We start from the raw sequence: 71,483 nt of genomic DNA, 5'->3' as shown, positions 1-71,483 counted from the left end.
CCGGAGCGGCAAACACAGGGGCACCCCTCGGGGGCAGGGTGCCGCTCCATAGCGCGTGTGCGTCGCGACGGCACAACGCATGCACTACGGAGCGCAGTCCACCTGGGCTGCCGGGTGCAAGCAGCTGCCACATGGACGGGCTGCCTGCCGCTCGCGCCTGGCAGCCCGGACAGACTGCGCAAGTGCGGACATGTGCAGTCCATCCGGGCTGCTGCACATGCGCACTCCGACCGTGTGGCAACTCGCAAGGCAGCTGGGCACGAGCAGCAGCACGGATGGGGTGCCGGGTGGCGGAGCTCGGTTGGGCGTCGTGGGGGGAGGCGCCCAGAGTGTCGCCCCCTTCAGGGTGCAACCGGGGGCAGCGAGCACCTAACGCCCCCACCTTGCTACGCCACTGCCAAGGAGACAAGAAGAGGGCAACCAAAATGGCCAAAGGCCTGGAAACGATGCCTTAGGAGGAACGGCTTAGGGAGCTGGGTATGTTTAGCCTGGAGAAGAGAAGGTTAAGGGGTGATATGATAGCCATGTTCAAATATAGAAAAGGATGTCATATAGAGGAGGGTGAAAGGTTGTTTTCTGCTGCTCCAGAGAAGCGGACACGGGGCAATGGATTCAAACTACAAGAAAGAAGATTCCACCTAAACATTAGGAAGAACTTCCTGACAGTGAGAGCTGTTCGGCAGTGGAATTTGCTACCAAGGAGTGTGGTGGAGTCTCCTTCTTTGGAGGTCTTTAAGCAGAGGCTTGACAGCCATCTGTCAGGAATGCCTTGATGGTGTTTCCTGCTTGGCAGGGGGTTGGACTGGATGGCCCTTGTGGTCTCTTCCAACTCTAGGATTCTATGACACGTGGGTTACAATAGCTTTCGGTGGATATTAAACGCATCCATTTAAAAGAAGTGAGGAACTTGCGGGGTAAATGGTCCCCTCCTTCATCCGTACTTTGGTCCTTCTGAAATGAAATCAGGAATTATCCTCACAGAGATGGGAAAGCAATTGTTGGATCCAAAACTGCCTCGCCGCCTTCAGAGTCCTGATTAAGTTTGCATTTCTGTCCTCTGCGTCTGAATGTGTATCTGAAGAAGTGTGCATGCACACGAAAGCTCATACCAAGAACAAACTCAGTTGGTCTCTAAGGTGCTACTGGAAAGAATTTTCTATTCTGTTGCGTCTGAATATGTTCGCTTTATGGGAACGGAGGGATACATTTTCTTTTACTAACCTTAGGGGGAATTCTGGGTGGATGTTAAAAATGAGAAGCAACATGAACAGAAACAACAAGCTCTAAAGTGGGTCCGCCCCCCTCCCTCCACATCCACCCACCCACCCACATAAATGCCTCTCAGTTCCAGACTGCTATGTGTACATGTCGAAGGGTGTCAAATGACGTCCCTTTTACTGGCTGCCAGTTCTGCTGGAACGCTGCTATGCACAGCTCATAAAACAAGGACAGGAAATGCTGCTCGAAACTTCTACATTTACAAAGAAAGAAGGATAGCATTACCGGGACTTTTTTGGAAAAGGGGGGAAAAAAAGAATTTTGAAAAATCTCTTTTCATCACGGATTACGTTAAAAAACAACAACCTATCTTTTCGTTTGGGGAAGGGGCTTGCCTTTCTGAAATCTGACTTTGGCTTCTGGTAATCAAAGCTGGCTTTGAACTTGTCTATCGGCTCATGCACATACATTTCTCCCTCCTTTAAAAAAAAAAAAACCACACACACAAACACACACACACACACACAGAGAGAGAGAGAGCGCCTTGCATTTCTTTCTTTTTCGAGAATATGAAAAATTCCAAGTAAAATAGCGCGCTCACAAAGATCTCAGAAGCAGAGCAAGATGCAGGCAAACCATGTTTAATTAAACATTGATTAATTAATTAATTAATTAATTAGCAGCAGGCTGCATTTTAAGTAAGTGTTTTTCTGGTTGTGATACGGATTTCCTCACCTACCCACCCCTTTTTTTCTCTTTTTTTTACCAAATGCCAGAATTTTGGCTACTGCTCTCCTTGCACGACTGTGGGTTAGGGAGGGTGAGCAAGGAATTCTTGGAAAGGGTCCACGGAGAGACACTTGATCTGGTTCAGAGTTTAGACAAACATTTGGGAAGCGGTTCAATTTTTTACTGTCTCCAGTTCAGACTCTCTTAAAAAACAAGAAGATGATTTTGGGCCAGGAACACGCTTTGATGTGTATGGAGGGGGGGTGGTGGGGGAGGAAAGGAAAGGAAGAGGGGGGGGGAAACTATTGACAATTAGAAGTCTAGAGAAGTGTGGGTGGCATAAACTTCAAACAAGAATGTGCACATTTTTGCCGCGGACAACCCAGTCATATTTGTTTTATTATGAAGATAGGTCACCAGCTCCAAGTTTCTTGGCCTCATCCTCGCAGATTTGAATATATGCAGAGGATAACCTCAGAGCAAAAAAATGTGTTAAGTAGATGCTTTCATGGTAAGCTTCCCTAAGTGAAAAAAGAAAGAAGGGGGGTGGGGGGTGGAGAAAGCCTTTGAACTTCCACAGAGACAATCTGGAGACTGGCAGCTTGGCTCGTCACAGGAACGTTTGCCCACTGCCAGGTAGATGTAAAAACACACAAATATAGGAGGAAAGAAATGAACCAGAACTGTTGTGAACTTGTGGAACACTTTCAAGCTGGGCTTCACAACCCAATACCCCTCCAAAATATCTCTGATTGAAATTGGGACATCTTTTCAATAATAATAATAATAATAATAATAATAATAATAATAATAATAATACTAATTATACCCCACCCATCTCATTGGGTTGCCCCAGCCGCTCTGGGTGGCTTCCAAGATATATAAAAATAAAACTTTTTTTTTAAACCTTCCCTATACAGAACTGTCTTCAGATGGCTTGTGGGGGGGGGGGGTCGGATAACTCCATATCATCCAACATTTCTCCAATGAAAATAGGGACATCCATAGGGACATCCTTCCATACCCTCCAGCATCTATCTCTCTGATGAAAACGGGGGTGTTCTAAGGAAAAGCGGGGCATTACAGGATCAAATCAGGATCTGGGACGGCTTCTGTAAATCCAGGACTGTCCCTGGGAAATATGGACCTATATATAGCCTACTCTCAGCGTTAAGTAGCGGGTGGACACAGCAGACGACACAGTGATTTCCAAGCAGCTCTTGTTTATTCTCAGGCTGGAACAGAAGTGAGCTGAAGAGCTCAGCAGCCTGCTTATATAGAACTCAGCTACAAAGCAACAGTAACGACTTTCTGTAGTTACCCAATCCCTGAACGTCACTTTTCAATCCCTCATTTGCATGTGTGGACCTGAGTGAAAACTGCAGCAGAATGAACTACAGTATATACACACACCCCTGGTGGCCTAGGGTGAGAACTTCAATACATAACACTCGTTTTCCTACTCATATTGAAATATTGCCCCTCAATGAGGCCAAACTTAGATTCACAAAATGTTTAGGGGTATGCGTCCCCCCAGAAAAGGGCACTGTGTATATGCACAGTGGTACCATGGTTCTCAAACTTAATCCTTTCCGGAAGTCCATCCCAAAACCAAAGCGTTCCAAAACCAAGGCGCGCTTTCCCATAGAAAGCAATGCAAAACGGATTAATCCGTTCCAGACTTTTAAAAGCAACCACTAAAGCAGCAATTCAACATGAATTTTACTATCTAACCAAACCATTGATCCATCAAATGAAAGCAGTAAACAATGTACTGGCAGTCGCACAATCGATCAGTAGCTCAACTGGGTTCCACACAGTCACAAAAACAAAACGAAAAAGAGCCACAAAAACGCAAAATAAATAGCAAAAACAGACCAACCTAAATGGAGGCAGTGAGAGATTTCACTTTCTTGGGTTCCATGATCACTGCAGATGGTGACAGCAGTCACGAAATTAGAAGACACCTGCTTCTTGGGAGAAAAGCAATGACGAACCTAGACAGCATCTTAAAAAGCAGAGACATCACCTTGCCGACAAAGGTCGGTATAGTTAAAGCTATGGTTTTCCCAGTAGTAATGTACGGAAGTGAGAGCTGGACCATAAAGAAGGCTGATCGCCGAAGAATTGATGCTTTTGAATTATGGTGCTGGAGGAGACTCTTGAGAGTCCCATGGACTGCAAGAAGATCAAACCTATCCATCCTTAAAGAAATCAGCCCTGAGTGCTCACTGGAAGGACAGATCCTGAAGCTGAGGCTCCAGTACTTTGGCCACCTCATGAGAAGGGAAGACTCCCTAGAAAAGACCCTGATGTTGGAAAAGATGGAGGGCACAAGGAGAAGGGGACGACAGAGGATGAGATGGTTGGACAGTGTTCTCGAAGCTACTAACATGAGTCTGGCCAAACTGCGAGAGGCAGTGAAGGATAGGCGTGCCTGGCGTGCTCTGGTCCATGGGGTCATGAAGAATCGGACACGACTGAACGACTGAACAACAACAACACTCATAACGGTGCGCGTCCGGCTTCCGAAAAAAGTTCGCAAACCGGAACACTTAATTCCGGGTTTGCAGCGTTTGGGTTCCAAGTTGTTTGAGTACCAAGGTGTTTGAGAACCAAGTTACCACTGTATAATATTCAACTGATCACCGCTGGGAGGCACGAGGGTTCGGTTTACGGAATGCTGGCTGATGCAGTCGATTTGTGTGTTTCCTTTATGCCAACCTGTCTGTAAAAAAAAAAGGAAAGGCAGTTGTAGGACGCTGTCTTTGCCTGCAAAAGGTCCCAGATTTTAGTCCCTGGTCTCTCCCAGCAGGAAAAGGTTCCTTGCCTGAAGATGTGCTTTGTCAGTACTGTCAATGCTGAGCTAGATGAATCCCATGGTCTGTCTTGGGATACGGCCGTTTCCTGTTCTCCCATGAGAGGGCATTGAAGTGATGATGGCATTCCTCTGCTGGCTGCCAGATTGTTTCCAGCACCATGGCCCAGCAGGCATGAACTTTTCTGACCTTCGTACGACTGACATGCTTGGCTGCTGGTAAGAGACCCTGTTTTAAATTCCTTGAAGGATGACTGGAAGTCAATTGTCCCTTGTTGAGGCTCAATGACATTCGGATAGCACAGCATTGAGAGAACCGTCCAGTCTTGCATCTTCTTCTAAGAATTTGTGTGTACCCATTACGAAAACAAACAGAGCTTCCAAAATACCCTTGTTGTGTCTCCAAGCCCAGCTCCTTTTCAACTCGGTTACCGGCAACCCTGAGTCACTACTAAAGCTTGAGAGCCCAAGTGGTACGAGGAATAATATATCATGCATTTAAAATCAAAATGTTTTTGTAATTGTGCCACTGCCAGTTGCGGTGGGAGGCCTGATGAATGATTCTGTGTGGTCCCGAAGCTTGAACACTCTTTTTTTTTACCATCAGAAACCCGTCCAAAAAAAAGAACACAACTACCTTGTCTATTAGGCTGATCGCCGAAGAATTGATGCTTTTGAATTATTGTGCTGGAGGAGACTCTTGAGAGTCCCATGGACTGCAAGAAGATCAAACCTATCAATTCTCAAAGAAATCAGCCCTGAGTGCTCACTGGAAGGACAAATCCTGAAGTTGAGGCTCCAGTACTTTGGCCACCTCATGAGAAGAGAAGACTCCCTAGAAAAGACCCTGATGTTGGGAAGGATGGAGGGCACAAGGAGAAGGGGACGACAGAGGATGAGATGGTTGGACAGTGTTCTTGAAGCAACTGGCATGAGTTTGGCCAAACTGCGAGAGGCAGTGAAGGATAGGCATGCCTGGCGTGCTCTGGTCCATGGGGTCACGAAGAGTCGGACACGACTGAACGACAACAACAACACCTTATCTATTTGCAGGCTTGTTGTTTAGCAGAAGCACAGCAATAGCAGGCTGAAATCCAGAAGATTCTGCAGAGTAAGTTGTGCTCAAACCCAAGGCTGGATTTAGGTTTGATGTGGCCCTAAGCTACTGAAGGTAATGGTAATATCCAGCTGTCCTTTGTCAACAACAAATTGTCGCTGTTTTTGTGTGTTGAATATATGCTATATGGTAATTTATGGACCTGACAGGTATCTCAAGCCATTTGCACATGCAGAATGTAGGCACCCTATATATAGAAATGAGCAAACCAGTGATATTTTAGGGAGCAGGCTAGCAGGCGGAGCCCATTACTTACATCATAGGAGCCTACACAACACAAAACACTGTTGTTGTTGTATGTAGGTTTTATTTTATTTCTTTTTTATCTTACATTTTGGAAATGTACGTCCATTTTTTCCTTCAATTTTTTTTGCCCCCCCCCCAAGACAGCGGGGCCCTAAGCTATAGCTTCTTTAGCTTAGCCTATACATAAATCCGGCACTGTTCAAACCTATTTGTCTATATGTAAAACTCACACTAAAACAAGATCGATCTCGGCAAGCCATACTGTGACACCTTAGTGTACATTTGCTTAAAGCCTAGAAAACCCCCCCAGAAAAATGGAAAAGGGAGACATGTAATTCTCTCCAACCTAATTTTCCTGTGTCTCCACCCCACCCCACCCCGAGTCTTCACATCTGTATGTTTGCTATGATCCCAGTTTTTGTTTTTGTTTTCATGCAACACTTAGCACCAAATAAAAACCTACCTATAATCAGACCGAGTTGTGACATGGGCTTGGCACCCAGGTGGAACAAGCCGTTGCAAGCCAGAGTTTCCCAACACCAAGCCCTGAGTACTTCCATCTGTGTTTCTGCATTTAAATATATAAAAACCAGCTTTCTGGTTTGGTTTAAACCGGTGTGTGTGTGTGTGTGTGTGTGTGTGTGTGTGTGTGAATTTTTGCCCTAGATTTCTGTTTTGAGAGACAATGTCGGAATTACTGTGGAGAAAGTGAATTTCAGAGTTGAAAAAACCCTATTTCTCAGCGCTTATTGAAATTGGCAAAGTTTTCCGGTTGTTTGGGGAAGGCCCGTTGATAGCATCAAAGTCACGGCGTGGAGCCGTGGGGGACAGATTCCTGTGCAACGGAATCCATAATCCGGACTACATTTTGCCCTCGGAAGCAATGTGTGCTTAATTAAAAAGTGCCACCAAATCTTATATACGGACACAGGAGTCCCAACGAGTTCAACAGGGCATTGGTTCGAGCAAGGTGCCGATAATGCCAAGGTTGCAGGTTCGATCCCTATATGGGACAACGGCATATTCCTGCATTGCAAGGGGTTGGACTAGATGGTGCTTGGGGTTCCCTCCAACTCTATGATTCTATGATTATTCCGTACAATTGCTCCTAGTCATTTGCAGCAGCACAGCCCACTCCTGTACGCTTAGGCTGAACTCCTTGAAATCAGAATTTAAGCGCATACGGTGGCGTAGGACTGAAGCTGTACTATTTCCACACAGTTTCCCACCCCCAGTTTTCTCTACGCACAGCAAAGCTGCGTGTCCACAGAGCAAGAGTTTCCTTTAAAAGCCACACACACGTATACCCAACGTGACAACACTGGCTTACACGGATGCAAGAGACATGAGCTCAGTGGATTTTAAACAAAACGAAAACAAAAAAGCTCATGGCATTACCCTCCTGCCAGTTTCTCTACCACAAATGTGCTGTGGTTGGTTACTGGTGAAAAGGGCTATCACAGCGATGGCCTCCTGGCTTTGGAACAGTCCTCTTCTAGAGATGTAACAACAACAACAAACACAACAACAACAACAACAACAACAACAACAACAACAACAACAACAAAGCAATGCCCAGCCCACCCGCTCTGGGCGGCTTCTAGCAGAACATAAAAAAATAATAAAATGCCAAACATTAAAACTTCCTGATACAGGGCTGCCTTCAGATGTCTTCTAAAAGTTGTGTAGTTCTTTATCTGCTTGACATCTGATGGGAGGACGTTTCACAGGGAGGGTGCCACTACCGAGAAGGCCCTCCACTGCTTGTGTGGCACCAGCAATGACCTTTTTATTTGTGCAGACTTTTGAACTTTTGTTCGTCTGCTTTATTTGGATGCTGCTTTCATGGAGTTCCTGATCGTAGCTCAACGTATTGGGGACATTAAAAAGTTTTTTTTTAATTTTCATTGCAAGTTGTCCTGATAATGCGGTTGGAAGGTGGGGTGCGGATCTAAATAAACGCACAAATATTCCCACCTTAAAAAAACAACAACCCAAAAACCCAACTCAACACACTTTACACTAGGGGTAACCAATGTGGTGCTTGTCAGATGTTGCCGGACAACTCCTCCCATCCTTGACCAGTGACCATGCTGACTGGGAATAGTGGGAGTCCTGCAACATTCACTTCGATGAAAAGCAAAAAAAGGTTCGATTCCCCATTATAGTGAAACAGAGCATTGCTTTTAACAGAGACGATTCCGTCTTGAACATGGAGTCGAGTTGGAAAGACACAGCGCAGCTCTGAAACAGATCGGGCTGCTTCCCAAAGTTAGATACAAGTCGAATCTTGTGGCTGGTACACACACCCCTAATATGAATGTGAGATAGCGAGACAGATAGCTTAGGGAAGGAGAAGGCTGGAAAATGTCATTTGTTGGATCCACTGCCAGCATTTAATATTACCGTCCCCCCTGCTTCTAAAGATATGCACTGGAATGACCAATCGGCAACAGCAGCTGAACATCAAGTTTCTAAGATAAATTCTGGAGCTGAGCTCAAACATAACATTTTATAAATATACTGAGCAAAATGAAACTTATCATTGCCTTGTGAAAAGTGGCAATCATATTGGAGTCCCAATAAAATGTTTTATTGCACCAAAATGACATTTGATATCAAGAATTCTGGGAGTAATGTTTTTTTATAGGAAGTTAAGCACAGGTCCTCTTATTATCAAGCAAAATAGTGATTTGAAATGTCAGCTTGGATAAAGGTGAAACGATGCTCCAGGAGTTCATTGGGATTAACATAAATATTACATACTTAAAGGTAAAGGGACACCTGACCATTAGGTCCAGTTGTGTCCGACTCTGGGGTTGCGGCGCTCATCTCGTGTTACTGGCTGAGGGAGCTGGCGTACAACTTCCGGGTCATGCGGCCAACATGACTAAGCCACTTCTGGCGAACCAGAGCAGCGCACGGAAACGCCGTTTACCTTCCCGCCGGATCAGTACCTATTTATCTACTTGCACTTTGATGTGCTTTCGAACTGCTAGGTTGGCAGGAGCTGGGACCGAGCAACGGGAGCTCACCCCATCGCGGGGATTCGAACCGCCAACCTGCTGATCAGCAAGCCCTAGGCTCTGTGGTTTAACCCACAGCGCCACCCGCGTCCCTTACTTACTAGGAAGTAAATCCCACTGCTTGCAGTCCTAGTCACTTATCTGCAGCCTAAGCCTGGCATAGGACACACAAGTGATGACTGCCCCATTGCTCTCAGTGCGAATTCATGCTTCAGATTCTTCACCTGATAGAATAGCAGCAAACCCAGCGAAAAATAAGACACAATGGCTTGGGAGAAAAAACACCTTTCTGAACAAAATACTGTCAAACATGACAATTGCTTGTTCCCACCCACCCACCCACCTTTTCCACTATTGAGAAAGCTCCTCTCTCTATTCACAAACATACCTGGGACAAAAATTAGGAAGTGGTCAAGTTTTTACATCCTTTACAGGAAAAGGAAAAAATTGATCAAGCACTGAGCAAAGAAGGAACAAATGTTGAGACAGCAATATCCTCTTTTTTTGTAGAGAATTACTTCATTTACAAGTAACTCTCCGGTGATGGGTAACTTTAAGACTTGACCACCATCTGTAGAGAAGTGTTGTCTTTCCTTTCATACCCCAAATTTTCTTCAGTAAGCCCAAGGCAGCACACATCTTTGTTCTCCCGTCCCTTGTGTGATCCACAACAATCCTGCGAGGTAGGTTATAGGCTAAGAATGGATCAGTTCAGGCCTGAATTGGGTTTTGAGCCTAGGTCTGTGTTGGTTTCCTAGCCCAACAGTCTTACATGATACCAGTGTGCTTGATTTAGCCCTAAGTGTCAGATTGTGACAGTAACGCCCAATGGGTGAGCATGTCACAAGCAGTGAGCCCCAGAATGCTTTGCAACTTGCAGGGTTCCAACAGCAGACAATATGGTTATAGTCTTTAAATGTGTTTTTTTAGTTTGGGTGCAGCGAGTTTTGCTTTTGTTACAATTAAGTTGCTCTCGTTTTGAATCTTACTTTGAACTTTAAATTGTTTTCTTACTTATCGTAAGCCACCTGGAGACCTTTGTGTTATGGGAAAGCATACAAATTCTGCAAATCAATACGGAAAGGATTAACTGAAGGTATACTGTTGGGAAAACCACAGATTTTAAAAAAGGAATGAACTTTGTTTCTGCAAAGCATTTTGTGCCCTCAGCTGCGACAGAAAGAAGACCCCATTCAGCCACAATGCCCTGGGCTGGTCACTCTCAACATCACCAGCTTCACGGAGTTGCTTTCATAGAATTTAGACTTGGACGGGACCACGAGGGTCATCTAGTCCAATCCCCCTGCAATGCAGGAATCTTTTGCCCAATGTGGGACTTGAACCCACAACCTCGAGATTTAAGATTCCCATGCTCTACCAACCAAGCTAAACTGCTCTCTAGAGGAAAGGTGGGTTTGAAATGTCAACCTGTGGCTCTCAAGATGTTGCTCCACTACAACTTCCATAATCTGTGGCCACTGTTTAGGGAAGCTTTTAACATTTGAGGTTTTATTGTGTGTGGTTTTTTTTTAATAGAGTCGTACCTCGGAGGTCAAACGGAATACGTTCCGGAAGTCCGTTCGACTTCCAGAACGTTCAGAAACCAAGGCGTGGCTTCTGATTGGCTGCAGGAAGCTCCTGCAGCCAATCGGAAGCCGTGCCGGAAGTTCGGGTTCCAAAGAACGTTCACAAACCAGAACACTCACTTCCGGGTTTGTGGCGTTTGAGAGCAAAAATGTTTGACTCGCAAGGCGTTCGGGATCCAAGGTGCAACTTTATTATGCTGGGAGTTGCCCAGAGTGGCTGGGGTATAAATATTTATTTGTTTTTGTTTTTTTATTGCCATACTGCCAGGGGCTGATGGGAAGCTGGAGTCCCAAAACCATCCAGAGGGCCACAGGTTGCCCATTCCTCTACTAAATAGATCAATGAAAAGATGACCACAAAGTCCTAAGCGTGCTTGTTTGGTAAGGATTCCTCTATGACAGGCACGTCCAACAGGTAGATTGTGATCTACCGGTAGATCACTGGACGTCTGTGGTAGATCACTGGCTCCCCTGAAGATGCTCAACAACGTTGGCTCCCCTAAGAAGCTCAACTTTTTTTCCCTGCACCACCCAAAAACAGGGATTTCCTGCTCCCTAAAAAAAGCTCAACAAAAACTTTGACCTGAATGCCTAAAAAACAGGGCTCTCCTCCTCCCCGAAAAAGCTCAACAACTTTGACCTGAACCCCCCAAAAAGGGGTAGATCACTGCCAGTTTTTAACTCTGTGAGAAGATCTCAGTCTCTTGGGAGTTGGCCACCCCTGCTCTATGACTTCAAGAGAGATAAGATTACCAGTAAGCATTCCAGGGTTGCTACCTCTAACCAACCCTATTGGAAGCTGGCCCTCTTCGAAATCATTTGGGTTTAGGCCTGAATATCCCGGATTGTGCAGCCTGACCCAATCTAGTCGTAATTTTCAAATCAATACAAATGGCATGAACCCACACAAGCACTTTTGCTAATGCAAAGAGTCCCCCCCCTTTCCTTACAAGCCACCCAAAATTGGCTCTGGGAGAGTTAGAACCCCCAGAATAGCATCATTCGGGGAGAGAAGAGACGGCAAAATTTTGTCAGGGAAGCCAAAAAGCTTGAGCTGATGGAACAATTGACAACAGCCCCGCACTGCATTTCTCCCTCTGTCTTCAAAATGATGCTTAGTTTGAGGCCACATTCATTAAGCATTTAAGACACCCAATAACAAAGAAAAGAATATGAGAATTAAGATAGAAGTGTAAAAAAAAAGTTATATTGTATTAAAAATCCATTTATTTTTGTGTTCTGTACACATGAATCGGTCTTACACAGACCATTTGAAGACAAAAAAAGTAAATAAAAACTTAAATACATATATATATTCTTACAAAATGTCAGATTTACAAAATATACATACTGTACTTTTAGCTGGTCTTGTGTATTTTCCTTAAAAAAAACAAACCACTAAACAAACCAGGATCTCTGAACCGGGGAGACAAAATATACTGCAGAATTACTGGGGTGGGTCCCCCCCCCTGCTGCCTCATTCCCAAACACTATGCCCCTGCACATACTCACACCCCGGTGACTTTCCCTTTCCAATACTTTTTATTTACTTAAAAACTTGGATCTCCATCCATACATATAAAGAAGAAAGTCATGACAGCCATAGGAAGGGGAAATGGAAGCAGAGCTTGTTAAAAAGCCTGCGGTTCTCCAATTAGTCTTTAAAGCAAAAATAAATTCAAACCCCTTAGGTTCACAGAAAGCTAAAAAAAAGAAAGAAAGAAAACCCCTTAATTTATCTATATATGAAAAGGTCAATTTAACATAATTTAAGAGACTTGAGAGCAATGGAACATTTCAGAAAGGAACATGAAATGCTTCTGAAGTGAAACTTAATTTATTTCGATCAATGGCTGTCTGGAGAATTTCACATATGATGATGATGATGCTGTGCAGAAAAACACCCTTTCCCTTTTTATTTCAGAAGACTTTCTGTTTAATAAGGTTCAAGGAAAGAGATTGACAGCACCATCCTATACTGGGCTACTCAAAAGTATTCCTTATTCCCAGAATACAGCACGGCAGACTCTGAACATGGATATATTATGCTTTAAAAAAAACAAACCAAACAGAACTGCCCAGTTTAGGAAGAAGAGAAACCAGCAGCTGCAGTTCACCATTCCTTTAACAGCTTGAGCACAATCCAAAAAGTTAAGTTAGAGATGATTAATTACAGGCCACTCAGATCCTAAGTAAGCAGCCCTGGGTGGAACTGTTTGTGGCCTTAAGACAACTTTTTGCTGGGTTGTGGTCAAGCACACAGAATTAACACATTCACAGCAGAATAACCCGGCAGAACTTATATCAGCGTAAAAATGGATAAGAGTGCACTGAAAGCCTCGTTTCCAATAAAATCTTATTTCTCCATAATAATGGCCACAACCCAGCACAGAATTATTATTATTTTTTAAAGAAAGAAACTAACACTGATTTCAACATGGCTTTTAAAACCATGTAAACAGAGATTGGGGATCGAAGAGCCAATTTAGGTCTGGACTGATTAAATATCTTTCTGCTGCAGTTGTCAGTTTCAAAGCCTTTCCCCGCTTTTTCAGTATTTAAGGGTGATCTCTATAATCAGCAGAGGAAACTGAAGCCTTGTGACCAAGAAATATTATAACCGCCTGATTTACGTATTTTGATGTGGCTTGTTTTGTCAAGTGTTCCAAATTAAAACTCCCATTTTTAAAAAACCAACAACGGTGGGTGAGAGTCTCAGATTGAGTTAAACAGGAGACCTCTCTAAAACTTCCCTCTTGTGTTCATAAAAGGAATGTGGAGCTGCCTGAGCCAGCAAGCTCCATAGCTGAACCTCGTCTTTGTTACTGTTTCCCCATAAAAAAAACTGATCCCATGCTTATACCTTGCCGCAGAGAAATACACTTTTGTTTCTCTTTTGTCTCCGCTAACAAAAGGGAAGAGAGTAAAAAGCATTCTACTGAAAATCAACATGTCACTTCTTTTTCAGGGTCCTACACAGAAACCTCCTCTCCACCCCCCAACCCAGCAAGATACTTTCTGCCAAAGCAGGGATTCATTTGGGGGGGCGAAAACTTTTAAAGCTGAAGTAGAGAAGGAAAATTTAACTCAGGAGAGAAGTTTCACAGAGGCCAGTGAAACTTAACAGGGAAATCCTAAACATGTCTACTCAGGAGGGAGACCCAGTGGGGTCTTACTCACAAGTAAGTCTATATAGGATGCTAAAAACCCTATACACATACTTACTTAGGAGTTAAGAGCCTTGAAATTAAATGGATGGCTTTCTGAGCAAGTCATGCAGAGGACTGAAATGAAGATTCCTAAAGAAGTTTGCAGACAGAAGACACACAAAATAGAAGTACAGTATATAGGGAGCAAGACTTCCAATTTTCAGTGTTGCCTGAGAAAAATAAAATCTGCCAGGATGCAGATTACAAAGGCTGTGAATCAGGATTTTGGAACTTCCAATCTGACAGCACATAAATCCACAAATGTGATTTTTCGGGGGGGGGGGATATATTGCTTTTCTCCTCTTCCTATGCAGTCTCCCCAGCTCCTATCCTTGGCACAATCCCAACATTTCCCTTTGAACAGATACTGCAGCACTTTAAAAAAAAAAAAGGATGGGAAGTAAAGAAATTCTCACAGGGGTTAAGAAATTTACTGTCCCGAAGAACAGTCTTAAGAAGGACACTTAATCTGCGCTCTTCAACTTGGCCAGCCAGCAAGGAGAAACAAACCAGCAACAACCATCTTTTATCTTTTTGGTGGCAAGAAGAAGAGGCAAGAGTTTGAAGGAAAAGGAGCAGGCAGTTCCCCTCTTTCCTTCTATAATCAAGTCTTCTCCGCGAGAAGCAAGAGAGCAGCTTTGGGGAGACAGCAGCCAGCCTGGGATGGGCGAGAGTGGCTCATACAGCCGTCTCCCCTTTGCTCCCGGTGCTAAGTCTGTGGTAGAAACGGCGCCAGGACTGGAGGGTCTTGCCCGTCCAAATCCAGAAGCCGGTGGTGATGCCTACAACCATGGTCATGAGATACTTGATGACAAAGACCGTGAAGTCGGGGCTCATGGGGGCCACGTTGGCAGGGCAAGAGATGGCGTAGCTGTTGCAGGTCTGGAGGAGCCAGGTCCTCTCCCAGGTGTCCCGGAAGGCCTGCTCGTAGAAGTAGCAGGCCAGCACAATGGTGGCCGGCACCGTGTAGAGGACGCTGAAGACCCCGATCCTCACCATCAGCTTCTCCAGCTTCTCCGTCTTGGTGCCGTCGTGCTTCATGATGGTCCTGATGCGGAAGAGGGACACGAAGCCGGCCAGCAGGAAGGAGGTGCCGATGAAGAGGTAGACGAAGAGCGGGGCCAGGACGAAGCCCCGCAGGGCGTCCACGCTGTAGATGCCCACGTAGCAGACCCCGCTGAGGACATCTCCGTCCACCTGCCCCATGGCCAGGATAGTGATGGTCTTGATGGCTGGCACGGCCCAGGCAGCCAAGTGGAAGTATTGGGAATTGGCCTCAATGGCCTCGTGGCCCCATTTCATGCCGGCCGCCAGGAACCAGGTGAGAGAGAGGATGACCCACCAGATGGAGCTGGCCATGCCAAAGAAGTAGAGGATCATGAAGAGGATGGTGCAGCCCTCCTTCTTGGTGCCCTGCACCACCGTGCGGTAGCCGTCCTCGGAGAAGCGTTCCACGCACACCACCTTGTCTTCCAGGACGAAGCCGGCCAGGTAAGCCACGGCCACCATGAAGTAGCACCCGGAGAGGAAGATGATGGGCCTCTCCGGGTAGCTGAAGCGCCGCATGTCCACCAGGTAAGTCAGCACGGTGAACAGGGTGGAGGCGCAACACAGCACGGACCAGATGCCCACCAGCAAGCGGGCAAAGCGGACCTCCGCCTCCTTGAAGTACATCAGCCCGTGGGGCAGGCCCGGCTCACAGGGGGCGCCACAGTCCCTCTCGCCCAGGAAGCGGTAGCCCAGGTATGGGGGCACCTTGAGCTGGCGGGGGCAAGAGAAAGCGGAGCTGGAGGGGGGCAGAGGGTGCGACGGGGGGTCGGGCAGCGGGGGAGTGGGGGAGGAGGCGGCGGCGGCGGGGTAGCCGGCTCCGGGGGCGCCGCCGCCGCCCGTCCCTCCCGCGCCCCCGGAGGTGTCCGAGGTGTTTTGGCCCACGCAGATCTCGTCGGCGCCCTGGACGGGGAAGTTCTCGCAGCGGAGGCGCTCGGGCCACTGGAAGCCGAACTTGTTCATGAGGGCCTCGCAGCCCTGGCGCGCCCTCTCGCACAGCGAGCGGCACGGCGGGATGGCCCGCTCCAGGACGGTGCACACGGGCGCGTACATGGAGCACAGGAAGAAGCGCAGCTCGGGCGAGCACTGCACTTTCACCAGCGGGTAGAACTGGTGCACCTCCAGGCCCGCGTCCTCCTGGCTCGTGTGACCCAGCAGGTTGGGCAGGATGGTCTGGTTGTAGGCGATGTCCGTGCACAGCGGGATGGAGATGGGCTGGCAGAAACCGTGGTCCGGTACGGAGATGCCCTTCTCGCCCTGGTAAGGCTGCGCGCCGGCGCCCCGCGGGAGGCCCCAGACGAGGGCGCACCACGCCAAGGCCCACAGGCCCGCGGGAGGAGGAGGAGGAAGGGGCGCCGCCGCCCGCCTCCTGATCGACTCTCCCCGGCCCATGATCCGGCGCAGCAGCGGGCAGCCGGAGAAGCCGAACACGCGCGCACCGGGGAGAGAGGCGCGGAGCACGAGGGAGGTCTGCGCAGCCCGGCGCCGCGTGGCTCCCAAGGCAAGAGCCGCCCGGACCTCCAGGACTTTCCTCCCAACAGGGCGAGCAGCAAAAGGGGTCACACAGCGGCGGCGGCGGGGCTGGCTCTGCTTGATCTTGCAGCCGCCTGCTCTCGGGTGGGGGAGGCGGGAGGGGGTGGATCGCTCGCTCAGCCGGCTCTCCCGTCGATCGCTCGCCAAAGGGCTGTTGCAGTGATCCGTCTGCGGAGCAGCGAGGACCGGGAAGCCTCTCCGCGTCTGTCTCCCCTCCAGAACGGGTCTTTCCAACACTCAAAAACACACGCCTCGGTTTGTCCCAAAAGTACCTGGTTCCCAACAAAATCGCAGGGGCTTAGAGTCTTTTCCCCGCCGCCCGAAATCAGTCCATAGGGTATTTTTCTTTTCTTTTTTATTAAAAAAAAAAGTTTCCTTGAAGGCGTTGGGTGTGGAAGAACAGCCGAAGTCCTTGAGAAAGTCCCTCCGTGGCAATTTCGCCTGCTCTCCGTTCCTTTAAAAAAAAAAGCCTGGGATTTAGGCTGCAGAGTTAAACGGATTACGATTGCTTCTCCCGCTTGATCCGAGCATTTTACTCCGGGGGCTTTCTGTAATTTTTTTTTTAAAAAATCCAATTACTGCGTGGTTCCCCCTCCTCCGCCCGCGCTGACTCGGCTGGTTCTTCACACGCTCTCGACACCCCGGGTTTAGGAGGCAAGCTCAACAGATCCCGCCGGCGCTCCTGCGCTTGGCAGATGCAACCCGTCTCTCCGGCGGCTACGGAAGGGGAGGCTGGAGCAGCCGATGGAACGCGCCTTACAAAATGAGGAGGAGGCGGGGAAGCGAAAGAAAAGGGAAAGGACGCATTTATGCCCGAGCGTTCCATGCAACGCCGCCCCCTTCCCCATTCACAAACCGGGCAGTGGGCGGGGCCACGCAATCCCAGCCCCTGCCAATGGCGCGGTCTGTTGTCTCCGCAGCTCTGTTTACGATTGGCTGGAAAGATAAAAGGGCTCTCAGGGGCGCGGGGGGGGGAATGTGGGCGGATCTCGGGTGGTGGGATTCCTCTGCTGAAAAGTTGAAAGAAACTTTCTCTGAGGCTTGAATGGACGGAGCGGGGGGCGGGGGGGGGCGGGGCGGTGGCGTTCAGAGAGCCCAGGACGAGATCAGATCTGATGAGGTCACATCAGATGTGCAACGTTCCTGATGTTATACATAAGTTCCTTTCCCAGAAATGAGTTTTACGAAAACACCACTGCTGCGTCCCTCCTCGAACGTCCCCTGCTGGGAGAGAGCACCCAGTAGTTAAGATAGGAACCCACATCCCAGGTGGTCTGAAACTGCGTCCCGATTCCACGAGTCTTATTTAAATCCTCCTAGTGAAAGGAATGTGACTTAGAATCATAGAATCATAGAGTTGGAAGAGACCACAAGGGCCATCCAGTCCAACCCCCTGCCAAGCAGGAAACACCATCAAAGCATTCCTAACAGATGGCTGTCAAGCCTCTGCTTAAAGACCTCCAAAGAAGGAGACTCCACCACACTCCTTGGCAGCAAATTCCACTGCTGAACAGCTCTCACTGTCAGGAAGTTCTTCCTAATTTTTAGGTGGAATCTTCTTTCTTGTAGTTTGAATCCATTGCCCCATGCCCGCTTCTCTGGAGCAGCAGAAAACAACCTTTCACCCTCCTCTATATGGCATCCTTTTATATATTTGAACATGGCTATCATATCACCCCTTAACCTTCTCTTCTCCAGGCTAAACATACCCAGCTACCTAAGCCGTTCCACATAAGGCATCGTTTCCAGGCCTTGGACCATTTTGGTTGCCCTCTTCTATTTTATATGTAAGCGCTTTAAAGACCAGGATGTTAGAAATAATAATTGCACACCCTTTGATTTTTAAAGGGAGAAAGGATAATTATCAAGAATTCTGCCGAGTATTCAGATTTGAAGGGGTTTTGTTGCATAGCACATATGTCTCCTTGTAACTGTCCCAAGTACTTATTTTGAGGGCAGTGCATCTAAGGGAGAGGCCAGCGCTCATTACTGCCTACTCTTGAGTAGCCCCATGAAACTCAGTGGGAATACTTAGCACTTGTTTTCTGAGTGTTTTACTTGCACAACAATGTTATTCGCACACCACAGCAGCTGCTACTAAATGCATACATAGGCATTTATTCGGTTCAGTAGCTTCAGGACAGATTTAAATCCAAATGCTCTGAATTGTGCAACTTCAACTGGAATTCTATTTTTAATCACATTTTTTTTATGCCCGGGACATTTCCCTTCTCATAACACAACTTTTAAAATGCACTAAAGTTCAATGTTTAAAGAAGTTCTGTTAAACTCCCCCCAGCCCCCACCCCACCCCAAAAAAGAAAAAGCTTCAGAAAAGAAAGTTAACATCATATTAAAGGGTGGAGCTGCCTGAATTAACTGAAGTCTCACGAACTCCGATGTGATAATGCAATGCAAACGTAATAAATCCCAGGAATTTACTCCCCAGTTAGTGTGAATAGCACACAGCTTTAATTAATCTGAAGCGAGCAGTACAAACAGCAGACTAGGGTTCCTGAATTGGAGGAAGAGGTGCCAGGAGGGTTTTCTGGGCCCAGGACACTGTATGTGGATTGGATTCCCTGCACTTCTCACAAAAAGAGGATTCAGATTTGCATTATAGTTTTGCATTCATGAGGACCAGAAACTTACTTTTTTTTTAAAGAGGGGGGAGCTCAGAGTCTGATTTCCTTTGTTGGCTCTGGGTCAGGTACAGCAGTACCCCCCCCTCTCTGCCCCACACCTCTGGTTTCAGGGACTCCATAATAATGCAGTCTCTTTCTTTTCATTCCATACAAATGAATTGGTGGGGAAGGCTCTCCCCTACACTCCATTCACTTCTATGGAGGGCGGGGGAAGGGCTGCCGTCAGGAGCAGCCTTAAGGAGGAAGGCCAACGGTCCCTTCTGCTGTTTACAGCACGATGCAGACGACAAATGGCCAAATTTGAGTCTGTTTGAGTTCAGCCTTCCCATAAGCTGCTGTCCTAACCATATTTCCTTGAGCAGAATTAAGGAACCCGTTTCAGTGAATCAGAGCGCTTACGAGTAGGCGTGTTGTTTTTTTTTTAGGATGTAGTACTTTGGAGATCTGAAAAAAACTTTAGCGGCTTGGCTTTTCGCGGTCTGCCCAACATTGGATAAATTCTGGTTATAGAAGGAAGCGAAATTCGCCTGTGGGTTCCAATGTGAGTGTGGTTAAGGAACTGCAGTTGTTACGCACTTCTGTCTCAGCGTCTTTGCTTGGTAAGAAGGGCAGGGAAGGGCATTTATAAAACACACCCACCCACCCCAGAACAAAACATCATATATGCTTAAGTAAGTAGCTGCTTAACCTCAGCAACTAAAACTGCCCACCAAAACAGCAACAGGGTTTCTGGAAAACACTTGAGTCTATTTCATGAATCTTCGGGGAAAGGAAGTTATGTCTCGACGTAACCTCTGGGAAGCGTCAAGTAATCTGCAGTGTTTTCACATCATGGCTCAGTTGCGCTGCGGGGTTCTACTCATTTATTTGTTATTTATTTGTTTCTTTTTATTAAAAAACAACAACAGCAACTTAAAAATAATCATCACAACAACCCTGTGAAGTAGGGTAGGCTAAGAAGGTGAGACTTGCTCGTGGGTACCCCAGCAAGTTTCAAAGCACACCCAAACCCAATATGTCAAATCAAATTTTATTAAACGGTCACAGACCAAATCGTCCTCTTCAACTGAACAACGAAGCACACACAAGACAAACACACGAAAAAAACAGCATTTCGAAATTAAGATCTTAAATAAAATTAAACGTTTGCCTTTGCCTGCGCATTGTCAATGGATAGCTCATGTTTCCTGCGTCTAATAGCAGAAACGCAGAATTTGGCAACATTAATCGTAGTCTCAGAGACTTTGTCTTCTACTAGGGCTCTCAAGCGTTGGATTCATTTTTAAACTTGTGAAGAACTGGGGTAATAAAAGTCTGTCGTAAATCCTCGTAGAAACTGCAATGCAGCAGTATATGCAGGTTTGTTTCCACCTCCAAGGAGCCACATGGGCAAACACGTGACTCATACGGTTTGCCTTCATACCTGCCTAGTAACAGGGCAGAGGGCAACACGTTGAATCTGACCAAAGTGAAGGAATGAACCCAATATGTCTAGACCAGGGTTTCCCAAACTTGGGCCTCCAGCTGTTTTTGGACTACAATTCCCATCATCCCTGAACACTGGTCCTGCTAGCTAGGGATGATGGGAGTTGTAGTCCAAAAAAGAGCTGGAGGCCCAAGTTTGGGAAACACTGGTCTAAATAAACCCATAGAAGTTGCCGGATGTTACATTGGTTTGTTTGTTTTTTACTAGCCTGCTGCAGGCTGGCAGAAAACTCTGTCCTTCCTGCAGCAGCCCACTGCTGAACATGGGATTTCCCTCCTCTGGCAGCCTACGTACTTGCTTCTGTGCTGGGTGCAGAATTATAAAAAAAAGAAACATAGAATTATAGAATTGTACAGCTTGAAGGATTGATTCCCCAAGGGTCATCTAGTCCAATTCAGGAATCCTGCCTGGGTGGGCTCGAACCACCAACCTTTTGGTTAACAGCCAGGTGCACCGACCCATTGCGCCACCTGTGGACAGAGTGGTCCATTGGTCCTGCTTAGCATTCAATTACTTCTCTCCTAGGGCTCCCAGCCCAGTGCTTAAGGGCAACAAGGAGAGCCAGTGTGGTGTAGTGGTTAAGAGCGGTAGACTCGTAATCTGGTGAACCAGGTTCGCGTCCCCGCTCCTCCACATGCAGCTGCTGGGTGACCTTGGGCTAGTCACACTTCTCTGAAGTCTCTCAGCCCCACTCACCTCACAGAGTGTTTGTTGTGGGGGAGGAAGGGAAAGGAGAATGTTAGCTGGGTAGTGAAAAGCGGGATATCAAATCCAAACTCTTCTTCTTCAACAAGGCTTTCATTGCACCATAGATCTGTACCAGCGTCCATAAGGCCCGAGAAATTCCGCCCTTCCATGTAAGTATGCTCGTGTGAACCTACCCAGCTTCAAGATTGTCACCTGTCACACTCTGGTCTCTGGTTCCCCTTTCAATCAAACTCTTTTTGGACAAGTATCAAAGGCAGGGCCTTTTCTGCAGCCGCCCCCACCATGCTATTGAATTCCCTGTTTGGGGAAATCTAGCTAGGCCCCTCCATCTCTTTGTGCTTTTAAGCGTGCTTTGAAAAAAGTGTATTTATTTAGGAAGGTCTTTTATCAATCCTTATAGCTTCTCTCTCTTGTTCCAGATCGATAGAAAATTGTAAACCGCCTTTTATCTGTAGATCTCAGGGCGGTTCGCAGCATAAAAAAATACAAGATAAAATCACCAGATAAAATACAACAGCCCACTCTTCTGCCAGGTAACCAGGTACGGAATTGCAGCTTCAATAAATATAAATCGGTATGTTAGGCAAGCTGAATCCGCTAGCAGTATTCTAAAAAGAAAAAAAGGAAAAGGAAAAAGGTTGGGGTAACATCCCTTTGTAGGGGAATGTTCACCCAAATAGTGATACAAAATCATTGCAGACTCCCACCCACACAATTCTATTTTTTGCCTGCCCCAATTGACATGCTGCAATATATTTTTAATGTAGCAGGATTTGACTTGCTTCTGGGTTGAATGCGGAGAGAGAAAAAAGCTTTGGTCTTTTTTAATTGCAGGACTCTGAGACAGAGCCTTTGTCTGTGGTTAAGCAAGGTTAGTTTTCTTTAAAAAAAAACAAACAAACGTATTTTCACGCAGCCACAGAGTGCTTAGTCATGCAAACCCATGTTTTTACCACCAGTGACATAAAACTAAGAAACGATAGCTGATGAAGAATAAACGAAACAGGGAGTTAACAATCGCTGTAACTGGAATTTGTTTTATACTTTCAACAACAAAAATAGAGAAAACCATTGTTTCTTGCCGTCCTGGCTTGAGTCCTTGCAACCTTTCTACTTTATTTCCAGACTTCTCCAGTGAGGCAGGTTATAAACATGACCGCAGAGGCATCTGCAGGTGAAGATTTTAGCATTTTTAATTGGCAATACAGAAAATGCTGTTGGCTCAATCTGTGGGAAACTCCTTCCAAGATTAGGAAAAAAATACCTTGACTGATGACAGGTAGGTAGTCGTGTTGGTCTGCCATAGTCAAAACAAAATAAAAAATAAAAAAAATCCTTCCAGTAGCACCTTAAGAGACCAACTAAGTTTGTTCTTGGTATGAGCTTTCGTGTGCATGCACACTTCTTCAGATACACTGAAACAGAAGTCACCAGACCCTTATATATAGTGAGAGAGTGGGGAGGGGTATGACTCAGAAGGGTGGTGGGAACTGATGAGTTCAAGAAAAGTTGTAAAACAAGTAAAAACTACACAGTTTATGAAGAAAAGGAAGTCCGTCCTGTCCGCGCGCCCCCCCCCCCACCCATAGCTGTCAACTTTTCCCTTTTCTTGCGAGGAATCCTATTCAGAATAAGGGAATTTCCCTTTAAAAGGGGAGGGGGAAAGTTGACAGCTATGCCCCCTGCCCTCCAAGAAGCTCACTTTGCCAGGGACTTCTGCTTGAAAGAGCTAGTTGGAATCCTTAAGGAACCAGACTGCCACACTCTGTTAGGTATTGGTCAGAAAGGAATTTCCCCAGATAAGAGAGGGAGGGAGGTTTTCCACCTTTCATCTTTCCTTCCAGTTACTTTGTGGCGTAACTTATTAATGGCACAGGGGTGTCCATGATAAGAAAATTACAAAGGAGCTGCTGTTAATTAAAGGCCTCATCAGCTTAAAGTGAGAAGGTTAATGAACTGGGATGCATTTAGATTGGCTGGTATCTTTAATGATAACAGTTAGGATTGAGTGCATTTTGGGATGCAGAATATGGGTTCTTTTTCTTTTCTTTTCTTTTAAAAAAGCCTGTAACTTTAAGACCTTGGGTGGTTGAATATTTGAGGGGGTAAAGCCTGACACAATGGATGCACCTGTATTGAACAGTTATTTGAAGGCCAGCATTTGCACTTTTAAGTTTCTGAGAAAATCGATTACCTGGAGTTATTGCCTGCCAATCTGTGATTCTGTAAGTGTTCATAAAAATAACCCCTGTCGCATCTTTCCCTTTGATCTTGTGCCTCATGCAGAAATGCAAAATGTGTTGTCCCATCCAAGCCTTTCAATAAAACTAAAGTGTGTTTGTTTTTAAAGTCTATTCGTTATCCATACACAAGGGAGACTCATCCTGTACCATTTGGTTCACACACGTGCATCTTCAAAACTTGATGACTGCGGCAACGGGCGAGGACTCAGCCAGTATAACAGACCCTCCAAGTGTCCCTGTTTTCCAGGGGCGTCCCTGATTTAGAGAAGCTGTCCCGGTTTCTGATTTGATCCTGGAATGTCCTGCTTTTCCTTAGAATGTCCCTGATTTTATTGGAGAAATGTTGGAGGGTATGGAGCTATCCGACTCCAGAGCCATCTGAAAGCAATCCATATAGGAAATGTGTTTTTTAATGTTTTTTTTTATTATTATTATTATTATTATTATTATTATTATTATTATTATTATTATTATTATTATTATTATATTGGAAGCCACACAGAGTGGCTGGAGCAACCCAGTAAGATGTGTGGGGTATAAATAGTAAAATTATCATTATGGCATGGGACGTCCCAATTTTCATCAGAGAAATGTTGGAGTGGATGGTATAGACCAATGGTTTTCTTCAGTATAAGGCTGTCTACATGTGATAGTAGTGGCCAGGTGGCGCTGTGGGTTAAACCACAGAGTCTAGGGCTTGCTGATCAGAAGGTCGGCGGTTCAAATCCCTGCCACGGGGTGAGCTCCCGTTGCTCGGTCCCAGCTCCTGCTGCCCACCTAGCAGTTCGAAAGCATGTCAAAGTGCAAGTAGATAAAATAGGGGCCGCTCCAGCGGGAAGGTAAACGGCGTTTCCATGCGCTGCTCTGGTTCGCCAGAAGCGGCTTTGTCATGCTGGCCACGTGACCCGGAAGCTGTCTGCGGGCAAACGCCGGCTCCCTCAGTCTATAGAGCGAGATGAGCGCCGCATCCCCAGAGTCGGACACGAATGGACCTGAAATATTGCTTTCAAAAGGTGTTTCTCCCTTGTAGTTTATATTCTAATTTATGCTTCTTGTTTTAAGGCTTGCACTCACGCAACAGGACTACCTGTTCTTTCTCTCTGCAGACCCCCCCCCCCCCCATATACCTCAAAATGTGCTCTAATAATTATGGGACTAATAGAGTGATGTTGGTCACAGTGGGAGACCCAGGTTCAAATTCCCACTCCTCCATGAAGCTCACTGGGGGACTTTGGGCCAACCGCTATCTCTCAGTTTACAGGGTCGTTTGCATGATAAAATGGGGAGGAAGAGAATCATGTTTACCAGCTTGATTTTCTCGGAGGAGATATACGAATGGGAGTTGTAGTCCACAAGATCTGGACAGCACCATGTTGGCTATCCCAGCAAGAGTAGTACGAAATTCTATTCTGAGTATCTGTGGAGCTTTGGTGCAGTAAACTGATTTTATACAAATTGTAGGTTTCTGTTTAGCAGTCCTTAATCCAATTTACATTAGAATCCATTCCACAGGAAACGGAATCTGCAGCTCAACAGTGACTCTGCAAGCCCTCAGGTGATGTTTTTCAGATTACCTGCTTCAAGATTTGCAAGTTACAATTACCCTTTATTTTCTCCAGCTTCCCCTCCGTACAAAGCCTCGCAGACAGTGGCTGTCCTGGGTGATTATCACTGTTTATTGTGGTACTTAAGTCAAAACTTTTTTCTCCCCTCCCCAGATTCATCCGAAACCTGTCTATCAGTTGGTTTACCTTGAGCTAAACCTCATCTCCCCATATCTTTACTTCTAACATTTCATGCGTCACACAGGGTGGCATGAAAGCACAAAGCAAACTTTTCTGACTCCCTTGATGTAACTTAGGCGGTTTTGGAGAGACGGGCTCTAACCGTGTTATTGCACTTTGAGAAAGGAGTAAATCTTGTTTCTTGTTTGAATTCTAACGTGCGGCACATTGGTACCTTCATAGGCGGAAAGATAACAAAAGGTCCATTTTCCTGCTCGCCCCCCCCCCCCACCTCCAAGGACCAGACATGATAAACTGATTGACAAAAGAGCATATGGGTAGGAACTGGGAGACAATAGGAAAGCAATATTGCTTGGGATGCATTTCCACACAGCGAGGGGCCTATACATTAGACGCCTTGTGAATGACTAAAATGACTGCTGGCCTGCAGAGCAATCTGCCAAAGGATTGGGGTGGGGCGGAATAGGCTCAATGCCTACAATATTTAGTTACATGGAATAGGAATAGGAAGAATAGGAAGAATAGGAAGAATTTATTGGCCAAGTACATTTTCCAACATACTTGGAATTTTGCTTCGGCTACATTGCAATGTAAACATCATCCAATTTCATTGTACTGTACAATGACAATAAAGAAATCTTATCTTATCTTATCTTAAACATACCTTATACAAACACTGTTCCACTCACAATACAATGACACAGCAAAGAAACCCCACCCATAACTGGCCTCCCCTTCCACTACACAACTACAAATTTAACAATTTGATGGCACAAGGGGAAAAACTGTTCCTGTGCCTGGCCGTTTTTGTGTATAAAGTCCTGTAGTGACGTCAAGATGGAAGTAAATCAAACAGATGATGACCGGGATGCAAAGGATCTGCGACAATTCCCTCTGCTCTCTTCCTAACTCGGGTAGCATAGAGTGTCTCTATTGAAGGCATTGATTTGGAAATGTGCAACACGGAGAATGGATGGCGTGACTAAGACGTGCCTCTGAATTCTAGAAATATAGCAGGAAGAAATTAACGTGGCTCCTCGCCAGCGCTGCCGTGTCTCAGAATGGTGTTTCTGAGGCCTGTCTGGAAAGATATTCTGCTTCCCTTGGTGGGAAGACGGGTAGAGAGGTAGCAGCCCCGGGAAACGAAGGCTTGTGGGCTGTCTGTTGAGAAGCAAGGCGTCAAGGCGGGGTAAATTGTACACCTTGATTCAAAATTACCTGGTGGGCTTTGGGCTGTGTTTGGCTTCTTTCTAAAGCCTTCTGTGTAGCCTCTAGTGTGGTGTGGGGTAGAGGGGGGGGATATGGGGCACACACTAACTTCTCCTTGGAGGCTGTTCTATCGCCTGGCAGAACCAAAGAAACAGTTTATCGATGCTTGATTAAAATTCATAGGCACCAAGGAGGAACATATAACTGGTTGAAGAACTTGGCTCCGCAAAGCTGAAAGGAAAAGAGCTGTCATTTGATATGGTGGTTTCGAGGTGCCGTTCAAAGGGTCTAAGGAATTTGTAAGCTATGTTTACAAAATCTCTCCTTAACCCTTCTCCCACTGAAGAATTGCTTAGATTTCCATGGATAGCTATTGTTAGGGGGTGCGGGGGCTTCTCAAAGGGACTATCTCAAAATCTTACTGTAAAGAAAAGCAACGCGCATTCAATTCTTTTGATTTGCTCCTACATGGCTGGCAGTAGAAAACAAAAAAATTCGCTTTTGGGTCCATGTGGAAGGAGAAAGAGGTACGTGTTCGGAGCTCTTCCTGGTTGGGGGGGTCTGGTTCCCTTCTTGCATGGAGGATCGCTACACATGTGTGTCAGTACACACTTAGAGCCCCTTACCGTGGCTGTTGAACATGCAGCCAACACGCATCCAGTTTAAGAAGGGTGTTGACAAGCTGGAACGTGTGCAGACGAGGGCAAGCAAGATGATCAAGGGTCTGGAAACCAAGCCTTATGAGGAACGGCTGAGGGAGTTCAGTATACTGAGAGGAGCTATGGTCGCCATCTTCAAATATCTCAAGGGCTATAATATGGGTGATAGAGCAAGCTTGTTTTCTCCTGCTTCGTAGGGTAGGACTCGAACCAATGGCTTCAAGTAACCAGAAAGGAGATTCTGACTAAACATCAGGAAGAACTTTCTGATGGTAAGAGCTGTTTTACAACGGAACAACGGGATGGGTGGCGGCAGACTCCTTCACTGGATGTTTTTAAGCATTGCAGGGGGTTGGACTAGATGGCCTTGGGAAGTACCCTCCAACTCTATGATTCTCTGTGTTAGAGGTGAGATAATGAGTCTGCGCAGCATGAATCTGACCACATGGTCCTTCAGTGGATTGACGGGGTCCAAGTCACTGGAAGCTGCTCCATTAGGGGCAGTGGGGCAATGCCCCAACTTAAGTTCGTCCTCTGCCAGTCCCCACCTGCCTGCCTTCGAACTTACATCTAGTGCAGCGGGTGGCACCTCCTCCTTTGCAGAACTCAACGGGAGGGAGAAAGAGGTCAGAACTCAAATTAATTGCCTCTGCCGTTGGCTCTGGCGCCACCTACTGTTGGTCCTCCTGCCCTACCACTCGCACCAGCCATCACCGGTCCGAGAGGCTGCCTTTTTGACGCATCGACTGTAAGCTAAGGGGATTGCTTTAAGCGCAGGCTCTTGGTTTCTGACGACAGGCCCTTCCTGAAATATTAATAGTACTCTGGAAGAGTGAATTTAGATGCGGCCCGAGAAATGCGAAGGATGGAATCAGAACTCCGGTTCCTGTCACCCCTAGGAGACCGTGTTTGTGTTCTTCCGCCAGCAATCGTTACGAAAACACTATTTGTGTCTCCTTGTCAGTCTCTCTTTGCCGCTGCCAATAACGGGCGTCACAGCGCGGCTGAAATCGCTTTGCTTATTTCCCTCGTGAGCACTGGGAAATAACACTTTCAAGCCTCCCTTGCCCCGTTATTGATACTCTGGTGGGATGGAGAGACTTCTCTGCTTAATTATGTGGCTGATATTTAAGGCTCCCCTCCTCCTTCTCTTCCCCTCCGACTGCCTTGCCTGGCAGTGTGTGGCGTCTGATGCTAATTGCAAAACTGCAGAGGTTTATTCCGATCCCATGCAGGCAGCTCCACGCAGACAGGTGGTGTGATGTGCAGGCATGTAGCTCCCGCTCTCGAAGGCTTAAACCAAAAACAACAGCAACAACAAAAAAATCTTTATGTGTCGCACTGCTTGCCTAAAAAGAAAAAAGGCTCTTATGAATAGGTACTGGAATACATTTCTTATTCTATTTTTTCGGGGGCCAGGAACAATAATTGGAAGCATATGTGGCGCTGCGCATTGCTTCAGAGGAAGAATGTACTGGGGGTTGCCAGGAGTATGCTGTGGAAACGCACTGCTGGGTCTCAAATGGGCTTCAGCTGCAAATAAAAATTCCCCGCGCACAAGGGGAAAATGGAAATAGCCTCACGTTATCGCCATTATTTCTGCAGGGTTTAAAGTGGCGGATATCAAAGGCAATTAAAAGTTGAGGGTGGAATTCAGTTCGGCCCTTAAAATGTCCCAGTATTGCAGAGTACGGTTTGAGAGCAGAGGACCTGGCTTACTTCAGAGTGCAGATCTCAAATGATATACAGGAAGTGAGGCCCTGCAGAAGTATCTGATGACAGGATCCCTATCAGCATCCTTGTAATGTACATGGGTGTCATTTGACTTGGCCGACACTGTGGTGTTACTTTGAGCAGGAAGACCCGGGTTTTCAAATCCCCTACAAAGCCTTGACCATGTTCTCTCTCCTCCTAGTGTGGTGTAGTGGTTAAGAGCGGTAGACTCGTAATCTGGGGAACCGGGTTCGCGTCTCCTCTCCTCCACATGCAGCTGCTGGGTGACCTTGGGCTAGTCACACTTCTCTGAAGTCTCTCAGCCCCACTCACCTCACAGAGTGTTTGTTGTGGGGGAGGAAGGGAAAGGAGAATGTGAGCCGTTTTGAGACTCCTTTGGGTAGTGAAAAGCGGGATATCAAATCCAAACTTCTTCTTGAGCAGGAAGACCCGGGTTTTCAAATCCCCTACAAAGCCTTGGCCATGTTCTCTCTCCTCCTAGCCTACCTGAAAGGGTTGCATAGCTGTCAAGTTTCGGATTCGAAAATAAGGGATCAGCAGTCTCACCTATCCCAGGGACAGTCACATGTCAGTGGTGGGTGGAGCCAGAAGCAAAAGTGGGCGGAGCAGCAATGTAAACTCCAAGCGGGCTCGGGCTCGGAGCGGAGCAAAGAGGAGGGCAGCCAGCAAAGAGGAGGGCAGCCATGTGCTCCGCGCAATGGAGCCCCATTGTCTTCTTGTCTGATCCTATCAAAACAGGACAGGAAGCAGCAGCTGCTCAAAGGCAGCCAGGTTCTGCCCGCCAGCTAACCCTATTGGCCGGCTGAGGGGCTCGGCGGCCATGGATAGGGGCTGATGCAGGGGGAGGAATACACCCCCCTGTAAGCACGGGAAACGGCTCCCACTTGCTTTGAGGGCTGAGGCTTTTCTCTCCAAGTAGGCGAGGTCTTCCCACCCAGTCCCTAGCCAGCAGGGGAGGAGCTGTTTCCATTAAAAACGGGAAATTTAAGGGGAATAAAAAATAAAGGAGAGCAGTGGGAAACTGCTTGAAATAAGGGAGAATCCCGGGGAAAACGGGATACTCGACAGCACTGGGGTTGATGTGTGTTGCTCTGAAGACAAAATCTGCTGTCCAAATGCGATACTCATATACCCTATGAAATGTGCAAACCTTAAGAATTTACTAGGTAAATGAAACGATCAAAGATCACCTGGTCTTGCACTTGCTACTGCTGTAAAGAGATTTTGCAATCTAGTTGAGGGTTTTAAGAGGCATGTTAAGATTGTAGTATTGCTACGGGGTTTGCTGGGAGCTAAGGCCCTGACAAGGGACGCGGGTGGCGCTGTGGTCTAAACCACTGAGTCTCTTGGGCTTGCCGATCAGAAGGTCGGCAGTTTGAATCCCTGTGACGGAGTGAGCTCCCGTTGCTCGGTCCCAGCTCCTGCCAACCTAGCAGTTTGAAAGCACGCCCAAAAAAGTGCAAATAGACAAATAGGTACTGCTCCGGCGGGAAGGTAAACGACGTTTCAGTGCACTGCTCTGGTTTTTCCAGAAGCGGCTTAGTCATGTCAGCCACATGACCCAGAAAAACTGTCCGCGGACAAATGCCGGCTCCATCAGCCAGTAAAGCGAGATGAGCGCCGCAACCCCAGAGTCATCTGCGACTGGACTTAACTGTCAGGGGTCCTTTACCTTTACCTTTGAGGCCTTGACAAAGATGTTCTATACAGTCGTACCTTGGTTCTTGAACAGAACGCATTCCGGGAGTCCGTTCGACTCCCGAAACCATTCGAAAACCAAGGAGCTGCTTCCGATTGGCTGCAAGAGCGTCCTACAGCCAATTGGAAGCCACAGAAGCTCCCGAAAATCATTTGAAAACCAGAACACTCACTTCCAGGTTTTGATCCTTTGAGAGCCAGTTTGTTCGGGAGCCAAGGCATTTGAGATCCAAGGTACAACTGTACTCTCCATTATTGATTGTCAATAAAATAAGTTCAATAGGTAGATTGACACTCGTTCCAGCTAGGTTAATGGAAGCCTTCGAGATGTATGACTGAGTACTCAAACTACAAGATGTTTCAATGTTATTTATTTATATAATCGTTATTTCTTTAAATAAGGGTGTGTGTGGATAATGTCATTATGTAGTTTAGTCACTAGGTGGCACTGGACTTTTTTAGGTTGAGAGTTTCTTGTGTCTGTTCTGTTCCTGTTCAAGAGATATGATAAATTTTTTGTTGAGCATCCTGGCTGGGATGTTTCCTATGCATTTCTTGACACCTAGACACTTATTTGCTAGCGCTGGATATTTATGCTTCAACAGAGAGAAAAACAAGACATTCTCTCTTCTCTATTGACTATCAATTTCTTTTGGGGGGAGGGAAGATAATAGAAACATATTCCAACCCCCAGCAATGCAGGAATCTCAACTAAAGTATCCATGATATAGAAGGCCACCCAACCTCTGCTTAAAAACCTTCAAGGAAGGAGAGTCTCCCACCTCTCATGGGAGTCTGTTCCATTGTTGAACAGCTCTTACTGTCAGAAAGTTCCTCCTGATATTTAGTACTGAAAAGACAGAAGAGGAGTCATGGTGAAACGGACACCAACATATCTATGACAAATCAGAAAAGGACCTCCTGGTAGGAAATGTGAAATTGTGCTCCTTCCTTCCTGACCTACAAGCTGTGACTGACAGGTGAGCTTGGAGGAGCCATATGGCCAAGAATCTTGAAGACCTAAATGGCATAAGGGAAATGGACACGGGGCAATGATTCGAAACCAGATCTCCAAGGCAGAAACTGGCCGGGGAGGGGGTGAATGACTGCTGCCAAATCTGATTCCAACCATAATTTTGTCCATGGATTTCAAGTAGCCAAAGCAGTTCTCTCAGAACTAGACCAGAAATTGGACTGTGACTGAATGATAATGAATGGCCTCGATATTCGTATGACCGGAAGGGCCTTAGCTGAGTTTGTAGAGCATCTGATTCGCATGCAGAAAAACTCAGGTTCGATCCCCGGCATCCCGGGGTTGGCCTGGAAGATTCGTCTACAATCCTGGTGAGGCTCTGCCAGCAGTCATGGTTGGCAGAGTGGTGCTGCTTACCCAGCTCGCCCCCCCCCCCTCCGGGGAGGGGGAAGGCAGAAGAAGAAGAAGAAGAAGAAGAAGAAGAAGAAGAAGAAGAAGAAGAAGAAGAAGAAGATTTTGGATTTGATATCCCGCTTTATCACTACCCGAAGGAGTCTCAAAGCGGCTAACATTCTCCTTTCCCTTCCTCCCCCACAACAAACACTCTGTGAGGTGAGTGGGGCTGAGAGACTTCAGAGAACTGTGTGACTAGCCCAAGGTCACCCAGCAGCTGCATGTGGAGGAGTGGAGACGCGAACCCGGTTCCCCAGATTACGAGTCTACTGCTCTTAACCACTACACCACACTGGCTCTCCTCTGCCTTGCCCCTCTTCCTCCTGGTAACTTGAACTCCTGTGATGGGAGCTGTCAGGGACTGGTTCGATGAGGAAGAGTGGAGGGAGCCCCCTACTCAGGAGACCCCCGGGGAGGGCACAGAAGAAGACGACTTAGATCCTGGATCCTGGTGGTGTGACAATGAAGAGCAGTCTGCAATTCCCAGACACTGGTCTTCAGAAGCATTGAATTTTCTTAGAATCTATAAGAAAAGTGAGCAAGCATATCCCTATGTATGAGAGACAGGACGTTAGGTGCTATAAATGACCGCCTTGGTCATTGCAGTTTATCGTAGACGGTTGCCAATACCTGAATCATGGCGTCATTTGCTGCCGGTCAAAAACCGGGGTCTGGTATTCATAGAAGTTGCTTTGGAAATTCTTTTGTGAGGGCTTGTCGCCAAATAGTGGCATCAGTGGGCCTTCTCCCGAGTAAGTAATCCGAGGATTATAGCTATAAATAAATGGGAAATGACCACACAGCTATTATTGGAAAGGAAGAAGCTTGCTTCCGCTATTTAATCTGTCAAATGCTAGAATACAAAATAAAGTTGCCAATTTTTTTTCCTGCTGTGGGCTCCTCTGCCTTTAACAGGTGGGATTTTAGCAGCTGAAGCCCCCCCCCCCACCTACTTAATTTCTGCTTGTTGGGCATCTATTCAAGGAGAAAAAAATCAGCTTTCATATCATCCCATCTGTCTGTCGAGTTCATATTGAAGGGCCCTTTGTCATCTTGGTGTGTGGCCCTTTAAATTCTAGAAAAAATGGACAGAGGGGGCAGCTAACACTTTAGTTGCATCAGCTCAGTTTGGTTGAGCATTTCTTTGTTTTACAGCCTCCTAGTGGGATTTTTTTATTTTATTTTTATATTTTTTGTATTGCTGGTGGGCCTGTTTCTCTGGAGAGACCATCTTGAGAATAAGAGGGGGTATTCTGTTTCGAGGCAGCTATTTAAAAACCCTGAATAGCTTGGCTTAGGGTTTTCTATTTACTTTCTTGAGCTGTTTGCTCCAAGGATTGCCTCACCTCAGAAAGGATATTGGAGAGCTGAAGAAGGTTCAGAAAAGGGCAACCGAAACTATCAAGAGAATGGAAAGAGTCTCCCATGAGGAAAGGTTGCAGCGTTTGGGACTTCATAGTTTGGAGAGAGTTTAGTTGTAAGAGGCAACATGGTGGAAGTTCTTAAAATTGTGCACTGCAAGCAGAAAGTGGACAGAAAAAAAGTATTTCTTTCTCCCTCATAATTCTAAAACCTGTAGACACCCTGCAAAGCTGGATGTTGGAAGATTCAGGACAGATAAAAGGAAGTACTTCATGTAGCAGATTGTTAATCTATGGAACTTGCTTCCACAGGAGCCAGTTTAGGTGTCTTTAATAGAAGATCAGACAAATTCATGGAGCAGAAGGCTATCCATGGTTACTAACCACAATGAATTATAGAATTGTGGAGTTGGAAGAGACTGCGAAGATCATTTAGTCCAACCCAGGAATCTTTCACCCAACGTGGGACTCGAACCCACAACCCTGAGATTAAGAGTCTTGTGCTCTACTGACTGAGCACAGTCAGAGGCTGTATGCCTCTTAAAACCAGTTGCTGGAAACCACAGAAGGAGAGGCTCTCGTGCTCATGTTCTGCTCCCTGTGAGATCAGGATGCTGGACCTGATAGGCTCTTCTGTAAGGATATGTGTGGACTGTGAATTTGCAACTAAAATTAAGTGTGTCATCTGCGCCATTCATCTGTTATGCATTTAGTGGCCTGTGTTTGCCTGAGCTTGAGTCTGCACTAAGGAATCTGAGCCCTTGTGTTCTGATTCGATACATGATATCCAATCACAGAACATTTCAGGATTTGGGCCTCTGCCATTGGCCCTTAAACTCTGAGTCATGATTCGCAGCTTGGAAGTTTAGACAGCCAATCATGTTGGGAGTGGGAGTGGCCCAGGCCTTCAGAAATGTATATAAGCAGTTGCTTTGCCCCTGTTGTCTAGTTCTGTTAGTTCAATAAAGGTTCTTGCTGTTATCACTGTGTCTTGCCTTGTGGGAACCCACCTACACTTCACATATAAAGGCTATTTAAAGCACAGGACTCCCCCGGGGAATCAGGGGAACTGTAGTTTACCCTTCACAGAGCTACAATTCCCATCACTTTAAACAAACTAGAGTTTCCAGGATTATTTGGGGTGGCGTACTTTAAATGTGTGCATTGGTAAGACCTTCTAATTGACATAGGGGCTTTGATTTGTTTTAACAATCATCAAAAATGCTGTATATACATTTGATAGCAATGGGTTCAGCATCGGATAGGAATAGAGTTTGCGCTTAAGAGTTATTGTATGAATTGCGCCGTTTGCGATAACAGCAGACAGCCTGTTTCACTGAACAGCAGACTACTTTTAATTTTCCCTTAGGAAGAAAGGAAAGCGAGCAGGATGTGAACACAAGTTCCATAGATTCACGAAAAAAATAAAAAACACCCCACAAATTGTGTAAAGGTAAAGGGACCCCTGATCATTAGATCATTAGGTCCAGTCGCGGACGACTCTGAGGTTGTGGCGCTCATCTCACTTTACTGGTCGAGGGAGCCGGAGCACAGCTTCTGGGTCATGTGGCCAGCATGACTAAGCCGCTTCTGGCAAACCAGAGCAGCACACGGAAATGCCGTTTACCTTCCTGCCGGAGCGGTACCTATTTATCTACTTGCATTTTGTGCTTTCGAACTGCTAGGTTGGCAGGAGCTGGGACGGAGCAACGGGAGCTCACTCCGTCGCAGGGATTCGAACCGCCGACCTTCTGATCGGCAAGCCCTAGGCTCTGTGGTTTAGACCACAGCGCCATCCGCGTCCCACACGAATTGTATAGATTCACCCGAAAAAGTTTCACTGCCACCCAAGGACAAAAATCAGCAAACGTAGGAGAGAAAGTGAGGGGGTGGAATAAAATACCGGAAAAGGAGGAGAGAAAAGTAAGGAGAGGGACAGAGCGAGCTAATAAATAAAACAAGGGCCTGAAGGAAAGAGATGCTTTGTCAGAACATAAACATTTCCCCTTCCCTTTTTGTCTTTAATGTAGTGAGAGGAGCTTATTAAAGGGAAGATTTCTCCATCCCTGGAGCCCATCCTCATATAGACATGCGGCGAGTTGAATCCAGTGCACATTTTGCATTGCACAGCCAGTGCTATATGTTCACAGAGCCTTCTCTGCTGGAGGCGAGCCTAATGTACCAAATAATAAAAGAGAAAAAGGAAAATCTGTCGTGGCCATTAAGGGCCTCTTATCCTGTTGGATCTGGTGCCGTAAGACGGGGCGCTAAACAAGAAATGAAGCCTCATTTGCTGTGGGAGCTGCTATCGGAGAGATGGCGTCCCTGCACCTGTTATTAAGATGGAAGGGAGGAGGTGGCAGGCGAGGAGGAAACCATTACAAAACAAATTGGGGGAAAGGGTCAGGGATGGATGGATAAGGCAGACAAACTGGATACGTGAGAAGCTAGTTGGTCCCCGCTGTTTCATTTGTTAAGGTGCTCTGTACGTGCTCAAAGGCACTGTGTGGCGTATTACATTTTGAAAAAGTATGGCCGTCTTGTAAGTTTGAGAGGTAATAGCACCCGCTGATCTGGGATGCGGTGGCGCTGTGGTCTAAACCGATCAGAAGGTCGGCAGTTCGAATCCCTGCCACGGGGTGAGCTCCCGTTGCTCGGTCCCAGCTCCTGCCCACCTAGCAGTTCGAAAGCACGTCAAAGTGCAAGTAGATAAATAGGTACCGCTCCAGCGGGAAGGTAAACAGCGTTTCCGTGCGCTGCTCTGGTTCGCCAGAAGCAGCTTAGTCATGCTGGCCACATGACCCGGAAGCTGTCTGCGGGCAAATGCCGGTTCCCTCGGCCTATAGAGCGAGATGAGCGCCGCAACCCCATAGTCGTCCGCGACTGGACCTAATGGTCAGGGGTACCTTTACCTTTACCTAGCACCTGCTGATATTTGTTGGCATCCGTCTGTCCCAAGAGACAATGGAGTGAAGTCAGCACAGAAATGACCTCCCCGAAGCGGAAGCCTGGGCAGTGTGTGTGGAGGTCCTGGGCTGTCCAGACAACAAGACCCCCTTCTTCTTTTTTTGAAATTTATTTTCCAATACAAAATAAAAATGTGTGCTGGAGATGCAACAGCGAAATAGGAACAATGTCTCATATGTGGTGGGGGTGTAGCGTGATAAAAACCTTTCGGAATAAAGTTCATGAAGAGATTATTATTATTTTTTTAAAATGATTCAACCAAAAAAAACAAACAAACCCCGGAAGCGTATCTTCTGGGATTAATAACAAATGACATCCCCATAAATAAGCAAAGGATATTCTTATGCGTATCTGCTGCCGCAAGAGGGATCTCAAGGTGTGGATTAACTAACTTGAGCTGAGCCAATGGAGCCAGCCACCTAAGAAAAATCTGCCTTAAGGCAGATTTGGAGGTTTGGGGGCAAAAGTTTGAGAAAGCCCATACCAGTATGTGGACTAATATATACTAGTCATAAATAAAGAATGGAACAGAAGAATGGGGACAGAAGAGACACTGTTGCTGTTCGGACGCTTGGCACCACTTTGAATCAAGATGGGGAAGAGAAACATCACCTTGGTATTATTTTGTCTATTTTTTTTTTTGTGTGTGCAAAGGTTCATAAGTAGGGCATAACTACCTTGAAAGAACCAGGGCAGTCCCTGCTTGCTTGCTTGTTGTTGTTGTTGTTCAGTCGTTCAGTCGTGTCCGACTCTTCGTGACCCCATGGACCAGAGCACGCCAGGCACGCCTATCCTTCACTGCCTCCCGCAGTTTGGCCAAACTCATGTTAGTAGCTTCGAGAACACTGTCCAACCATCTCATCCTCTGTCGTCCCCTTCTCCTTGTGCCCTCCATCTTTCCCAACACCAGGGTCTTTTCTAGGGAGTCTTCTCTTCTCATGAGGTGGCCAAAGTACTGGAGCCTCAACTTCAGGATCTGTCCTTCTAGTGAGCACTCAGGGCTGATTTCTTTGAGAATGGATAGGTTTGATCTTCTTGCAGTCCATGGGACTCTCAAGAGTCTCCTCCAGCACCATAATTCAAAAGCATCAATTCTTCGGCGATCAGCCTTCTTGATGGTCCAGCTCAGGACTAATATATACTAGTCATAAATAAAGAATGGGGACAGAAGAGACACTGTTGCTGTTCGGACGCTTGGCACCACTTTGAATCAAGATGGGGAAAAGAAGCATCACCTTGGTATTATTTTGTCTATTTTTTAATGTGTGTGCAAAGGTTCATAAGTAGGGCATAACTACCTTGAAAGAACCAGGGCAGTCCCTGCTTGCTAGCCAGAGGTTAATGTTGCACCATCACAGGTTTATTCATTTAAATCCCCCCTCCAAACATTTCCTCCTCCTGTGATCAAGCATGCTTTTCAGCTCCTTCCTAGGAACTGCTGTTAGGGGTAATGGTTATGGAAATCGAGGCCTTTTGCTTACCAAATTGTTCTCTGCCGGAAGCTGATGGAGATGTCAGCATGGACCTGTAATTGAGAGGTCACCGCTTACTAGAGCCATTCTTTAACAATTGGAAATCCAAAGCATTCAAATATCGCCTTGTCTGTGTCTACAGGAAGTATCCCTTGGTAGCAAGTGGGCATAGGCAAGTCCTGGTTTCACCCCCCCCCATCCCAATGTAAAATTGATTTACAAATTTGATTGCAGTTATCATAATTAAATTCTGTGGGGAAGAGGACTGCAGGGGTTACGGCTGTGCGGCAGTCTCTTAAAAACCTGTTTTCGTAGGTGCTGCTCTAGCTGATGGATTTCCCTGCTGTATCTTAATCATCCCAGCTCTAGGTTGGAGGCTGCTGGATTTGCCTGGGTAAAATCCTAAAGCAAACATATCCTTTGTCAGGCTTATTCTTCTCTGCATGTGGCAGGGGGATGGGCGGGCTCAGTTGCAACAGTCCTTGACTCACAAATTCTATTATGCATCATTTGCCATGACCATTTATGCTAGCAAGACGGGGCAAAGTATCTGCTAGGAAGACTGAAGTCTTAACAACCATGCTATTCATATTTCTCATGTAAGCCTATTTTTTAAAAACTTAATGTGCCTGCTAATATGCTCGTTAGCACTTATCCCCTTACATTTGAAGGATAAGCCTGGTGCAAAATTTTTGCACACACGCTTTAGAGAAAACGTGTCGTTGGAATTAGTAGACTTGACTTCTCTGGTTGCTGAAGTCTAATATAAACTTGTACCTTATTGCCTTACCTATTCCACCCAGGTGCCGCTGTGGGTTAAACCACAGAGCCTAGGGCTTGCTGATCGGAAGGTCGGCGGTTCGAATCCCTGCCACGGGGTGAGCTCCCGTTGCTCGGTCCCTGCTCCTGCCCACCTAGCAGTTCGAAAGCACGTCAAAAGTGCAAGTAGATAAATAGGGACCGCTCCAGCGGGAAGGTAAACGGCGTTTCCGTGCGCTGCTCTGGTTCGCCAGAAGCGGCTTTGTCATGCTGGCCACATGACCCGGAAGCTGTCTGCGGACAAACGCCGGCTCTCTCAGCCTATAGAGCGAGATGAGCGCCGCAACCCCAGAGTCGGACACGACTGGACCTGATGGTCAGGGTACCTTTACCTTTACCTATTCCAGCTGGGATCCAATATAAACCAGTACTGTATAATCTCATCTGTAATAAGTAAAACACCATCTGTCCCCGCTGACCCTGAACTGCTTCGCAGGATAGACGCACCACTGACATACCTACAACTCCGTTTCCTACTGGTTTAATGGTACAGAAACCGTGCAGGGGGAGTTTGAGAGCCACTGGTATAGATTTGGCAGACAAAATTAAGCGTGGACCACACGGAATATTGCACCGTCACTTTCATACAACTCACAAGAGTTCCACTTTTTGTTTCCTCGGGGAAAGAAGACGTTCCACTTCTTTGAATAAAAGGGGAGAAACAAAAGGCGGCTTTTGTAAATTCTGGGGCTATTAGTGACAGATGTCATTATGTGAACCGAACACCGCTGAGATGCATCTTCTGTCTTTCCCCAACAGCTGGCTTGCTGTTACACCTGAAGAAGTAATTAGAAAGAGAGGTCAGAACACTAATTTGCTACACACAAGTCCTCCCAGAGAAGGTATTGCCACCACAAAGGGAGAGAATAGAACTCTTAATCCAAGCAAAGGGGAACTGTCCACAATTTTTCACTCGATTTGCTGGCAGCTCAAGGGTGACCTTTAACCTGTTCCCACCAGCCTCTTAAAAGAAGCTACAAGGTTCAAATGAGGAAAACAGAATACTGTCGGGATACAAAATGTTGAGCACACTTGTCTTTACAAAAGTGGTAATTATTCCGATGCCCGAGCTCCACGTTTCTTTCAGGAGCTTTTAAAAAGGCAACAAATTGTGTTTGCTATATGGTCGCTATAACACATTATATATAGGTTTTTAAAAGAAGGAGAAGGAAAACCCTCAAAACGAGGAGAAGGGGGGGGACTGGAATGGGAAGCTGTTTTAGAACCCAGTGATGAGAATGCTTTCTAGGAGAGGTATCAATTGACTTGATAAATGTTAATAAAGCAAGCCTATCAAAATGCACCCGAGATGTAGTCAATTTGATGTGGAAACATCAGGTTTGTTGAGCGGATTTAAGAGTGCAGTTTTTAAAAGTTCCTCATAGAATGATTTAAAAAAAGAAAAAAAAGAAACAGAACTCTCTGCTGATGGGTTGGTTTATGAGTCAAACTGCTTTGATAAAGACTCAGATGACTCCCCCTGCTAATATTTTGGTCTGCCAAAGGGCAGGCATTAGCAATAATCTTGCATATACGGGGTATGAAATTCCTCCATATCTATGGGAGAAGATTTATAATGAACTCAAGAAGGTAATGAAAATTACCTTTACTAAGAAACCAGAGGCCTTTCTTTTGAGCATGGTTAATGGTGAGATACCCAGTCAGGATAGAATGTTTTTTATGTATGCCACAACAGCGGCTAGAATTTTACTTGCAAGAAACTGGAAAGGTGAAGAGATTCCGACAGTGGAAGAATGGCAGATGAAGTTAATGGACTTTATGGAACTCGCTGAACTGACCGCGAGAATCCGAGACCAGAGGGAGGAGAATGTGCTTCAGGAGTGGAAGAATTTCAAAGACTATCTAAATAAGTGTGTAAAATTAAATATTTGAGCAGAATTAGCTAGATGAATTGGCTTTAGCTAAGTGATGTTAGATAAAAATGTGTATAAGAAATATTGTCATGAATGATTCAAATCTGTAAGAATGTTAGGCTGTGTAGTTTAAGCGTTGAACTATATTTGATTAATTATCCTAAAGATTTTAAGAAGCATTGTTAATGTTTATGGAAAAAGATACAAAGTTACCAAAGTATATTGACGTTGAATGCAGCCGGGTTTGCGGGGGAGGTCCATGGTTGAAGAAGATTGAAACAAGAATTAATAAGGATAAATATATGTTCTTGTGTATTTTAGGTAGGTATATGTTTTTCTTTTGTTTATTGTGATTTTGTTTGAATTGTTTATTATGTTTTGCTATTGTTTTGTGTATTTCTATATGTGTATTGTTTTTGTTCCTTATGTTGAAAATAATAAAAAATCTTATATAAAAAAAAGAAATTCCTCCATATCTAGAGATCCCTTCTTAAGAGCAATGCTCGCAGTAATCATGGTTGATAGTTAGTTGGCAGGAAAGAGCTTGATTTATTCAGAGGAGAAAAGTTCCTTCTTTCCTTCTGCACCGCAAACACCCTTGCTACATGTGACACTATCTGAGAGGCTTAGATGAATTCCAGGAACAGGGGAAAAAACAACAACAACCCAAAACAAACAGTTTTCCTGGCCATCACAAGGATCCAGAGGCCTGCAACCATTTTTCAAAGAGTTCTTTGTTTACAAAATGGCGTTTGCATTGGAAACTTGTTTAGCTGGATTCCTGCTTTAACAATTTCCCGAATCACCAAGTAGAAAAGAAAGCAGATAGAGTTTCGATCGTAAAAGAAAAAGTAACCAAAAGCAAAATCCCTGTCTACTTCCAGAATGAAAAACGGAAAATTATATGTCCTGGAGCTGATATTATAGAATTAAGGAATGCATTTTTGGAGATACGGCTATCAATACGCCATGCATAGTTCGAGAGAAACAATGAATGGGGCAAAAGTTCTGCTTATAGCAGGGAGAACTTTGACACATGGAATATCAAGGTCACAGCTGGCCACATCACAGTTAGACAAACCACTGATTGTTCTACTTGAGGAAGGTTTCAGAAGCATGCCCAATGCAATTTCAGTTTATAGCTCACCACTGCTGCCCTCACAGGAATTGCCAACAGCATCCACAGAGGACTCTGCAAAGGCGCCATGAATCTCCATGCCAGTGTGTCCCTGGTGAAAGTTGGGTTGCATCAGGTAATATGTAAATGAACAGAATCCAGATAGCCAATTAAACAACGAGAACACAAGAGCCTACTGGATCAGGCCAATGACCCATTTAGCTCAGCATCCTACTCTCACAGTGGCAAACAAGATGCCTGAAGGAACATCTCCACCTTCATCGTTCAGCCCGGACACTGAGGTCCAGCTCCGAGGGCCTTCTGGCGGTTCCCTCACTGTGAGAAGTGACATTACAGGGAACCAGGCAGAGGGCCTTCTCAGTAGTGGCGCCCTCCCTGTGGAACGCCCTCCCACCAGATGTCAAGGAGATAAAGAACTGCACAACTTTTAGGAGACATCCCTGTATAGGGAAGTTTTTCATGTTTAATGTTTTATTATGCTTTTATATTTATTGGAAGCGGCCCAGAATGGCTGGGGCAACCTAGTCAGATGTTGCTGTTGTTGTTCAGTCGTTCAGTCGTGTCCGACTCTTTGTGACCCCATGGACCAGAGCACGCCAGGCACGCCTATCCTTCACTGCCTCCCGCAGTTTGGCCAAACTCATGCCAGTCGCTTCGAGAACACTGTCCAACCATCTCATCCTCTGTCGTCCCCTTCTCCTTGTGCCCTCCATCTTTCCCAACATCAGGGTCTTTTCCAGGGAGTCTTCTCTTCTCATGAGGTGGCCAAAGTACTGGAGCCTCAGCTTCAGGATCTGTCCTTCCAGTGAGCACTCAGGGATGATTTCTTTAAGAATGGATAGGTTTGATCTTTTGGCAGTCCATCTAGTCAGATGGGCGGGGTACAAATAAAATAATAATAATAATAATAATAATAATAATTAATAATAATAATAATAATAAAGCTAGCAAGAGTGCAACAGCACTCTCCTCAGCTGCGATTCCCAGCAACTGGTCTTTAAATTTTCTTAGAATTTGTAAGAAGTTGTCTGTGTGTGCATGTGGATGTATGAGGGAATAAATGCTAAGTAACTAATCCTAATAGCATTTGTGGGAACTGGATGGAGAGAGAAAACTTTAGCTGGTCAGCATGTGACCATGGGCATTTAATTGTTCCATTGTTGTTATTTGAGTAATTAGATACAGATGACTCATTATGAGCTCATTGGTTCAAATGGTATTACCAATGGATCTCCTTACTCTTGAAGTCTCTTGGCAGTTTTTATTCTCTCCATGTTTCAGTGTGCACTTATTAATATGTATGCATAGATGCTCACTCATTAAAAATCCTTTGCACATAAAAATCCATTTTTATGGAACTTAAATAGCTAGAAGGAATTGCACCCTCTGCTACTCAAAACATGTTAGTGATTCATTTATATATGAAAATATAAAGTCCATGTCCACGTCACATAGCTCAGATATATATTTCAACTTTCAAGTCTTCTTTTCCCACCCTGTCCCTCAAAAGGGTATTCAGAATAAGCATTTCAGTATGGAAAGTGAAATGTCTGAGTGAATTGATGTTAGTCAATTTAGTAAAACTAGAACAAATCAATGAACCACCCAGGAATCTAATGCTCTCAGTATTCTCACTGATGGCTCCACAACATCAAACAGTATGGAAAACATTTTCAAGGTAAGCCCTCTGTACTCGGAAACTGGTCCCTAAAGGCAGAAAGATATAACTTTCTTGGCCTACCTGTTTAAAGAAAGGTTATGGTCTGCATTCACAATAGGATCAAGTTCATGCATAGCTCATGAAAATGTATCTTGAAAAAATGCTGGATTGGCCACGGTCTTCTCAATAAGATGGGCAGTTGAGAGAGATGGAGCTGACCATTGGATACATGAGACATTTGTCCAAGATTGGTGGCCTGCCAAAGGCACCGGGACACAGGCTGCTGAGTCTTCTCACAGCTCCCGTTGACCTGTGCCAATCTGCAGAACTGCTGCCCCTCCTAGTTCTTTTAACTGGTCAGAGTAGGGGCTGGTCTTTTGAAAAACGGAACAGAAATGAGAGGGAAATGGTTAAGTACACACAAGCTGTTCCCTTCTTAAAAGGGCAATTGAACTACTGTATTGGGCAATTAGTTAAAACAATGGTCATAGGAATGGGCCAAATCTCTGGCATAAAACCTGTATTCTGGATCATGCAACTCACTTCTCTTGAAGTTTATGAAACAAAGTAAGTTGCTTTCAGTTATACAGCGGTACCTTGGTTCTCGAACTTAATCCATTCCGGGAGTCTGTTCGACTCCTGAAACTCTTTGAAAACTAAGGAGTGGCTTCCGATTGGCGGCAGGAGCTTCCTGCACTCAATCGGAAGCTGCGTCGGACATTTGGCTTCCGAAAAATGTTCGCAGACCGGAACACTTACTGGTACTTCCAGGTTTGCGGCATCCGGGAGGCAATTTGTTCAACATCTAAGCTGTTTGAGAACCAAGGTACTACTGTACGCTGGTTTTCATTTATCAATTAATTACATTTGTATCACATTGTTTTCTTTTTAAAAAAACCCAATACATTTTATTGTTTTTTCCATAGAGAAAGTTACATTTGTTACTGTGATGGCCTAGGAGTCAGACTCTGATGCTGAACCTGAGGGATCCCAGCCTGCACAGGATTCCCCGCCTCCAGAACCAGCTGAGCCGGGGCCAGGGCTTGAGCCTGAAGGATCCCCACCTGTGCTGGATCCCCAGGTGCAGGCATCAGCAGAGTCTGCTCTGGCTCCTGATGGGAGGGAGGACCCATTGCCTGCAGGTGCTCCACTCCCAGCCTCTTCAGAGGAAGCTGAGGCATCCCCTGGGTCCAGTAACCCACCAGCCTCTCCTGAGCTACAGAGGCTCAGGGCAGAGAGGCGAAGGGAGTTAAGTGTCTGCAGGAGGAGTGCTCGCCTCCAGGCCCGGAGGAGAGGCGAGTCTCCAGAGGATCGGGGCGGCCCTAAGCATAGGGCCAGATAAAAGCCAGCCAGACCCAGCCCAAGTTGCGTGAGCAACATAGTTGCAAGCGTGTGCTCAACCTGCAACCTTGTGCCTGAACCTGCCTTGGACCTTGACCTGCTCCCTGCCTCGCTCCCCGCCGGACTGACCTCCTTTGGACCCCTAGACCCAGGACTGGACTTGGACCTCGCTTCATGGACAAACCCTTGGGGCCAGCACAGTTTGCTCACGCCACACCCGCACTCCCCCTTCGCTGGGGTGCGTTCGGGAGGAACTAATAGCCATGGCTGACCAGGCGGCTGCGCTGGTGGCATTGGCCCAGGAGAACCAGGCCTTGACCCACACCGTGCAGCAGCTAAGCAATGTGGTTACGGCGCTTCAGCAGCGTTTGGATGCCTTACCGGCTCCTGGGGCCGCCGCCCCAGCTCCTGGCAAGTACCCCGTGGCCCTGCCAGAGAAATTTGATGGGTCCCCAGCCAGCTTTCCCATGTTTCTCGCCCAGGCCAAGCTGTATATTCAGGGGCGAGCTCGGGATTTCCCCGACGACCGCACCAAGGTGCACTTCCTGATCAGCTTGCTGAAGGACCAGGCGGCCAAGTGGGCGTTGCCGCTGCTCCGGCAAGACTCCCCCTTGCTGACAGACTATACGGGGTTTTGCAATCTTCTGGAAACCACGTTTGCCAACCCTCAGAAGGGGAGTCAAGCCAATCGGGCAATTCGGCGGTTGAAACAGGGCAAGTCCACAGTGGCCACCTACGCCACAGAATTTCGGCTGCTGGCGCAGGACTTGACCTGGAACGACTCTGCACTGCGGGACCAGTATCTCGAGGGACTTTCGGACGAGGTACTGGATCAGCTGGCCACGTTGGATCGCCCTGCCACACTGGATGCCCTCATCCAACGGAGTCTGCAGATAGATGATCGGTTGGAGGACCGTCGCCAGGCCCGGGGCCGCCGGCACTCCGGGCTCCCAGCGCCGGTGCTTCCCTGCAGTTCCGTGGCCAGAGCTGAGTCATTGGAGGAGCCGATGCAGCTCGGGGCAGCGCGGCCTCGCCTCTCCCCCTCAGAAAAGACTCGGCGTCGGGAGGGGAACCTGTGTCTCTACTGCGGTGGGAGTGGACACTACGCCCGAACCTGCCCTGAGAAACGCCAGCCGCAGGTGGAACGGCCAACCCCAGGAGCCGATGGCCCAGGCTACCTGGGGCCCCAAGCATCGCATGATGGGCCCTCACCAGTGGAATTGCAACACCTCATGATACCGGTGCGTCTATACCCCCCCGGTGGGCCCTGGATTCTCACCCACGCTCTGGTGGATTCGGGGGCAACCCGCTCCTATATGGACTCTGCCTTCGCCACTCAGCATCAGGTGCCGCTTCAGAACAAGCCGGAACCAGTACAGGTGGAGGCAATTGACGGACGGCTCCTACGCTCGGGCGCGGTTACTCGGGAGACCCAGCCCTTGGTCCTGTGCTACCAGCAGCACCGGGAGGTGCGAACCCTGGACATTGCCACCATGCCCCGGTTTCCCCTGGTGCTTGGGATGGACTGGCTGGAGTCGCACAATGTTCAGATCGACTGGGTCAATCGGACTGTACGCTTCCCAGACCCGGGTTCCCATGCTCAGTCCGAGTTAGTAGCAGCTGCCCCCATGGGGCAGGCTGTGTCAACGCTCCCTGCCGTGTACCAGGACTATTTAGACGTGTTCGAGGAACAGGGAGCAGACCAGCTGCCACCTCATCGGTCCTTCGACTGCGGCATAGACCTCCAGCCTGGGGCGCCCCTGCCTGTAAGCCGCCTATATTCTCTTTCGGAGCCAGAGCGTGAAGCCTTGCAGGACTTCCTTCGCAAGAACCTGGAACGCGGGTTCATTAGGCCCTCTACCTCACCCACTGCCGCTCCTGTACTCTTCGTTAAGAAGAAGTGTGGGGAGCTTCGCCTCTGCCATGACTACCGGGCCCTGAATAAGATCACCATCCCAGACCGGTACCCCTTGCCCCTTATTGCAGAATTGCTGGAGCGGGTGCAGGGGGCGCAGATGTTCACCAAACTGGACCTCCGAGGGGCCTACAACTTGATTCGGATCCGTGCCGGGGACGAGTGGAAGACGGCATTCGGGACCCGGTATGGGCAGTTTGAATACCTGGTTATGCCGTTCGGATTATGCAACGCACCCGCCGTGTTTCAACGGTACATCAACCACGTGTTCCAGGACTTGCTAGACAAATACGTGGTGGTGTACCTAGATGATATTCTGATTTATTCCCGTGACCCAGCCCGTCACGAGAGTCATGTTCGGTCCGTGTTGCAGCGCTTGCGGGAGCACCGCCTGTATGCCAAGCTCAGCAAGTGCGAGTTCCACCAGCGGTCAGTGGACTTCCTTGGACACCGACTCTCCCCTGACGGGGTGCAGATGGACCCTGGGAAGGTGGCTGCGGTTCGAGAGTGGGCAGCGCCCCGGAACCGCAAGGACTTACAGCGGTTCCTAGGGTTCGCCAACTATTACCGGACCTTCATTGCAGATTATGCTCATCGCACCACCCCATTAACCCGACTGCTGCGCCCCAAGACACCCTTCTCCTGGGATGAGGAGGCTGAAGTGGCATTTCAGGGGTTGAAAGCCTGTTTCCAGAGGGCGCCGATTTTACAGCATCCTGATCCCTCTCGTCCCTTCGTGGTGGAGACTGATGCCTCCAGTACGGCTCTCGGTGCCATCCTGTCTCAGCAACACGGACCCGATGCGCCGCTGTTACCCTGCGCCTACTACTCCCGGCAGCTCCTTCCGGCGGAGCGTAACTATACCGTGTGGGAGCGGGAACTACTGGCCATCAAGGTGGCCTTTGAGGTCTGGCGCCATCATCTTGAGGGGGCACGACACCCGGTGGAAGTGAGAACGGACCACCGGAATCTGGAGTACCTCCAGACCACCCGCAAGTTGAACCAAAGGCAGATCCGGTGGGCGCTGTTTTTCTCCCGGTTCCAGTTCCGGATCCGCTACATCCCTAGCTCCCAAAACCGGAAAGCGGATGCCCTGTCCCGGAAACCCGAGGACGTCGCAGACACTGTACAGCAGGCAGTACCGACGACTATCTTACCACCAGCCACATTCCTGGCCACTCAGGAGGCCAAGCCACTGCAGGCTCGGGTGCGAGAACAGCAACGGGTCGACGCTTGGGCTCAGGAACGGCTCCGGGAACTGTCTGACGGGTCATGCCCTCGATATCCAGGGCTGGCCCTGCACCAGGGCCTACTGCTGCACCAGGGTCGTCTATACATCCCACCAGGACCATTGCGGGCTGAGGTTCTCCAGATGTCCCACGATGCCCCAGCAGCAGGGCACTTTGGGCGGTACCGGACCACTCATCTGGTAAGCCGGGAGTTCTGGTGGCCCCGCCTGAAGGCTGATGTGGCACGCTATGTTGCTGGTTGCGATGTCTGCCGGCGGGCCAAGGGTCCTACTGGGCGACCCCCCGGTCTGCTCCAGCCATTACCAGTCCCACCACGTCCCTGGCACACGGTCTCACTGGACTTTGTGGTAGACTTGCCCCCATCTCGTCACTGTACCTGCCTCCTGGTTTTCACGGACCATTTCACTAAGATGGTGCACTGTGCTCCCTGCCCGTCCATACCCACAGCTAAGGAGACGGCTCAACTGTACATGCAGCACATCTTCCGCCTGCATGGCCTTCCCGAGCGTGTGGTTTCTGACCGCGGCGTCCAGTTCACATCCCACTTCTGGCGAGCCCTGCACCAGACCCTTGGGACGGAGGTCTGTCTATCTTCGGCCCACCACCCGCAGACCGATGGCCAGACGGAACGGGCAAATGCGGTGCTGGAGCAGTACCTCCGGTGTTACTGCAGCTTCCAGCAGGATGACTGGGTCGATCACTTGCCATTGGCGGAGTTCGCCTACAACAATGCAGTGAACGCCTCCACCCAGCAGACCCCGTTCCAGGCCTCCTACGGCTACCATCCACGTTTGTTCCCGGACGTGCTGCCAGCTTCCGCGGTCCCCGCAGTGACAGACTGGCTTCAGGAGCTTCAGTCCCAGCAACAATTATTGATGGAGCAACTGCGCCAGGCCAAGGACGCATACAAGGCCCAGGCTGACCGACATCGTCAGGAGGGGCCAGAACTCCATGTTGGCGATCGGGTGTGGCTCTCTACCCGTCACCTGCATCCTTCTCGGCCCTCACGAAAGCTGGATGCACGGTTTGCCGGCCCATTCACCATCACTGCGCAGGTGTCACCGGTGGCGTTTCGCCTCCAGTTACCTCCATCACTCAAGGTTCACCCAGTATTCCACCGGTCCCTACTTAGTCCAGTCGCCCCGCCCGACGAGTTCCACCCAGACAATCCACGACCGCAGCCAGTTTTGGTTGAGGGGGAGCCTGAGTACGAGGTGGAGCGCATTCTCGACTCACGATACCGCAGGGGGAAGCTCCAATACCTCATCGACTGGAAGGGGTATGGGCCTGAGGATCGTTCATGGGAACCAGTGGAAAACGTCCACGCACCTGCCTGCCTCCGTGATTTCCATGCAGCTTACCCCAGCAAGCCTGGTCCGGCCCCTCAGTTGAGGGGGAGGCCTGGGAGGGGGGATGGTGTGATGGCCTAGGAGTCAGACTCTGATGCTGAACCTGAGGGATCCCAGCCTGCACAGGATTCCCCGCCTCCAGAACCAGCTGAGCCGGGGCCAGGGCTTGAGCCTGAAGGATCCCCACCTGTGCTGGATCCCCAGGTGCAGGCATCAGCAGAGTCTGCTCTGGCTCCTGATGGGAGGGAGGACCCATTGCCTGCAGGTGCTCCACTCCCAGCCTCTTCAGAGGAAGCTGAGGCATCCCCTGGGTCCAGTAACCCACCAGCCTCTCCTGAGCTACAGAGGCTCAGGGCAGAGAGGCGAAGGGAGTTAAGTGTCTGCAGGAGGAGTGCTCGCCTCCAGGCCCGGAGGAGAGGCGAGTCTCCAGAGGATCGGGGCGGCCCTAAGCATAGGGCCAGATAAAAGCCAGCCAGACCCAGCCCAAGTTGCGTGAGCAACATAGTTGCAAGCGTGTGCTCAACCTGCAACCTTGTGCCTGAACCTGCCTTGGACCTTGACCTGCTCCCTGCCTCGCTCCCCGCCGGACTGACCTCCTTTGGACCCCTAGACCCAGGACTGGACTTGGACCTCGCTTCATGGACAAACCCTTGGGGCCAGCACAGTTACTCAACTATTACATTCCAGTTCAACAAAACTAGTGACTTTCCACTTACCCAATATTGATGTTTACAACTCAAATTACATTGCAATTCATTTTAAGGTTCCTAATTTTATCCTCTCCAACCTGTTTCTTAATATATCCTGCTATTTTTTTTTTACACTTCAAACCCCGCTGTGGTCTTCGCATATGGGAAATAACTTTTTCAATATAGACTGGAATCATTTGTATCGCACCGTTTTCTCAGTGACCTCAGCCCCCCATTTTCCCCCCTGACGACAATCCTGTGAGACAAGCAGGTCCAATATTCTTCGTAACTTTAAGGGGAACTGAACTTCTCCACCTCTAAAACAATCTCCCTGAAGTGGTGATGATCAAGTATCAGGGTAAATGTAATCGACTTAAAAGAAATCCCCAAAATGTTAAATGAATTTCTAAATGAAATGTAGGATAATGTTTTCCAGTATGGAAGGCAGGCAGATTGTCCGTCCTTCCTATGTAATAAAGCTGGATTTAAGTGATACCCACTATATGACTGTGGTTGTGTAGAAGAGGTGTGGAGAACTTTTGGTCCTCCAGATGAACTTCAACTCTCATCATCCCTAATCATTGGTCATGCTTGCTGAGACTCATGGGAGTTGTAGTTCAGCAACATCTGGAGGACCAAAAGTTCCTCACACCTGTTATGTTGGAAGGAAGCAAATATCTGGAGAGGGGATTGCTGACCAGGCTTTGAGCTGGTCAGCAAACTTTTTCAGCAGGGGGCCGGTCCACCGTCCCTCAGACATTGTGGGGAGCTGGACTATATTTTGGAAAAAAAATGAACAAATTCTTATGCCCCACAAATAACCCAGAGAAGCATTTTAAATAAAAGTACACATTCTACTCATGTAAAAACATGCTGATTCCCGAACTGTCCGCGGGTCGGATTTAGAAGGTGATTGGGCCTTAGTTTGCCTACCCATGTGTCAGAGCAGGGGTCGGCAACGTTTACCGGCCATGGGCCTGATCAATCCCATGGAGATCGTCCGTGGGCCGGACATGCGCAGCGCGATGCTGGAAATCGCGTCTGCGCATGTCCCCAGCACTGAAAATCGCTTCTGCGCATGCCCAGAAGCCGAAAATCGCACCTGCGCAGAAGTGATTCTCGGCGTCTGGACATGCACAGGTGCGGTTTCTGGTATCTGCGCGTGCGCAGATGCCATTTCCGGCACCACTCGGCGAGTCCCTGCACGCAGGGGACTTGCCGAGCGGGCGGCTCGGTTTGTGGTCGGCTCGTGGGCCAGTAAAACGGTCTTTGTGGGCCGCATGCCACATGGGCCAGAGGTTGCCGACTTCTGGGTCAGAGGATCAAGGGGAACATTCAGATTTGCAAATGCTTCTGTGATATCTGCAAAAATATGGGCACACCCACCGTGTATTATTTCTAAATTTGTAGTGTGGTCCTCTGTTCTTGGGAATTCTCTGCCGAAGTTGGGGTGAATATGAGAATACACAGAGTGCGGACTGAGGTGTCCCGAATAAACAAAATGTACCCCTCCAATTAAACTGAACGTCACAATGCATCTTATTCAAAAACTTCTAGACAGCTTCAAGGGTTAAAACGAATAGTCTTTACTGCTTTCTGATTGACACTGTTTTGAAATCCCGATCTGACTTCCCTTCAGAGTACTAAGCACTATGCACAGAGTTAAAGGGAAATCCGCGAGGCTCCCCCCCCCCCTTTTAAGGAGTTCGTGTTCATTTATTTTTCATAGGTATTTCTCCATTTCATTTGTAGGAAAAACAAATGGAGGAAAGCTGCTGAAAGAGGTTTGAGGCAGTGACAGTTTGTGGAGCTCAGCTGGTGGAGCTGATGCGTGTGGGAAGAGGATGGAGAGGGATTTGTGGGTGGGCCCCAGAACCGGTTTCTTTCTTGGCATCCTTTGCCCACCCCCTTTGGCAGCCCCAAAACAGGAAGTGTTCCAGGAAGAAATGGGGAAGGGGCAGGTCTTCAAGGCCCCCTGAGGCAGCTAATTACAAAAACACCTCACTTAATTGAAAAAAGGGAGGGAGAACGTGGATGTTTCCATGCGGAGAGGCCTTCTCCATGAACACTTCGCAGACTCCTTCTCCTGTTCGATGGTCTCCTGGGAAGGAAGTGCGTTCTTCTCCTCCGTGTTGGTTTTCTTGAGCTTCTTCTTATCAAAGTTCTCCACTTCGGAGAGATCGGGTTTGTCACACATCTTGGCCACAGGGAAGCGAGAGGACAACTTGAGAACTTCCAACTGTCTCCGACCCTCGAACTGATCCGCACCGCACTCTCCCATCCGCGAGCCCTTTTGACGCCTCTGAAAATCAGATGCAAGAAGCCTCTTGGAGCTGCGTGTCCCCAAAGTTGTCACTTTTGAAAACCATGGCTTTTATTCATTCAGCTGCCACCCGTATTTTATCCTGTTTTAGGATTCCCCTGCCCACTCCCACCCCCCAGCTAAAGACAGAAAGTCCTGATTTACACCACGGTTAAAGATCACCGCCTCAAGTTTTGTCTCGGGGCAAACGGAGGTATCCTTGTTCCCTAGCTACAACGGGGAATGTGTCGTCATGATTTAAAAAACACAACCACCCCCAAAACAATACAAAGAACTGCAATCCATTGTGCTACTAGTGCAAAGGTTGTGTGTGTGTGTCTCTCTCTGTGTGTGTGTATACGTGTACACACCACCCTTCCTATATCCAGAGTTGCTGTGAAGCCCGGGTATTTTGGAAAACACAGCCCCGTTGTTTAAAGACGAAGTAATGAGATTAATATATACGGCAAATTAGAAGGAAGCAAGGAGATCAGGGCGAGGGGAGGGCAAAGGAAGCAAGCACTTTCCCTGTTAAATATTTACCACTTGTGTTGAGCTCTGGCTCTTGCCTTTTGGTAATCCTAGAGGTGGCGAGTTTTGTGTCAGTAAGGATGTGTGTGTGTATGTGTGTTTGTGTTAATGTATTGCTCCCTCTGAACCCACCTTGCATGGGAAAAGGCCGTGGTAACAAAAAGAAGACTGTTCCCTGTTCATGAATATTAATCGGTAAACTCCCCCTGGTATTTTTAAATCTGGAGGCGAAAACTCTCCCTCCCCGCTGCTCCCCACTCAAGCAGGCCCAGAGGAGGAAAGCTCTGAATGTCCTGGGAAAGCCATAGACAGAGGCGGCCCTGACTTCCCAGGCAATGCCATATAAAACTCCGAGGTCACGGGGCCAGCGAAAGAGGAGGAATCAGCTTTGTCTCCGCTGTGTGTTGCTGAAAGCTAAACCTTTATGGAACATTCTGAGCTGCATTTTTGGCTATTTAACCTTCAAAACAAAAGGCTTATTTATTCCGTCCCGCCACCCTCTCCCCTCAGACATTAGCCTTCATCTAGGTTTTTTTCCCCTTTTCGGTCCCACGTTGACAGCAGCGGCATACGAAGGAAACCTCCTTGCCTAAGGCTTAGGCCTTGGTCGGTGACACCAGCCGCTGTTTGCCCTAAAAGGAACGGTGATGTGCTTTTTAGCAAACGGGGATGGTGCAAATTGTACAAAGCTACTAACCCCGCAGAAAGTGAGGAGGAATTAAAGAACCTTTTAATGAGGGTGAAAGAGGAGAGCGCAAAACATGCTCTGAAGCTCAACATCCAAAAAACTAAGATCATGGCCACTGGTCCCATCACCTCCTGGCAAATAGAAGGGGAAGAAATGGAGGCAGTGAGAGATTTTACTTTCTTGGGCTCCATGATCACTGCAGATGGTGACAGCAGTCACGAAATTAAAAGACGCCTGCTTCTTGGGAGGAAAGCAATGACAAACCTAGACAGCATCTTAAAAAGCAGAGACATTACCTTGCCGACAAAGGTCCGTATAGTTAAAGCTATGGTTTTCCCAGTAGTAATGTATGGAAGTGAGAGCTGGACCATAAAGAAGACTGATCGCCAAAGAATGGATGCTTTTGAATTATGGTGCTGGAGGAGACTCTTGAGAGTCCCATGGACTGCAAAAAGATCAAACTTATCCATCCTTAAAGAAATCAGCCCTGAGTGCTCACTGGAAGGACAGATCCTGAAGTTGAGGCTTCAGTATTTTGGCCACCTCATGAGAAGAGAAGACTCCCTGGAAAAGACCCTGATGTTGGGAAAGATGGAGGGCACAAGGAGAAGGGGACGACAGAGGATGAGATGGTTGGACAGCATTCTCGAAGCGACTAGCATGAGTTTGGCCAAACTGCAGGAGGCAGTGGAGGATAGGGGTGCCTGGCGTGCTCTGGTCCATGGGGTCACGAAGAGTCGGACACGACTGAGCGACTGAACAATAACAACAACTAACTCCGCTAAGTAGTTCCAGTGCTATTTTTCTAGGAAAAGAGGTGCCTGATCTTGTCATAAACACCTCCCTTGTTCTCTTAGAATGGCAATGGCGGCCACCAGAGAGCTCTAGCGAGTTCCGGCTGAAAAAAGCCCCGATTATTATGTATGTGTGTATGCATACATAACTTGTCCAGAAATCAAGTTTTCTATGAGCGATACGCAACATAAACAATGAACCTCCCCACAGCTTCCAGTGAATGCGAACCGACTCATAAACACAACTGTCCAAATCCAACACTTGATCTTCGCTGCTATTTACCTGGAATATTTTCAGTTACACATTTTATATACTTCAACTTTTGGAATATTTTTGTAATACAGTGATACCTCGGTTTAAGAGCAGTCCGGTTTAAGAACGTTTCAGTTTACAAACTCCGCAAAACCGGAAATAGTGTCCCGGTTTCAAAACTTTACCTCGGTCTAAGAATGGAATCTGAACAGTGGAAGGGCACCGGCGGCGGGAGGCCTCATTAGGAAAAGCGCGCCACGGTTTTGGTTTAAAAACACGGACTTCTGGAACGGATTAAGTTCGTAAACCGAGGTACCGCTGTACACACAAACACACACACACACAGTTTTCTCCAAATGGCAAGCATGCCACAAGGATGTGAGGTTGGGGAGACCTTGTCAATTTCACCTTATCAGAAAGTCTAGTTACAGCCTCAAAGCAGATTCTGGAAATTCGCTGCCTGAAGGCAGGCTAGTCAGTTTCTGTTCCTGCGTCGGTCTCTCTTTTCAGTATGAGCACCAAGGGTTAAGGCCATCATACGATATGCACCAAGGGAAGGGCACACTTATCCTCCTTGAGATCAAGGCTTATCAGTTTCGCCTAAGTACCATATCAGTTTCACCTCTCCTGTGAAATTCCCGGCACACTGCTGCAACCACATTCCAGACAGCACTGCAATACCATATGGAGAAACAGCCCCATTATCTTGCAATAACATATTGCAGGCCTCGTTGGCATCAGTCTGTTTTGAGAGACAATGGAGTGTGCCTTCGGGGGTGAAGTAAAACTGCTGTGTTAGCAGCATCAAAGTGACCTCCCAGGTTGCAAGCCTGGCCAGTGGCAGACCTGCATTTGGGGGCCTCTGAAGCTGGAACTGTCATGGGGGCCCCTTTGCAACCAGTAACAAGGTCTGGGTAACCACTATTTTCTTCAGTGGGGTTCTTCCACAACAGATCACCCCCCCCTTACAACATCTGTGCTACCGGCTCTCAAACTTTGGGATTGTTGAATATATATACCCCCCAAAAATTGCAATCGATTTGAGTTGTCTCATTCAAATTGGGTCTTCTAGACCCAAACATTTTAAGCAATGTGGATTAAAGTAGCTTCTGGGGCCCCTAAGTTTTGTTAGTGTGGATGGAGTCCTGGGCTGCCCAGACGACAAGACCACCTTCTTGGCCTCGCTGATGTGGTCCAAAAGAAAGCAGAGCAATATGTTTGGCACCAGTTTGGCTGCAACAGTTGCTCCTTAGCCTTTTCTTCTCCCCAAGATATCCCACAAAGCAGCAGAGGTTTAGGACCAGAGATTTCCTTCTCCTAGATGGGCTCCCTTTCCAGATGGACAAGCCCCATCTGCCCCTCACTTCCCTCTACAGCATGTGCAAAAACCGCATTCTTGATCCACTATTGGCTTCATCCTCTCAATCCTCCAGAGCCTGTCTTCACATGCAGGTGGAAGTCTAAGTCACCAAGGACTTGAGACCCATTGGCTACCCTCACCTGGTTTAGTCGGGCAGTCAAAGCCGTTTCCGGGATTGTGGCCGCTGTCACATGCAGACAGCTTCTAGGAGCCACAGGTGAGAACTGAGTGCAGGGTGGGGACCAAAGGTGGACAAACTACCCCAGAAGGAGCACGACACGTCCCCCACCTATTACAGGTTTGTTGTTCTTGTTTAGTCGTTTAGTCGTGTCCGACTCTTCATGATCCCATGGACCAGAGCACGCCAGGCACTCCTGTCTTCCACTGCCTCCCGCAGTTTGGTCAGACTCATGTTGGTAGCTTCGAGAACACTGTCCAACCATCTCGTCCTCTGTTGTCCCCTTCTCCTTGTGCCCTCAATCTTTCCCAACATCAGGGTCTTTCCCAGGCAGTCTTCTCTTCTCATGAGGTGGCCAAAGTATTGGAGCCTCAGCTTCAGGATCTGTCCTTCCATTGAGCACTCAGGGCTGATTTCCTTCAGAATGGATAGGTTTGATCTTCTTGCAGTCCATGGGACTCTCAAGAGTCTCCTCCAGCACCATAATTCAAAAGCATCAATTCTTCAACAACCAGTCTTCTTTATGGTCCAGCTCTCACTTCCATACATCACTACTGGGAAAACCATAGCTTTAACTATACGGACCTTTGTTGGCAAGGTGATGTCTTTGCTTTTTAAGATGCTGTCTAGGTTTGTCATTGCTTTTCTCCCAAGAAGCAGGCATCTTTTAATTTTGTGACTGCTGTCACCATCTGCAGTGATCATGGAACCCAAGAAAGTGAAATCTCTCACTGCCTCCATTTCTTCCCTATCTATTTGCCAGGAGGTGATGGGACCAGTGGTCATGATTTTAGTTTTTATTTTATTTTATGTTGAGCTTCAGACCATATTTTGCACACTCCTCTTTCACCCTCATTAAAAGGTTATTTAATTCCTCCTCACTTTCTGCCATCAAGGTTGTGTCATCAGCATATCTGAGGTTGTTGATATTTCTTCCGGCAATCTTAATTCTGGCTTGGGATTCATCCAGTCCAGCCTTTCGCATGATGAATTCTGCATATAGGTTAAATAAGGAGGGAGACAATATACAGCCTTGTCATACTCCTTTCCCAATTTTGAACCAATCAATTACAGGTTTAGAACTGGAGAAATGTTATGTTATTTGTCTGGAGTAATAATACTGAACACACACACACACACACACACACACACACACACGTTCCATCTTAGATATGTGACACAGGATGTATAATTCTTATGGGTATTTATAAACATCACATATTCTAAAATTGGAACGATACAGAGATTAGCACGGCCCCTGTGCGAGGAGGTCACGCAAATTCACGAAGCATTCCATATTTTTAACCAAAGGAAAACTTTAATAAAAATGATCACAAAAAAACACAAAACCCACAAAGAATTGTTGATGCTGGAGACAAAAAAAGAAAAAAGGATTTTTGTGGATGAAATAAACGTTGGTTGCCTTAGATTGCAGATAGCAGCAGTCAGATTCCGAGCAATGAGACATATTTGCTAGTGTATAAATAGCTACATTATGCCCTATTTACATTTTTACAGTGCTTCTCAAATTGCCTGATCCTGTGTCTCTGCCTGTCTGTGTGTCGCTGCTCCATTGAAATGCAAACAACGCAAGGATGGAATGCATTGTTGACTTACCAGGAAAATCTGCCCATAGACAGCCATTGTAGAGAGGAACAATGTTTGTTTGAATAGCATCCAGGGGGATGTTGGATTGTAGAAGGCGTTAGGAGTTAGGTTCCCTGACTATTTCTTCCTCCTCCTCCCTCCTCTCCTTTTATTTTTTTTAATATTGTGGCATCATAAGGTAGCAGGCAAGCATCAACCTGCCATTAATTATTATTTTTTGTCCTGCATCTTATATTGACGCTTCAGAATTCTGCTTCTAGCATCGTAAACAAGGTTGGCCTAACTAGCTAGCATTTCTTGCTAGCTTTGTGGATCTATAATCAGACTTACAGAATAATCAAAATCTTGCAGCAACACTCTCTCTTCTACAAACACCAAACTAGTGCAATGGCCCCAAATTGCCTTGTTTTTGCTGCAAATGTATGTTATTTGGTACTGCAAGAGCTCTATTGGTTCCAGACCATGAGTTTCCGGCACAAATTTCAAGCTCTACAGGCAGTGGGCGAGAGTCTTATTTCTGCTTATTCTCTTAGCTCTGAGGCTGGGAGAATATTTGACTGTGGGCTCCTACAGATGGCTTGTTTATTTGTTTGTTTCACTATAAAGTGGTACCTCAGGTTACATACGCTTCAGGTTACATACACTTCAGGTTAAGAACTCCGCTAACCCAGAAATAACGCTTCAGGTTAAGAACTTTGCTTCAGGATAAGAACAGAAATCGTGCTCTGGCGGCACAGCGGCAGTGGGTGGTCCCATTAGCTAAAGTGGTGCTTCAGGTTAAGAACAGTTTCAGGTTAAGAACGGACCTCCGGAACGAATTAAGTTCTTAACCAGAGGTACCACTGTAGTTCTAGCCCACCACTCCTCTAAACAGCTCAAGGCGACCTACATGGTTCTGTTGTGAGACTTCCCGGGGGGGGGGAGTTGTTAGACTGACCCCCAGACAGGAACGAAGCCTCTGTGCCTTCCTGGCTACTTGAGTCCAGGGGCACAATAATAATATGCGATTGTTCCCAGCTTGAAAACAATACACACCAGCCAGTGAAGGCTAAAACTACTTTATTGTAGATAAAATGCAGAATATCTCTCTCTGCGTAGCAAGCTCATAAATTCAGAGCTGTGCATAATACGTCTAGCATCCTTGAGCCAGAACTGAAAGTAAAGTACATCAGTAAATTACAATGACATCATTGTAATAATCAATGGAATAATCAAGTGGAATTTGCTGCCAAGGAGTGTGGTGGAGTCTCCTTCTTTGGAGGTCTTTAAGTGGAGGCTTGACAGCCATCTGTCAGGAATGCTTTAATGGTGTTTCCTGCTTGGCAGGGGGTTGGACTGGATGGCCCTTGTGGTCTCTTCCAACTCTATGATTCTATGATTCTATGATGTGTGGGAAGACTGTTGGATTTCCCACAGGGTGAAACATGACTCTTGGTCAAGTGACCTCGCTTCTTGCAGCTCGGTTTGTACTAATATCACAACAGGTTCTCCCCCACCCCATTTAATCCCCCAAACAGCCCTGTGAGGTAGACTAGGCTGAGAGACTGGCCCAAGATCAACCAGTGAGTTTTGTGTCTGAGTGGGGGATTTGAACCTTGGTCTCCCAGGTCATAGTCAAATATTCTATGAGCTGCCATGCACAAAGCTTACACAGGGATTGGTTTATGGCAGGTTTTTACTGAGCATTGTTCCTGATTTGTTTGAGGTAAGGTTATATGACAATGAGCATTCATCCCAAATTCATCCCAATTTGCTTCCACAGTGGTCATACCTATTTTTGTTCACCATTCCACCCTGCACATTTCCCTCATCACTTTCCTAAAAGCAAAAGACCATTGGGATCCGGGCATTGGAGCGCTTTAGTCCAGTTTGAGTGTGCAAACCTAAATTTCCACTATGCCCTTGAAACCCTCCTGCAAAATACTGACTGGAAGTGGCTCATGAGAGCATTGCTTCCCTCTGCCCAATTCAGGTCGGCGAGAAGAGATGCCCCACCTTTGAAACTTGGCGAGAGGAAGATGTCAAGCAAAAAGAAGCGGGATTCTTTACGCATGTCTCTGCATCGATCCGCATTTCCAGGGGTACTGTGCTCACAAACCCTGAATGTTCTGTACAGGAGAAATCAAACTGCAAAGAGCTGCAGAACAAAGCTTTTACCTTCAAACGAGAAAGAGGCAACTGAGGAATGGTGCATGCCTACTTTCTGTGGGAATGTTCAGGGAGGCAGGAGAGGATATATTGTTTATTAATATCCTTCCTAACTTGCGCTAGCAAGTTCCTTTACTTAGCAGAGTTTCACATTCCCCTTTTAAAACGCACAGCGGGTAGCTGGTTGCAGGCTTGTGTAAGCCTCTCACTATTAGGTTCCCGGTAAGTTCCCTTATATCCCTCTTATAAAATAATAAACACGCCACCATCTTGTGTAAAGTATATAAAAGTAGTTTACTCACATTCAGTTCACAGTTGGATCCTTGAAGGCAGACTTAGTTATATACAGGTGAAACTCGAAAAATTAGAATATCATGGAAAGGTTCATTTCTTTCAGTAATTCAACTTAAAAGGTGAAATTAATATATGCACTTCTTCTTCTGAAGAAGTGTGCATGCACACGAAAGCTCATACCAAGAACAAAGTCAGTTGGTCTCTAAGGTGCTACTGGAAAGAATTTCCTATTTTGTTTCGACTATGGCAGACCAACACGGCTACCCACCTGTAACTTAATATATGCGATAGACTCATGACATGCAAAGCAAGATATGTCAAGCCTTTATTTGTTATAATTGTGATGATTATGGCGTACAGCTGATGAGAACCCCAAATTAACAATCTCAGCTTTGGGGTTTTCATCAGCTGCATGCCATAATCATCACAATTATAACAAGCAAAGGCTTGACATATCTCGCTTTACATGTCACAAGTCTATCTCATATATTAAACTCTAGTAGCTAATGAAAACAATTGCTTACATAAATGGACTTTTCCACGATATTCTAATTTTTCGAGTTTCACCTGTATACATGTGGAGCTATCCCATATGGGGATAATCCCAGTGTCCTCTGTTGGCTGGAAGCGCATCTTTAGCCTAAAAAGCTGCTCCAACGACGGAGGAAGTCAAAAAAGGGGGGGCTGCGTACCCTGTCCTTTTGTTAACCGGACAGGTAAGGTCACGCCCACCTCTAGTCACATGCAAAGGAAGTATGTCCCAGCGAGGAGGAAACAGGAAGTTTTCGACTGGCTGGACCAAACATTCCCTGCATGTCCACTCTAGGAAAACAAGGAATGTTGTACTTGACTGCTACTTATGTATCACATCCCACACTTTCACTGAGTTCTGTGGGGCTTACTCCCAGGTAAATAGGATTTTAATGTGGGCTGCAACCATATGTAAGCCTTGTGCTCTACGTCACAGTGAGGCGAGTGGCGCTTTGGCTCAGATGCCCAGCAGCACTCACAGTGAATGCATCTACTGTATCACCCACAGCTGTTCCTGAGAGGGGAAATAAGTTTAAAGGCTTCCTCTCCAGTTGGCAACACATCTGGTTTTGGCTGGCATGCGCATGGTCTCTTCCACATCCGTCTGCTTGGCTTCTTCGTGGTGATGCGTCAACTTGCAAGCATTCCATTGCTACATCTGATCTTCTCTGGTTCCTCTTGAGTTGCATAAGAAGTCCTAGGCCACAACAAGCCCCAAAGGAACAATTTGCAAATAAATGAGATTCCAGGTTTTAGAGCGAAGGCTCTCTTGCCTGCCAAGAAGCGAACCTGCAAACGGACAGGGCTTGCTTTCAGTGTTGATAAGCTGACGGGCAATGGCTGCAAGCCCCACTTGCAGAGAAACGATCTGGAGCCAACTTTAAGCTCTCAATGATTTCAGTGTAGTCACATCCTTGCTTGTCCCATACCTGATGTCACAAGTGGTCAAACTATTTACGTATGCAAAAACAGCAGCCTTAATCCTGTACTCACAGAAATGAAATGGAAAGAATGCAGACCCTCCAAGTGTCCCTATTTTCTAGGGACAGTCCCCAATTTAGAGAAACCGTCCCAGTTTCCGATTTGATCCCGGAATGTCCCACTTTTCCTTAGGACGTCCTTATTTTCATCGGATAAATGTTGGTGGGTATGGAGCTATCCAACACCCGAGTCGTCTTAAGGCAGCTCTGTATAGGGAAGTTTTTTTTAATGTTTTATTGTGTTTCAATATATGTTGGAAGCCGCCCAGAGTGTTTGGAGGAACCCAGTCAGATGGGTGGGGTATATATAGTAAAATTATCATTATGGAATGGGACATCCCTATTTTCATCAGAGAAATGTTTGCGGGTATGAGAAGTACCAACCAAGGAATGTTGTTGTTGTTCAGTCGTTCAGTCGTGTCCGACTCTTCGTGACCCCATGGACCAGAGCACGCCAGGCACGCCTATCCTTCACTGCCTCCCGCAGTTTGGCCAAACTCATGTTTGTAGCTTCGAGAACACTGTCCAACCATCTCAACCTCTGTCGTCCCCTTCTCCTTGTGCCCTCCATCTTTCCCAACATCAGGGTCTTTTCTAGGGAGTCTTCTCTTCTCAAGAGGTGTCCAAAGTACTGGACCTTCAACTTCAGGATCCATGAAGGGGAACCAAGGAATAATGGCTTCAAAAGTTAACGGGCTGTGCGGAAACAGCGAAACCGTCAGCAAAAAGAAGAGATAAGAGTGACGAACTGTTTAAGGAATAGCGGAGACTATCTGAAGAACTGCTTTAGTCAAATGAAAACGCTGGCAGGGTACGAATTATGAGCAGCAGAGTGGATACAACCGTAAGTGAAATAGAGGATAATTGTATTAATATGTTGTATAAAGCAGTAGTTACAGGCTGGGGACAGAAACACAATGGAGGTATGGGTGGGGAGTCAAATTTTTTAAAAGAAAAATATATATTAAAATTTAAGTAAATTTGTAAAAGTTGTGGAAATTAATAAAAAACCTTATGGGGGGGGGGAGAGAAGAACTTTGTTTCGAAGTGGAGTAGCTGCTCTCTGCAATTGTGCTTTCTGCCCACGTGCATAAGAATGGCCGCTGGCAGGTGGCTGAGAAGTTGTCTGAATAGCTGCAATTGTCTGGATGTCAAAGGGATGAGGCAGCAAGCAGAACCGGGATTTTAAAAGACAGTGGTGGGTGATGCCAAAGTGAGCGGGATGTGGGGGGGGGTGGAGTTCGGCTCAGTGAATTAGCCACCTCCTAAAAAGACCCCCCCCTTTTCTTTCTGCCATTTACACCATATTGGCATCTAGGGGTCTTCCAAAAGTGATGCTAGATTGCTATTTGGGGGCTGTTAGAGACGGGTGGCACTGTGGGTTAAACCACAGAGCCTAGGGCTTGCTGATCAGAAGGTCGGCGGTTCGAATCCCCGCGATGGGGTGAGCTCCCGTTGCTCGGTCCCAGCTCCTGCCCACCTAGCAGTTCGAAAGCACGTCAAAGTCAAGTAGATAAATAGGCGGGAAGGTAAACGGCATTTCCGTGCGCCGCTCTGGTTCGCCAGAAGTGGTTTAGTCATGGTGGCCACATGACCCAGAAGCAGTACGCCACCTCCCTCGGCCAGTAAAGCGAGATGAGCGCCACAACCCCAGAGTTGTTTGCGACTGGACCCAATGGTCAGGGGTCCCTTTAGAGATTTATTAGGACAGGCTTCCTCAAACTCGGCCCTCCAGATGTTTTGAGACTACAATTCCCATCATCCCTGACCACTGGTCCTGCTAGCTAGGGATCATGGGAATTGTAGGCCAAAAACATTTGAAGGGCCGAGTTTGAGGAAGCCTGTATTAGGATTTCCGACAATTCACACATCCTCATTTTCTTCCTGATCACAGAATTGGCTAAAGGCTTTCTCGAAAACATCAAAAAAAAATCTCAATCTTAGGGTCCCTTCCAACTCTGCAGCTCTACAATTCTACAATTCAATCCCCAGCATCTCCAGGTAGAGAGGCTTCCTGCCTTCAACTTTGGACAGCTGCTGCCACTCATTGTGCACAAGTACTGAGCTAGATGAACCAATCGACTCAGTTTAAGGCATCTTCCTATAATGCTAAAGACCTTTGGAAAGGCAGAATGCTTTAAAGGTTAGAGTGTCAAACAAAGAACTAAGACTAAGGCTATGTGTACAAGCCCATGATGTCTCCCAAAGAATCCTGGGAATTGTAGTGCATCCTCACAGAAGGGCAGCTCCTAGCACTTTTAACAAACCAGGGAAACTAACACTAATACGCCCAGGAACCTCACCAAAATGCTGGAGAGGTTGCACCTCCACAGGCACATACCTCCTCATGTGGTGGGAATGTCCTAAAATCCAACTCTTCTGAACATCAGTCATACAAGAAATATGCAAAATAAATAAGCAAGTATTAGAAGTCACCCCAGAACTGGGCCTACTAAACATCTTCCAAGACAATAATGCCCACTCACAACACATAACCCACATACTCTCAGCAGCCAGAAGCATCATAGCCAGACATTGGAGAGACCTGTCAGGAGTAAGCATGGACCAATGGTATCAAATAGTATGGGAAACAGCCTTATTAGAAAAACTAACCAGCAAAGAAGAAGAAGAAGAGTTTGGATTTGATATCCCGCTTTTCACTACCTGAAGGAGTCTCAAAGCGGCTAACATTCTCCTTCCCCTTCCTCCCCCACAACAAACACTCTGTGAGTGGGGCTGAGAGACTTCAGAGAAGTGTGACTAGCCCAAGGTCACCCAGCAGCTGCATGTGGAGGAGCAGAGACGCGAACCCAGTTCACCAGATTACGAGTCTACCGCTCTTAACCACTACACCACACTGAACTGAAACTGACACGGGGACAAACAGAAGAAGACTCCTTCACCCCGGTATGGTTACCCTTTATCACATACACAGCCCAACAAGACAACAAGAAGAACCTGCCAACAGCATTTGAATCAATCTCACTAACCTGATCCAAAAACACCCATCCACCCCACTCACACACGAAAACAAAGCTCACCACAGCCAATCACAAACCAACCCCAACACCCTAGGGCCTAGGCCAACCCCAACCTCTCTCACCACCAGTGGAATACAAGCAAATAGTGAAGAGAACCCGCACAAGTGACGCTGACACAAAACCCCACACATACAGTAAACTAAGTAGAATAGAAACATTGCCACCCCACCCCACCCCCAGTCACTATTCCCCCCTCCATCTCTTCCCCCCTTTTCTTCCTAATGTAACACTCAGGTCTCAACAAATGAAACTGATCTGTAGAAAATGTAACCTGAAAAAAGACATTGGATTCTTATCTCATTATACATGACAAAGCTATCTTTAGCCATCTCACCCCTTGCCTTTCCCTGTAAGACCAATTGCAGCCGTCAAGAGTCGTTAACAGGTTTTCCACACCTATCAGCTGATCACCCATTCCCACTGAGTAATACCCCTCCCCACTCCCTCACTATATTTAAGGGTCTGGTGACTTCCATCTCAGTGTATCTGAAGAAGTGTGCATGCACACGAAAGCTCATACCAAGAACAAACTTAGTTGGTCTCTAAGGTGCTACCCAGTAGTAATGTACGGAAGTGAGAGCTGGACCATAAAGAAGGCTGATCGCCGAAGAATTGATGCTTTTGAATTATGGTGCTGGAGGAGACTCTTGAGAGTCCCATGGACTGCAAGAAGATCAAACCTATTCTTTCTGAAGGAAATCAGCCCTGAGTGCTCACTAAAAGGACAGATCCTGAAGTTGAGGCTCCAGTACTTTGGCCACCTCATGAGAAGAGAAGACTCCCTGGAAAAGACCCTGATGTTGGGAAAGATGGAGGGCACAAGGAGAAGGGGACGACAGAGGATGAGATGGTTGGACAGTGTTCTCGAAGCTACTAACATGAGTTTGGCCAAACTGCGAGAGGCAGTGAAGGATAGGCGTGCCTGGCGTTCTCTGGTCCATGGGGTCACGAAGAGTCGGACACGACTGAACGACTGAACAACAACAACAAAAGGTGCTACTGGAAGGAATTTTTTATTTTATTTTGTCCTGAAAAAAGAGACATTGCACGTACTTTTGTAAACCAAGAAATCTTTAATCAAAATATGTTTTTTAAAAAAACAAAACAAAAAACCCAAAGAACTACGGTTCCCAGGATGCTTTGGTGGAGGAAGTCATGTGCTTCAAATACGCTTTAAATGTATGGTGTGGGTACCAGCCACAGATTGAGAAGACCCAGGTTCAAATCCCACCTTCATCATGAAGTTCTCTCTGGTTAGCTCTCTGCCAGCCAGCATTTCTCAGCGCCATCTATTTGTTAAGATTGCTTAGGAGGAAGGGCTGAATATATGAAATTGTTTTTTTTAAAAAAAATTCCCATCAAGCTTACATGACACATAGCACTGTCTCGGCTTTTGTTGACTATGTGAAGGATTGTCTGGGAAAAGGCATCAAGCTACCTCCATTGAGCCCAAGTCGAAAATGTTCAAACTGCTGAGGTTGGCACTGCCCTTGGCATTAAAATAATTGGTTAATCAGTGCCTTGCACTACTTGCCTGACACGTTTGGCAGAGGGTTTCCTTGAAACCCCTTAGGAAAATAATAATTATTTGCCAACAAAGGGCTTAGCATGCACCCTTTGGATTTTGTGGCATCCGAGCCAGAATATTTGCTATTTCTCCCTTTGTCATGTTAGGTGTCAAACTGCCACCCACCCCTGCTGTTTCTCTGGCTATGTACACACCACACATTTAAAGCTTCCCCACCCCACCCCACCCCAAATCCTGGAAACTGTAGTTTACCCCTCACAGAGCTACAGTTCCCAGCACCCTTAACAACCTGCCATTCCCAGATTCTTTGGAGAAAGTAATGAGCTTTAAATGTGTTCCACACATAAGCTTTTGACTTCTAGGGAGTTCCTGCTAACCTCTATGAAGGGAGCCTTAATAAATCTTTTTTATTGAGTTTTACATTGCAAATTTAAATTCAAACAATAAACATCATCGTCGCCATTTAGGATTCCCTGGATCCTTCGACTCCCCTCCACTCTTCCATGGTAACAATTTTCAATCTTTTCCCACTGCTTTCCCTTATTTCTCTCTTAAATAGTTAGTTTTTAGTACATTACAAACATTACTAAAAATTTAGTTGTTTACAGTGTTCTCTTCAGTACATTGCGAATTTTCCCCGTTCCTTCTTAAAGTTCTTCTCTTCCTGGTTTCTGATTTCCCCAGTCAATTTCGCCATTTTGGCGTAGTCCATCATCTTCATCAGCCATTTATCGCTGGTCAGGACTTTTTCTTCTTTCCATCTCTGGGCCAGTAGTATCCGCGCTGCTTTCGTTGCATACAGAAATAATGGTTTCTGCTCCTTTAGTATCTCTAATACTAAAATTCCTAGTAAAAAAGCCTCTGTTTCCCCCCCCCAAAAAATGTTATTTTAAACATTTTTTCCAACTCATTATATATCATTTCCCAGAATGCTTTTGTTATCTTGCATGTCCACCACATATGGAAGAAGGTGCCTTCAGTCTCCTTACATTTCCAACATACATTTGAAGCAGTTCTAAACATCTTTGCTTGTTTTATCGGTGTTAAATACCACTGATACATCATTTTTCATGAAAAGGGAGCCAGTGTCGTGTAGTGGTTAAGAGCGGTAGTCTCGTAATCTGGGGAACCGGGTTCGTGTCTCCGCTCCTCCACGTGCAGCTGCTGGGTGACCTTGGGCTAGTCACACTTCTTTGAAGTCTCTCAGCCCCACTCACCTCACAGAGTGTTTGTTGTGGGGGAGGAAGGGAAAGGAGAATGTTAGCCGCTTTGAGACTCCCTTCGGGTAGTGAAAAGCGGGATATCAAATCCAAACTCCTCCTCTTCTTCTTCTTCTTCTTCTTTTCATGTGGTTGTTGGAAGCCTGGAGGCATCCTTGACGCTGTCAGGGCAAGACTTTGAGGAAAGAGCTCAGGGTGAGACTCAATAAAATTAGGAGGGCCCATCTGCAAGATACTAGGGCCAACTTACCACATTATGACCCTTTCCCCCATTTGCCTTTTTGTGTTGTTGTACCAGTTGGGCCGGCACCCTGGGCCAGGTTCCTCTTCCCCTTCCTTGCGTGTCCTGCCAATTCACGACATGAATGGACAATTCATGCCATGAGCCAATGTAAACAGGAAGGGAGCAAGAAGAACAGTCTCCTGCATTGTGGATCCTTGAGGGGGTGTTTACAAAGAGCTTGGAGACCCCTGTAGCACACATTGCTAAAACCAAAAGCTGGTGGCCGGGGAGACATGTAAGACAAAAGTCCAGAGTCTAAAAGTACCCCCTCTTCTTCTTCTTCTTCTTCTTCTTCTTCTTCTTCTTCTATCACTCGTAGCGGAGTAAGACTGTCTTCCATTGTAAGACCATAATGGGCTCTTGAGCTCTTGAGCGGTGGATTCAGGAACACGAAGAGGCAAAAACCATGCAGGGTTCAACAGGATTTATTTTGAGTTGCATATGCAAAGCAAAAGGCACAATCCAAAAGTTGGACTGAGCACTGAGAGACTGGTGCGTATTCCTTATAAAGACAATACAGAAACCGAAAATAGAAACCGAAAATTGGCTCAAGGTTCACATGTTCCCTAGGAGGGTAACCTCCCAAAGCCTCCCCAGTCTGGGAATGTGTACCTGGCGAGCTTTGAATATACTTGGCAGGCTTCCCAGAAATATAGCAACATAAGCAACAACAGTCCCCTATTGTATGCTGAAGGTTGAACCTATTCATAAGGCATGTGTGTGTCTAATCAGCAAGAAAGCATAACTTCAGTTAACCGGCAATAATACTTATTGCATTAGATAGGAAATACAAAGGCATAAATCAATAATACCCATGCAAGGGGATGAGTCTACTAACTAGGAAATACCTTACATCTTAATGGACTGAATATAATGTTAATACAGTTGGCAGGAGCCAACTCCAGCTGCATTCCTCCTGTCTGCTCAGAAAGCGCATACATCCCGTCCAAGGCTGAGAGCCCCCCCTTGCTCACACAACTCAGAGCTGCCCCTCTCCCAAAGACCCATAGGAACAATACACAAATATAAATCAATACATACCAATACATGTAAGGATACACAACTCCAACAAGCCTGATGCCTCCAGTATGATCAATCAACAAGACCAGCTCTTAAGCCCATTAAAGGCTAACCACAATTAATATTAACGGCACATTCCTTAAAAGGGGCTTTCCGTCCCCCTCTCTCGTGATGGTGTTTCTATGGTAACAGCCAAGGTGCTATTTCTGTATTAACAGGCCATTGTTTTAATTCCAGACTGTGCACCGTTATCCAAACCTTGAAGCTGCTGGCTAGTTTTGGCTGATTTCCCAGAAATAGTTGAAGAAGCAACATTAGGCACATTCCTTTGTCTCTCTTAATATTACAGAAAAATACAGAAAATATATTAATGCACAAATGCTGTGAATGATACACAAATAAACAAGCTTAGAAAGCAATTAAGGCATTCATAATCAATATGGGATATTTAGCTATTTGAACTGTCCCCTTCACCATAAACATGGTTTTAACAGTGAGTCTGTAAGTGACTGTGGAGGCCAATTCTGGATCCACACGTCCTTCCACAGTGGGGACAAATGTGCATTCCAAGCAGGGGCATACCCAGGATCAAAACTAAGGGGGGGGCAAGCCATGGTCGTTCAGGTTCAAAAACAAAAACAGCTTCAAAAAACAGAAACCCCCCCCCAAACAGAAAGCCCCAAATGGCTGAAAAACTCAGTTTCCCAGGATCCTCAGTCCTCGCAAAGGAACTACTCCCCATGCAAGGGAACTCAGTTTCCCAAGCTCCCTTGCAACGTTGAATCCCGGCTAATTCAGAAACTGTTCCTCTCTTGCCAGCACAATGTAGCGTGGGTACAAAAAGCAGGCAGACGAGGAAGGATGAGAACCCAGGCTAAGACCATGGTCAGCCCTCGGATTCAGGCCCCCTGACACTGCCCAAGTCTCAGCCTGCATCCCCATTTGACCAAGCAGGGTGCAGGCTAGGATCCGGTCTCTGATAGGCATGCCAGCTCTTCGTCGGCATGAGGGAGGGGGAAACAGCCGGCGCAACACACACACACACACACACACACACACACACACACACACACACAGTGGCCAACTGTGCCTCGGCAAGAGGGCAAGAGCTCAACTGTTATTGAGATTTTGGGAGGGGGAGAAAGACCAGTTGTTGAGCTTTTATTCAGGAGGAGAGCTTTTTTTTTCCTTTTAGGCTGCCGATAACCATTTATTTATTTATTTTGCTTCGGGGGGGGGCAGCTGCCCCCCCTGGGTACGCCCATGATTCCAAGTAAGGTGCATTCCAAGTAGACCCAATTAAATTAATCTGAGCTAGGGTTGCCATATGTCTGGAATTTTCCAGACATAGCCGGCAATCAGCCGTCAGAAGCAATGTCCGGGCGGAAATCGTTGAAACGTCCAGGAAAATCTGGACATATGGCAACCCATGTCGGCAGTGTCGTTTTTGGTGGTTTTCATTAAAAATAGCTAAAAAAAAATCATTTATGTTTTTTTGGTAGAATTTGCAAAAAGAAGAAGCTATAAAAAAAGCCCAACAACTTTTCACTTTTTGAAATATGGCGACCCCATCCAAGTCAGTCATGTGCATTCATTTCAATGGGGCTTCTCTAAGATTAGCATTGGATGTTGTTGTTCAGTTGTTCAGTCGTGTCCGACTCTTCGTGACCCCATAGACCAGAGCACGCCAGGCACCCCTATCCTCCACTGCCTCCCACAGTTTGCCAAACTCATACCAGTCGCTTTGAGAACACTGTCCAACCATCTCATCCTCTGTCGTCCCCTTCTCCTTGTGCCCTCCATCTTTCCCAACATCAGGGTCTTTTCCAGGGAGTCTTCTCTTCTCATGAGGTGGCCAAAGTACTGGATGCAGCCCCCTTATCTTTTGCTTCTCTCATTAGGCCGGAGAAATGCCTGCAGCAACTGGTTAGCTTTGAGCTATGTGCTCAGGGAAGATTTCTTGAAAAACGATCTCTTAATTGTCACGATGCTTCCTGCCGGACAGATGGCAGGCTTATTACTGCACACCTTTCACTAGCAGTGAATCTCTTGAAAGTGTTTCTCTTATTTAGTGGTGGAGGAAACATTAATATCTCCTCTGCAAAGGGGGGGTTGACGCTTTTTGTACTCAAGCCTAACTAGCCACATCTCTTAAAATAAATAAAAATGCTGATAGCATCACGTGCAACAACTGGATGAGAGGAGGAAGATGCTTCTGCCAGATGTTGTTTCTCAGAAAGGAAGTTACCTGGATTTGAGCACTAACAAGCTGTTCTACTGGGAATGCTGGGACCAAGCAACAGGACCTCACCCCGTCGTGGGGATTCGAACCGCCGACCTTCTGATCGGCAAGCCCTAGGCTCTGTGGTTTAACCCACAGTGCCACCCGCATCCCATTTAAAGGTAACAATTTAGCTATTTAGAAATAGAGAATCCCAAAATTCACAGTTTTATTAGACCAATAAAAATGTTACAAAATAGTGTGTGGGCTCTTGAGTGTTCCAGAGCTTTTCATCAGGGTAGGTCAGAGGTTTTCAACCTTTTGGGGTCCATGGCTCCCTTGACCAACTGAATTCTTTCTGCAGCACCCCTGAGGGGCTCAGGAGCTCAGTAATGTCGCCTACAGAACTGGCAGCCCCTCACCACTTTTCTAACACCCCCCTTTGTGGAGTGTTCCCTCAGCCTCATCTCCCCTCTGCTCAGGAGTCCTCCGGGCAGCTGCTGCCATCGCCCCTGGTCTCTGAGCTGCCCCCCCCCCCCCCGCCCCAAAGAGAAGTACCTCCTCACACTGACCCACAGGGGCCTGA

At 47.0% G+C, this 71,483-nt stretch overlaps 2 protein-coding genes and 1 non-coding gene across 3 annotated transcripts; 1 reads left to right on the top strand and 2 right to left on the bottom strand.

Moving 5' to 3' along the window:
• Positions 1-14,224: 14,224 nt before the first annotated feature.
• Positions 14,225-21,150, bottom strand: FZD7 (frizzled class receptor 7). The gene is made up of 2 exons (XM_033151685.1): positions 21,091-21,150; positions 14,225-16,697 (listed from the first exon to the last, which is right to left on the bottom strand). The coding sequence occupies exons 1-2, from the start codon at positions 21,148-21,150 to the stop codon at positions 14,628-14,630; spliced, it is 2,130 nt and encodes a 709-aa protein (XP_033007576.1). The 3' UTR covers positions 14,225-14,627.
• Positions 21,151-51,910: 30,760 nt separating this feature from the next.
• Positions 51,911-52,156, bottom strand: LOC117061329 (thymosin beta-15A homolog). Its single transcript, XM_033174103.1, has one exon. The coding sequence runs from the start codon at positions 52,112-52,114 to the stop codon at positions 51,923-51,925; it is 192 nt and encodes a 63-aa protein (XP_033029994.1). The 5' UTR covers positions 52,115-52,156; the 3' UTR covers positions 51,911-51,922.
• A 5,068-nt stretch (positions 52,157-57,224) lies between these two features.
• On the top strand, positions 57,225-57,326 carry LOC117061732. The gene has a single exon (XR_004428133.1). It is a non-coding gene; the product is annotated as a U6 spliceosomal RNA (small nuclear RNA).
• The last annotated feature ends 14,157 nt before the right edge of the window (positions 57,327-71,483 follow it).

Source organism: Lacerta agilis, chromosome 1 (assembly GCF_009819535.1).
Source record: "Lacerta agilis isolate rLacAgi1 chromosome 1, rLacAgi1.pri, whole genome shotgun sequence".
NCBI lineage: Eukaryota > Metazoa > Chordata > Lepidosauria > Squamata > Lacertidae > Lacerta > Lacerta agilis.
Note: the sequence above shows the minus strand (reverse complement) of the source record. Positions and strands in the feature narration are given on the sequence as shown.

What these genes read in the sequence shown, in the direction of transcription:
- FZD7 (XM_033151685.1), bottom strand. Translation starts at nt 21,150, where the DNA reads ATGGACCACTCTGTCCACAGGTGGCGCAATGGGTCGGTGCACCTGGCT. An exon ending in ACCTGGCTGTTAACCAAAAG is followed by an intron (nt 16,698 to 21,090) that starts GTTGGTGGTTCG and finishes GCTGCTCCGCAG; the next exon opens with ACGGATCACTGCAACAGCCC.
- LOC117061329 (XM_033174103.1), bottom strand. Translation starts at nt 52,114, where the DNA reads ATGTGTGACAAACCCGATCTCTCCGAAGTGGAGAACTTTGATAAGAAG.